This window comes from Vigna angularis, chromosome 5, assembly GCF_016808095.1.
Source record: "Vigna angularis cultivar LongXiaoDou No.4 chromosome 5, ASM1680809v1, whole genome shotgun sequence".
In the NCBI taxonomy this organism is placed as follows: Eukaryota; Viridiplantae; Streptophyta; class Magnoliopsida; order Fabales; family Fabaceae; genus Vigna; species Vigna angularis.
Genome location: NC_068974.1, coordinates 21,541,619 through 21,613,707, shown reverse-complemented (window position 1 = coordinate 21,613,707; position 72,089 = coordinate 21,541,619). Strand labels below are relative to the sequence as shown.

The following is a 72,089-nucleotide window of genomic DNA, read 5'->3' as shown; positions in this document are numbered from 1 at the left end:
TTATACACGTTAAAAACATATAAGGCTTTGTCATACACATCTCAGGTGGCAGATTGTATGGGGTAACTATGACGGGCCAACATGAATAAGGTGATGCAGACGCCTGAATGTACGGCGTAAATCCATCAGAGCATAGACCAAGTCTGACGTTACGCGGTTCACTAGAAAAGGACGGATGTTTACGATTGAAGTGCTTCCAAGCTTCACCGTCAGAAGGATGACGCAAAACTCCTTCAGTTTTCTTACCATCATGCCATGTCATGTGTTGTGATGTTTGCATTGAAGTGAACATTCTTTGTAATCTTGGAATAATGGGCAAGTAGAACATTGTCTTTAAGGGAATTGCTTTTTTCTGCCTCCGTCCTGCATGCATCGTATGATATCGAGGAGAGCCACAAAACTTGCATTCAACCAACAAAGCATCATTTTTGCCACTATCATTGTCATAGAATAACATACATCCATTAACACAACAATCAATCTTCTTGGCTTCCAATCCCAACATTGAAACACATCTTTTGGCTTGATAACAATTCTTCGGAATAGAATTGTTTGGTGGTGTCAGATCTAAAATCAATTTTGTATAGTGATCCACTGCTTGATTGGGAACGTTCCAATTAGATTTACCAGCCAACAGTCTGATGGACACTGACAACTTTGACTCAGATGAACCTTCAAATACAGGTAGATTTGCCTGTGTCAGTAATTTGTAAAACCTCTGAGTGGCTTCATTTGGAGACTCTTCATCATGACTACCGTTTGCTTCTTGTTCGTCATGTCGATGAAGAGCATTGTTGACCATCTCTTGCATATAGGCAAATTGATCTATCTCAGATGTATGTACAACAGTATTCGAACCTGATGCAAGCCGATTTTGAACTCTATTGGAGGTCGAAGGATTTTCTTCACCATGAAATGTCCAAACCGTGTAATTAGGCATGAACCCTTTTTGGTATAGGTGAACTTTAATCTCTTCATCTTTCAAAATCCTTGTACATTCGCACTTCATGCATGGGCATCGAATCCCTCCATCAATGGCATAATAATGACTGCGTCGAGCCGTCTCCACAAACTCTTGAACTCCGATGACAAAAGATTCCTTCAAACCTCTCCTTCCGCTATAACAACGGTCGTACATCCATGCACGATGGTTGAGAAAATAGGCCATGTTCTGTGACAAGCCAAAAAAAAATCATTGTCAAAACAGCAACACTCCATGCGACATAAGTAATAAACCTATTACTATTCAAGTCGAACATGGAAGGCAATTTGAACACTTCGGTTACTTTAGGTGAATTCCCAATTTCTCACCTATTAGTACACTTTTTTAGGTTTTACTTTAGAATAGTTTAAGACTAATTCTACTTAGTGTAGTTTAGTGTAGTTAATGGAGTTTAGCCTAACTCATTCTTCAAAGTTTGTTTATGCTATTTTAGTTTAATTCAATTGGTGTGAAGTGATTTTCTTTAGTTCACTTTGGTGGAAGTTGATTGGTTAAAGTGATTTTCCTTTCAGCTATAAAATGGTCCCTATGTGGGCACATTCCTACACCTCTTACAAAGAGTGTGATGGGTGTGAGGGTTTTGGGTTTCTCTTCTTCGAAGTGGAAGAGAAGGTGGAATGAGTGAGGGTTGTGGGTTTTGTCTTATTTGGTTTGATCACATTTAGGGTAAAAAAAGTCAACCTGAGCAATCAAGCATGATCAATTTGAAAAATATTCTAACTCTAAAACAATGATATCATTAGCTTGGGAACTTAGAATGTCAATAATTGATACAAGTAAGAAATAACAGTTATGAAACACATAGGGAGTCAAAAGGAACGTAAGATATGTGGTAGAATAGATTTCAAAATGCAATGCCTTTGATGCAGCAATCAAAATAAGCTTTCTATATCACAAATCTGCAACTATACCACAAAAAATGCTGAAATATTGGTGGTTTGAATGGTCATTTTGCACAAAAGTGTTTATAATCATAATTTTATGGTTTTAGCAACTTTTCTTTATGAAATATGACTTGTACAAGCTGCCAGCACATGCTAAATATGATTAAATCAAAATATCACTGTTTCAATTGCTCTTTAACACCAACTTTAACCATTTTCACCAACCAAATTCAAGCATAAGAATCAAATTGGATTGTAATCATGTAATCTGACTCTAGGACAACAATTGAGATGTGAATAACACTCTAGGAGTGAATTCAAAGATGTCCAGAGGTGAGTTCTAAGCTGGATACATGAGAAAGAGACAAGATTGGCAAAATTACTTTTAAGCACGAGAATAGGGGACAACAAAGTAGAAACCAAGAAACCTATCACATGCTACCTAGGCCTCAGAACAATGAGGTTATGGACTTCTAATACTTTAGCAAGTCATGAATAAGATTAAGTTATCATGACAAATTCAGTAAACCATTGTTCTTGCAGCAACAGCCCAAGTTTATGGCTATTGGTGTCAAATTTGCTTGAAATATGGTCACACTGCCACAGTCAGAGGCTTTGACTTCATTGACAGAATAAAGACCCTTGTTGAGTTTGAATGCCCTGGCGTGGTCTCTTGTGCTGAAGTATAAGCAGTAAACCATTGATGTCACCATAGACACCATTGTAGCCACAGTAAGAGCTTAATCTTTATCAAGAAAGCTGAAGTATAAGCACAAAACAGTTCTGCTTAGTCTCTATCTTGACACTTTGATTTTGATAACAAAAAAATACTCATTATGGAGGAAAGTTCCGACAGGTTGAAGAGATGGGGTAGTCTCTATCTTGGAGGAAGCCATAAATAACATTCCTGCTCCATTTGACAACATCACCACCCTGCAAACATTGTTTGCCAACCAAGGACTTGATTTGAAGGACTTGATTCTGCATCTGCAGTCACTGTACTCTATTTTATACTTTTATTTCAAAAGTTCAGACATTTCAAAGTTTGCTTCCATATCCTCAACACCATTATTATTTTAATAGACATCCATGTACTTAGAAACTTGAATTAGTTTGACTTATAAATAGATTGTTGTTGGGTACTGTGGAAGACAAGAGGATGAAGTGTTTCTATGGTGTTGAACAACTATAAGCTACTGCTAATAGGGCAACTTGGTTTAGAAAATTTAAACAAGGAAACTGATGAAATCTACTTGAGATTCCAGGTCAGTGTTTGACTATACCAACCCTCCAAGTGGTGAAATCTACTTGAGATTCCAGGTCAGTGGCAGTGCAGGGATTTATTGGGTTCAGTCCAGGAATGCTATCTCTAGTGATTGGACGGCCAGAGCAACATATGACACTATGGTGCAGCTTAATTAGGAACAAAAAACCACTTCAAGATTCCAGGAACATATTCAAATTCATCTGGCATTCTAGTATTCAATTTGTTTCTGTTTAGTTATTGTCATCAATAGGAATGTTTGTGTGTACTGCTGTATGTGTGTCTATTGTTGGGGACTAAAATTATGGGAATTCATGTACTTTTCCATCTTAGAAAACATGAATTTGGATAAAATAAATGTATCATCTCCTTTCTCCTTTATTGGTATCTCAGATCTCATCTTTAATTTTCTCTGTTATCTCTTTTTTATTTTGCTCAATTACCAAGAGAAATGAAACAGTCGAGATTAGAATGGAAAAGTAGAAACTCTACTCTTCTTTTGTTGATAAAACTAATTTGTATTAGTAAACAAGGCATAGTACGAGGCTTACGTTCCATAATGGCTGCTCATAGTGGAAGATTTCACTCACACTCATACACTATAATTTGTTCTTACATGGGATTTCCAACACTTTTTTCTAGGTTCTAAGTCTAAAAACTCTTACATATTTGACAATCAAATTCAAACAATTCAAAACAAAGTTAGACAAAACTCAATGTATACAGTATCATAAACTCCATTCAACATAACTTAACATTCAAAGTGGACATTCACAACATTTTATAACAACATCAAATTCATGAAACAAGAATGAAAATAACATATCACATATAATCATGGAATTTTAGTTTAGGTGACCATACCTTCGCCTTTGTTATCCTTTCCTGCTCAAGTCTTCTTTGTAGACTCTCTTCCTCCCCTTCTGACCACAATTGCTTTAAAAACTCACCTAAGACATCAAATAGAAGTGTATTTAAGGTTATTCATTAGATATTGTTCCATTAATTTAATAACCACAGCAACAGTTTAAGCATTACCTAATAGTATCCAAAAAGGTATTTAAACACACAGCTCAATGTTCAACCAACTTTGTTTGATGATTTTATTTGTGTTTAAACTCTAAAATGAGTTATAAACAGCTTGAAGCTCAAAATCACTACTCCGCTTCCAATTTAACTCAAAAATTGATGGTTTAGAAAGAAAATCTTAATATAAACCTAACTATGACCCAATGAGGTGCATAAGACTTTACTTTTAATTCTTTCTTCGTTTTTTAAACTTTTCCAAAGTGTGAACAAAGTTCAAATGGGAACATTGAAGAGTGCTACTAACAGGTATGAAGACAGTGAGGTGTTGGGTTAACTTCAACAACACTTTTAAACCATTCAATCAATATATATCAAACTTCATTTCTAATAAACACTTTTAAATAATTAAAAATAACATAAGCTCCCCAACCATACAATTCAAATAATTCATGACAATTAAAAATCAGAATCAATTATCAGTTACCTAAAGAATGTGTTGAAACATATTTCTTTGGTGCAGAGAGAGTAACTCAAGCTCTTCTTCCTCTGGTCCAACTCTCCACTTCACTAAGGATTGTCACATTCTTTGTTTGAGAATGAAGAAACCATCAATTAATCTCTGCCAAAGCAATGAAACCAGACAAGTTTTTATCACTTCTCTTCCTCTGGTTGCATACATTTTTACTTATGAATACATATGTCAAGTTTCACTAAATCCAAATAAGAAAACAAAGTCCTTGACTGTGACAAGTTACAGTGTCTACTGTTTAACTTACATGTATATATAATGATATTTTGTAATTGAATTATCCTTACACTAACACAAAAAATTGTCTTTTACATCAAACGATCAAATTGGTACTATATATCTAACAATGGAATTCACACGGTACTCTTCTCTTAGAAATCAATCTCAACATTATAGCACCATAAAGAACATACAATTATTTTCATAACCAAATCACAAAAACACATACATATGAACTTAACTCAAATCAATAACTCAAATCATTAATATATCTCAGCAGCTAGCTAACAGTTTTTTCAGTAGACATAATTATGAAATTAACTCATCTAGATTCTCACCTTGTGTATATATAGAGCTGTTAAAAACTTCTTAATAAGAATTAGTGTGAATAATATAGTTTCAAACACCATGATTGAATGCTTTTTTTAACATCTCAGCATTACTATATTCTTTCAGTCTTTGAAATCTATATTTATTTTCTTCATATTCAATTCATTTGTATCATGCAGCTTGTGGATTGGGTTTGGGAAGAAGGGATGCTAACTATTTATATCAGTAAAAAAAGTCAGATGTTAAACCAGAACAAGTTAATGCAAATTAGTAATATGTTAATCAAATGACATTAAATAATTCACTTTTGAACAAATTTTGAGCATATTATATGTATCCAACAACAGAACAAGGTGATTAATGTTGATGATTGTTAAATCCAGCATGCTGAATAATCCTTAAGGAAGAAAGATACATGGAGATAAAAATGCAAGCCAAGAACTGATATGTACGAAAACCTAAAGAAACAATAGCATTCACGGTTTAAAATGAAACCAAAATATTTTGCAGTTTGATAGGAAAAGAATGTCAGCAGAACCTGACATCATAATTTAAGAGGGCAGAGTGTCCATATCCAAGCACGATTACTAAGCAGAGTTCTAATGTTAGTTGATGAATCAATTGCTTAAAGTAGATGGTATAATGGTTGAAGGGGATGTCAAATTAAAGAGGAAAATTCAGGTCATGGCACATACTGAGATGTATTTTACAGAGCAATTGTAGTTCTAATGTTAGTGAAATATTTTGTGTCAACTTAAGAAGAGTTCAAAACTATGTTCAAACTCTGGATTAGCTCAACATTAACAATTCAGGGGAATTTAATCCTTCTACATCAATACATCCTTCTACATCAAGTAGTAAGATTAAAGATAAATCAATCCTAAGTTCAGTAATGAATTTGGGCATCATACTTTGCTTGAGCATGTGAAGAACAATATGGAATTTTGTAACACTACATACTAAAACAGAACTTACAAAAACAATGATTGAGTTCAGCCATTACCTTGAGATCAGAGAGACCAATCACAGCAGTGCCAAGATATCCTCCGTCGACATCCTCCGTCGAGATCAGAGAGACCAATCCGATATCCTCCGTCGACAATGGTAGCCTTCAACTCAGCCACCCACCACCTTCCTCAGCTCAGAACACTGCAAAACGCTACAAGGAAAAAGGTTACACCATTGACGCGTAATCCAAAACAGTAACAGGAACACAAAATGAGATGGGAGAATGGGACACTTCACCTATAAGTTCGGAGTGGAGAAGAACCGTACCAAGATTGTGCTTAGGGTGGGAAGCAGTCTGCACAAGCCACCCACTGAGTTCGTCGATGAAGTTAGGGCAGAGAATGTGAAGATTGGAGGGAAAACGGAGTTTTCGCGAAATGCTTCCCAAATATCTGACTTACTAATTTGATGAACGTTACCCACTTACCGACGGTCGTTTGCCTTCGATAATCACTCAGGCCCATTACAGACGGCCAAAACCCCTCGGTAAAGTGATGTAACACAAGCCCTCGGAAAAGCCTTCGGTAAATTACATTTACCGAAGGCCAAAAGGCCTTCGGTAATTAACCGTCGGTATTAATTGATTTTCCTGTAGTGAAGGGTGATTTAGAATTGAATGAGTGTAGGTTCAATTCTAAGGAGAAAGAGAGTTAAGGAAAATCTTTGTTTTATTTGTATTTGACTTAGAGGCAAAATGATCTTTTATCTTTATTTAATTGGTGTAGAAATTAAATAAAAGGGGTGTAGAAAGTAAAAATGTGTAAAATAGATAAAATAAAAAGATAGATGGTGGACGTGTGATAGAAGAAGAATAGAGATTTAGATAGATTTGGTTTTTAAAATATATTATTATAGGTGAGGAGATATTAGAGATAAAGTTTGATTGTTTTATAAATATTAGGTTTAATAGGTTTGGAGGTCCCTATATTTGCGGGTTCGTTTCAATTGGGTCCTCCAATTTTGGAAGTGATCAATTGGGTCCCAAATTTGGTCAATTTGATTCAATGATAGCATTTTCGTTAAATGCAGTTAACGACGTTAACTTTTTTAACAGGTGACAAGCTGAGGCATCCAGGTGGCACCGTTTGAACTGTATAGGTGTATTTTTAACATTTTTAATTGTTAAATATATTAATAAATGAAAATATAATTTAAAATCGGCAATGGCACTAAGAGAACATGAATGGGTCTCTCCCTCTTTCGAAATTAAAGACACAAGCTCTTCATCTTCCCAGAACAGATCATTTTGAAGCAAAGCCAAAGGAAAAGATTGCAAATTTCTCCCAGATGGGTCATCGTCGTTGATCTCACACTCAGCGTCGTTCGCATCGAAATCTTCGTCGAAGGTGTCACCCTCTTCGCAAAGAAGCGCATCGAGGATGGAGGGAGAGTGGTGTTGTGCATCGTCACCGAGAGCCATTCTCTTCAAAGAAAGAAGTTCTTCATGGTTGGTAAGAGAAGATGTGTAGAGCCATTTTCAACTGTGCCTATGTTTGTTTCTTTGTTTCTCTCACTAGGGTGAGTTGAAAGAGAGTAAGAGAGAAAGAGAGAGAGACGATGTTAAAATGTTTCAACTTGTGTCTTTAATATAATTATATTTTCATTTATTAATATATTTAATAATTAAAAATGTTAAAAATATACAGCTCAAACGGTGCCACCTGGATGCCTCAGCTTGTCACCTATTAAAAAAGTTAACATCGTTAACTGCATTTAACGAAAATGCTATCATTGAATTAAATTGACCAAATTAGGGACCCAATTGATCACTTCCAAAATTGGAGGACCCAATTGAAACGAACCCGCAAATATAGGGACCTCCGAACCTATTAAACCTAAATATTAAGATATAGAAAGGGGTTGCTTTTGTGTTTGGAAACCATAGAAACTCTAAATCAAAGAGAGAAGCAAATGAGAGAGAGAGAGAAGTGTTGGAGAGAAGAGAAAGAGCAACAAAACTCTTAGAGCGAAGGAAAGATTGGTGGTGTTTTAAGGTTGTAGATAAAGCCCTAGTATTGGCCAAGGTATGGGGAAACTTACCATTGTTTGTTGTATGCTATGCATTCTTGATTTATTTTCATGAAAATCCTTGTTTGATATATGTTTATATGATTATGATTATGTTTATTTCTTGTTATTGTTAGGCAAGGATTTGTGTCTGCATGAGAATAGGTTTTTGGTAATATTTGTGATGGTTTTTTTCCTATGAATGTATTGTGTATGTTTTGTTGGGTTATCCCAACAAAGGATTTGATGTTGAGGGAGAACAAAGTTATGATGCTTGGGGGTTTCCATGCAAATATATGTTGTAAGGGTGTGGTGATAATCATATGTAGTATATTTAGGTTTTATTGGGGTTTAACATGTCAATGATTGCATTTGGATGATTCAAGTGATGTAATGTATGTATTAGGATATGTTCATAAGGATATGTGAGGCTTGAATGCACACATAAGGTTTTGGGGGAGTTTCCCTTGTGATTAGGGTTGTTGAATGTATGTTTGCAGACTTGAATTATGTTCAGGATGTGTTTCGATTCAGTAATAATCGATTATCATTAGTTATAATCGATTATTTGCACATTGGTTGTGAGTTGCATTTCAGGAATAATCGATTATTTGGGATGATAATCGATTATCCCTTCATGCGTGATGAATTCTGGTGATTTGTTGTGTGGAACCACTAAGATAATCGATTATTTAAGTGATAATCGATTATCTTAAGTGATAATCGATTATCACAGTGTATTTTGTGTATATGTGTATATTTCGGGAATGATCGATTATCACTTTTCCTAGAATATTTTTACTAGAAATAGTGTGTTTTGATGAAGAATGGACATGGACCAAGCTGGAGGAATTGTGGAATGTGATGATAATAAGATAATGAGATTAATAGTTGTGTTAGGATCAGTTTTGACTTGTGGTTGAGAATAGAGTATGAGTGAGTGTTATAATGTACCTGAGTATGTGATTGATGAGCACGCGAGTGAAGGAGAAGTCTACTAGTTGTACCTAGTAAATCCTGATGTTATTTGTAGATAGGTGTTTCCTTTTGCCTTGTGTGCATTAAAAGGGTTGTTCGGGTATTGAGCCTTTCTTGTGTGGGGGTGATGGTGTCTTCCTTGTCCTTGTATGGCATGATTACATGATCCTTTGCTAGATTACGGGACTACTCGAGCATATCTATAGGGGAGGCTACAAATGAGGTATAGGAGCAACTACAGTCGATGAGGTAGGGTACAAGAGCGAGACAAACTCTTTCCACTATGGTGTTTATGGTAAAGTGATTCTCATAGTGTTGTTCATGACTTGAATAATCATGATAGTGGTGTATCTATGATGATGATCATGGTACTTGAGATGTTCCAAGTGATGTTATGTTGATAGCGATGTTACTATGATGGTTATAGTAAGTAATTAAGATATGTACTAATGGATACATAGACCAAGGGTTTAAGTGTGAGATGTTAGAGATGACATCAATGGTTAAAGATCAAGGGTCGATGATCGAGTAATTAATTATGTTTGAATTGTTTATGTTAGACGATTGGGTATCCTATTGTTATTACTACTATGCGTGGGATGGTTGTTTATGGTTGATATAATTAGTGTGTTTATATCCTATTTTTATGTTTTTTTATCGGTAGCTTACCTCATACACGTTTGTGTTGTGTGTTTGTGAATGAAATTATCAGCGATGATCGTATAATGAGTTATACGTGAGCAGATGATATTACAGATGTTCCAAAGGCATGATAGATTCGTGAGATGACGGGGGACAGATTTGGGTTTTTTAAAAAGTTCTTTTGGTATATACTTTTGAAACAATTTAATTTTAATTGTTTTATTTTTCCTTAGTGATTTTAATTACTTTTGGAATAATGTAATTGGACAATGCTTTTGGAACTACTATATTTTAAATAAATTATGCATGTGTAAAAGTTAAGGTTTTTGAAAAATACGTATCCGCATTATAAGAAATATCAAGGGTTTGCTAAAGCAAAAAGGCAACAACTCCAAGCTCTACATGCAAAATTTGAAACAACTCAAATGAAATTTGGTAGATCAATCTCATATTACTTCTCTCGTGTGATGATAATTGTGAACAAGATGCACATCAATGGAGACAAAATGAAAGAAGTCATTGTTGTTGAAAAGATACTTCGATCTTTGTCACCAAATTATAAATTTTTTGTATGTGTTATCAAAGAGTCCAAAGACATTTATGAGCTCTCACTTGACGAACTACAAAGTTCATTACTAGTGCATGAGTAGAAGCTCAAACAACCAGACACTCAGGTCAAGCTTTGAAGGCTTTTACAAATACTCATTCCAATAGCTTTAGAGGAAGAGGTAGAGGTACAGGTAGAGGATGGGGAGGAAACAAAAATTTCAGCAAGAATCACAAAGGCAATAATGACCAGTTTCAAGACAATGGCAGAGGAAAGGAACATGACAAGTTCAAAGTAGAATGCTTTGTCATAACTTTTGGCATTATGCTTCTGAATGTTATACCAAGTTGCCTTGTGACAACAATGAAAATGGGAAAGGTCTAATCTTGTGGAGATAAAAGAAGAAGAGACTTTGTTGATAGCAGTTCAAAAAGCAAAGAATATTGAGACAAGTATTTGGTATGTGGATATAGGCTACAGTAACCACATGATGGGTAATAAGTCTTCTTTTTCTTATTTAAATGAGAATTTTCACTCTAGTGTAAGCTTTGGTGATTGCTCTAGTGTGCAAGTGATGGGAAATAGGAGAATGTTAATTGTGTGTTTATATGTTGATGGTGATGTAATGTTTGGGAATTTTAAGAAGTTTATGATGCTTGAATTTGATATGATAGATCTTGAAAATTGCATTATTTTTTGGGCATTGAAGTAAAACAATCAGTTGTGGGAATTTTTATTTCTCAAAAAAGATATGTGCATGAAACTCTAAACAGATTCAAAATGATGGATTGCAATCCAGTCAACATACCTATGGAGACATGTTTGAAGTTGGTTAAAGAATCTCAAGGTAAGAAGGTTGATAAGACTATTTACAAGCAAGTGGTTGAAAGTCTAATGTACTTGACAACAACCAGACCAGACATAATGAATGTTGTAAGTGCTATCAACAAATACATGGAATGTTCAGAAGAAATACATCTTCTTGTAGCAAAAAAAAATTGTTACTTGAAAAGACCATAGCATATTTTATCAAAGCGATGAAAAGTCATATTTGTTTGGTTTCACATATAATGATTATGCATGTGATCTTTGTGATAGAAAAAGTATGATATGATATGTATTCATGATGGATTCAACTTGTTACCAATGAGGAGCATTGGTGTCTTGAAGATATAATGATTTTGATGATGATACAAGATGAAGAACTTGAAAACTTTAGTTATAATTCATTTAAAAGCATTTTTGTAGAATTAATTGTAATAGGAATAACTTTGTTGATGTAAACACTTAGAAGTTTTCCTGCCATTAGAAAGTTTGCGCAGATAATCGGTTATTTGGTGTAATAATCGATTATCAAGAGCTTATTTGAAAAAAATCATTGCTCGCCCAAATAATCGATTATTGGTCGAAATAATTGATTATTTTAGTCTAAGTCAGTGCTGCCCAAGTCGCGCAGATAATCGATTATTCCTCAAGATAATCGATTATCACATTTTGAAAACCCCATAACGGACACGAATAATCGATTATCACTTTTGATAATCGATTATCACTAGTAGTTGGGAGCTGTCTTTTAAGTTTCAAACCTTTGAACTATATATACTCTTTGCCAAACCTCTTAGAGGTTTATCTAAGCCACTTGAAAATACAGAGACGCTCTAAGGAAGTTTTCAAGTGTTAGTGGTGCTCATATAAAGTCTTGTGAATAGGAGAAGCTTGCGCTTAGTGGGTCTAAGGTCGAAGCGGTTCTCTTCAAGTTGATTGAGCAAGTTCTTCCATTTGTTTGTCGAAGGAAGGTCTTTTTTGTTCTTACTTTATATTCCATCCTATTGTAATCTGTGAACAATATTTTAGTGAAAAGTTAATCATTGTTTATAGTGATTAACGACTGGACGTATAATCTTTTAATTCGAACCAGGATAAAATATTTTGTGTGATCTTCTCTTACTCTGCTCTTGTTATTTACCAACTGTTCGATAAAAGTTCTAAGAGAAAAACACGATTTTTAAAAGAACCATTTTTATCTTGGCTATTGATCGTAACACATTTTTTCGCTCTAAAACTCTTTCCGCTACGCGAGACACCGATACCTAACAATTGGTATTAGAGCTTGCTTTGATAATTCTTCAAACTTTTTGAAAATGACCGATCATCATAACCAAGTATATGATGAGGGTGCTTCTTAGGCGCATTCTGCTTTCTCTCTCACTGGTGGAAACACTTTATTCCAACGAACCCACCTTTTGAAGGCTAGTTTTCGTTTTCGTTTTCGTTTTGAAGAACTTATTTGTTGAACTTGTTTGTTGTTGTTATTTGGTTGAACTTGTTTATTGTTGTTGTTGTTTAATTGAACTTTTTTGTTGTTTGTTATTGTTGTCTGTTGTTGATACTATACTACACGTTCATAGTTCATGCTTTATAAAATACCAAAAACTGAAATTTGGTTTTTTTTCTTCTTTTCAGGTCTCGTAAAGTTGTAGAAAAAGATTACAATTAATTAAAAAAAACAAAAAAATTGCTTAACATCGAATATTAACAAAATTTGATGTCAATTTGATTAATGTCAAATTTTTTAAATTCGACGTCAATTTAACGTCTCCCAATATGACGTCGACTTCGAATTTGATGGAAAAGGCAAAAAAAAAAACGAATTTATACGATATTTTTGTACTAGTGAAGGCGCCTTTGTGAAAAATAAAATGTGTAGTGTTTGTTGCTTTTATTGCATGAAACATGGTCATACATCTAACAAATGCAACATTAAACATGTTGGAGTGCCAAATGGAAAGTATGCATGGGTTAAAATTATAAAATGATGATTGTTTGTTTGTACTAACCCCTAAGGACCCATAGTGAGATTGGGGACCTAAAACTCTTGCTCAACTTGTTTTGTAGGAACCTTCTAAGTCAAAGAAGTTATTGTGGTACCTTGATAGTGGTTGTTCAAGACACATGACCAGTGACAAGAAGAGGTTCATAGCTTTTGAGAAGAAGAAGCAAGGATTTGTTACATATGGGGATAACAACAAAGGAAGAATAATTGGAACCGGAAACATTGGAGGAGGAAACACTTTGACCATAAAAGACGTGTTGTATGTTGAAGGTCTCAAACACAATCTCCTAAGCATAAGTCAACTATGTGATAAGGGTTTCAAGGTAACCTTTGAAAGTGATAAATGTATTGTATATTTTAAAATTCTTCTGATATTGCTTTACAAAGTGTTAGACATAATAATATTTATTTGATTGACATTGAAAGTGCATCTAGTCATAGCATAACATGTTTAGTTGCAAAAGAGGAAAATCCCTGGGTATTGCATAAAAGGGTTGCACACATTCATATGCAACATTTGAATAAACTAATTTCTAAAGATCTTGTGATTGGTTTTCCAAAATTGAAATTTGAGAAAGACAAACTATGTGCTGCTTGTCAAAAAGGAAAACAAACCAAATCCTCTTTTTCATCTAAAAGCATGATTTCTACATCAAAACCTTTAGAACTTTTGCATATGGACTTTCTTGGTCCCTCAAGAATTAAAAGTTTTGGTGGAAACTGTTGAGATTGTTGATAGGGGGAGCACAGGTTTTGCTTAACCCAATCTCAGAAATATTTGTGTTTTTGATGATGACAACACATAATTAATAACACATGTATATTTTGTGTTACATGTTTTGTGTTTACATGTTATATGTTGTTCTTTACTGTGTAAAATCTGTATGAGCATATATGAGAACATGATTGTGTTGTTCATTGCATATCACTATGTTAAATATGTGATTTTATATGTGTATGCATGACCCCTAAACCCTAAACCCTAAACAGATTTTATATGTGTAAAATCTGTATGAGCATATATGAGAACATGATTGTGTTGTTCATTGCATATCACTATGTTAAATATGTGATTTTATATGTGTATGCATGACATATGTTTTTGGAAAAGGAAAACCACATGCACTTTAGTTGAACTTTAAATATGTGGAAAAACAACAGTTTTAAGTCGATTATATTATGGGGTGAATCGATTAAAACTCGTGTGTTTGCATAGAATCTTTTCAAGTGTGTTGTGAGATTTTTCAAGAAGAAAAGTTTTCAAAACTGTGCTAAGTATTGTTGCTTAATCGATTGCATGTGATTTGTATTCGACTAAGTTGGTTGATGTTTTGAAAAACTGTTAAAAGCTTGTCACAACTAACATAATAGTCATATTTTTAATTGTGTTGACCAAGCATTAAATGATAGTCGATTGCACTAATTGTACATTAAATTAATTGTTGTGATTGCTGCTAAACTATTATAACTGAATAGTGTATTTGATTACATTAGTAGCAAATTCGATTAAAATGCGTCTGATATGTGTTTAACTATAAATTGACGTTGATTTGAATTCTGTAAGAACTTTTTGTAATTCTAACACTTTCATATTTTTACAGAAAGTTGTGTGATCTTATAGAGAAGGGAAAAGATCCAAGAATCAAGACTGACCATGGTGATCAAGGATTCTGTGATTTGTTGAGGAGCAGGGTTTGATGTGTTTCAAACTTCAGATCAATCTACACATTTGGGTGTTTACTGCGTGATAAGGATTTGCAATCTTTTGAAGATTAGCTTGGTTTCCCTGTTGTGATTACAGGAAGAAGAACGGTGGTATTCTTGACTTTGAGGGTGCCCCAAAGGGTTAGACAATAGAAGAGAGTGTTCTTGCTGTTAATCTTGTTATTTACTACCTATATTAGATTAGAGGGTTAGAAAGGTGTTTTATATTTTTGACGTGAGGTCTCTATAAAAACCTTGTTGTAAAAACCTTGATCTTTATAGTGCATTTGCTTCCTATGGTTGGAAAGACACTGGATGTAGGCTTGGTCGAACCAGTATAAAAACACAGCGTTTGAATTTTTTGATCCCTACTCTCTTTTATTCATTCAAATAAGTTCTTTTCATATTCGATTAAGTTTACGCTACATTGCTAATCATTTACCTTGTGATTTAAGAAAAGTGTAAAGGCATCACATTTTGTGAAAAAGATTTTAAAAGCTTTTGTTTTTACACTTCACCAATTCACCCCCCCTTTTGGCGTGAGAAATTGAGTCATTCTATTTTAACATAAACTATTATGCACTTGTGATTGTAGATGATTACTCTAGATTTACTTGGACATTCTTTTTGACTTTGAAAAGTGATGCTTTTAAAGCATTCAAAACCTTTGCTAAACGAATACAAAATGAAAAGGATTTGAAAATCAAAATCTTAAGAAGTGGTCATGGTGGAGAATTTCAAAATGAGTCTTTTGAAAAGTTTTGTGATTAGCATAGCATAACTCATAATTTTTCTGCTCCTAGAACTCCCCAACAAAATGGGATTGTTGAAAGGAAAAATATATCCTTAGAGGAGTTAGCTAGAACTTTATTGAATGAGTTTAATGTGCCAAAATATTTTTGGGGTTGATGCAATTAGTACTGCTTGTTATGTGTTGAAAAGGATGCTCATTAGGCCTATTTTAAAGCTAACTCCTTATGAACTGTTTAAAGGAAGAAAACCAAATGTATCACATTTGAAAATTTTTGGTTGTAAATGCTTTGTTCTGAATAATGCTAAAGATAACATAGGAAAAATTGATGCTAAATCTGATTAAGCAATTTTCTTAGGTTATTCACTAACTAGTAAAGCATATAGAGTATTCAATAGAAGGACTTTAATCATTGAAGAGTCCATGCATGTTGTTTTTGATGAAATTGTGGACCTTGAGGTGAACCCTCTTAAATCAAACAAGCCCATTACAAGTGATGAGGACTTTTTAAGGGAAGCTCTTAAAGAGATGTACTTAAATTAGAATAATCCTATGGAGACCCCAATTGTACATTAAGAAGTTCAACAAAGAATCTTTCAACAACCACGAGGCCTCTCTTTGGACAACATCATCGGAGACATCTCAAAAGGGGTAACTACTAGACATAGTCTAAATAATTTTTGTCTAACAATTGCTTTTATGTCTCAAATAGAACCCAAAAACATAAATGAAGCTCTTCAAGATGATAAGTGGTGCATTGTTATGCAAGAAGAGCTAAACTAATTTGAAAGGAATGATGTTTGGGAACTCATTCCTAGAGAATATCATCATCAAGTGATTGACACAAAGTGGGTGTTCAAAAACAAACTGGATGAAGATGGAAACATCACCAAGAACAAAGCAAGACTTGTTGCTAAAGGATACTGTCAAGAGGAAGGTATAGACTATGATGAAACATATGCACCAGTAGTAAGGTTAGAAGCAATTAGATTATTACTTGCTTATGCATCTTTAATGAAGTTTAAATTGTATCAAATGGATGTGAAGAATGCATTTCTAAATGGTTTTATAAAGGAAGAAGTATATGTTAGTCAACCTCCTGGGTTTGATGATTTTAAATTTCCTGATCATGTTTATAATTGAAAAAGGCATTGTATGGCCTTAAACAGGCACCTAGGTCTTGGTATGAAAGACTTAGTACCTTCTTGATTGAAAATGACTTTTTTAGAGGAAAGGTTGATTCAACCTTGTTTATTAAGAAAGTTGGAAGTCATATTTTTCTTGTTCAAGTGTATGTAGATGATATCATCTTTGGGTCAACTGATGATTTCTTATGTGAAGGATTTTCTAACATAATGCAAGGTGAGTTTGAAATGTCTATGATGAGTGAATTAAATTTTTTCTTATGACTACTTATAAAACAAATGGAAGGGGGAAATTTTATCTCCCAAACCAAATATTGTAGGGAAGTTCTTAGAAAATTTGGGATGGACACTTCTAAAGAAGCAACACACCTATGGCAACCTCGTGCTACCTTGATAAAGATGAATCCGGGGAAGAAATAAATCAAACAATGTTTAGAGGCATGATATGATCATTGTTATACCTTACAGCTACTAGACCAGATATTATGTAGAGTGTATGTGTTTGTGCTAGGTACCAAGCCAATCCTAAGGAATCCCATTTAACTACTGTTAAGAGAATTTTGAAATAACTTAAAGGGACTACTTCTTTTGGTTTATGATGTCCTTCTGATGCAACACCTAGTTTAATAGGATATTCTGATGCTGATTATGGGGGTTGTAAAATTGATAGGAAAAGTACTAGTGGAACATGTCATTTTCTGGGTTGTTCTTTGGTGTCTTGGCACTCAAAGAAACAAGCGTGTATAGCCTTGTCTACCACTAAAGTAGAATACATTGCTACTGGAAATTGTTGTGCCCAAATTTTATGGATGAAACAACAATTAGAAGACTTTGATATCTTCCTTGATCACATTCATTTAAAATGTGAGAACATTAGTGCCATAAACCTGACTAAGAACCGTATAATGCACTCCATAACCAAACATATAGAGATTAAGCATCATTTCTTGAGAGATCACATTCAAAAGGGTGATTTCCAAATAAAATATATTGGTACACTACATCAATTAGCAGATATTTTTACCAAGGCATTACCCAAGGATAGGTTTTATGATCTTAGAAGAGAATTGAGAGTATTAGATATGTCTTAGAATCAAAATTCTTGAAATTTTTAAGTTGTTCGTAATCTAGCGTAAATAATCGATTATCAAGAGGCTATAATCGATTATCTTTAGCTTTAAGAAAAAGTCTTAGGTTCGCAAATAATCGATTATTACAAGCCATAATCAACTATCGTTTCTTGTTCTTCAAATCTGGGTTTACATAACAAATAATCGATTATCTTCATCGATAATCGATTATCCGTGCTTATTTGATAATCGATTATCACTCAACGCAAGTTCAAAAATAGAGTCATTACAATGTTAAAAAATGGCCATAAACGTCTAGTTTCTTCATTTTCTCTATAAATACTCTCTTATAATCGATTAAGAACCACTCATTGCACCCATATTCTGCCATACTCAATTTTCACCAAGTCTTTCACTCTCCTTACCCATATCTTCTCTCTACATTCTATTGGAATCATGTATGATGCAAGGAGGAAGATGACTATAAGGAGACGCATTGGAGGTGCATCTTTCTCTCGCCTTAGAGCTCCCCGTCCTGCCACCATTCAATGATGGATCTCTGATCCGGAGAAACAAGCATAATTTGCTCATTTATGGCAGGAGAGACACATAATGAGAGTTAAGTATGTCAGGTTGGGATACTAAAGATTCTATGGCTTTCAATTCCCTAATTTATCTCAAACCCAATGTCTCACAAATTTGGTTGAGCAAAAAGGGTGTATCTATCCTGATCTTATTAGGGTGTTCTACCACAATCTACATTACCATGATGGCATTGTGACTTCTAAAGTCAAAGGAGTCCAAATCATTCTTGATGACGATATCTGGACAAATGTCACCAAACTCATTATGATTATGTCACTAAGAGGTTTCAAGACTTTGATACTAGATTGGGAAATATTGAGGGGCACTTAAATCTTCAACCCCCATACTATCCTCCATCCCCTTCTTTTTAGAGTTCTATTTGTATTAGGATTTGAGTTTCTATGTTTGCTTTATTTTCCTAATGTACTGTGTTATTTTATATTATGAAAATTTTGAATTTTCCTTAAGTCTTGAAGTGCATTTATTCTTTTTTTGAGGGGGAGCAACACTTGAGGGGGAAATTTTATTTACTTTTTGCTTTTGATAAAAAAGGGGGAGAAAAACTTTCTAGTGCAGTTATTACCAACTTGTTCTATGCTTGTAAGTTTGAAATTTGTGCAGAAATTCAAAGATGCTTTTAAACAAGAGATTTTTTTATCATCATCAAAAAAGGGGAGATTGTTACCAATGAGGAGCATTGATGTCTTGAAGATATAATGATTTTGATGATGCTACAAGATGAAGAACTTGAAGACTTTAGTTGTAATTCATTTAAAAGCATTTATGTAGAATCAATTGTAATAGGAATACCTTTATTGATGTAAACACTTAGAAGTTTTTTTGTCTTTAGAAAGTTTTTGCAAATAATCAATTATTTGATGTAATAATCGACTATCACGAGCTTATTTGAAAAAACCATTGATCGCGCAAATAATTGATTATTGCTCGAAATAATCGATCATTCTAGTCTGAGTCAGTTCTGCCCAAGTCGCGTAGATAATCGATTATTCCTCAGGATAATCGATTATCACATTTTGAAAACCCCATAACGGACACGAATAATCGATTATCAATTTTGATAATCGATTATCACTAGCAGTTGGGAGCTGTCTTTTTAGTTTCAGACCTTTGAACTATATATACTCTTTGCCAAACCTCTTAGAGGTTTATCTAAGCCACTTGAAAATATAGAAACGCTATGAGGAAGTTTTCAAGTGTTAGTGGTGCTCTTATCAAGTCTTGTGAATAGGAGAAGCTTGCACTTAGTGGGTCTAAGGTCGAAGCGGTTCTCTTCAAGTTGATTGAGCAAGTTTTTCCGTTCGTTTGTTGAAAGAAGGTGTTTTCTTTTCTTACTTTTTATTCCATCCTATTGTAATATGTGAACAATATTTTAGTGAAAAGTTAATAACTGTTTATAGTGATTAGCGACTGGACGTAGAATCTTTTGATTCGAACCAGGATAAAATATTTTGTGTGATTGTTTCTTACTTTTCTCTTGTTCTTTACCAACTGTTCCATAAAAGTTTTAAGAGAAAAACACGATTTTTGAAAGAACCATTTTTATCTTAGCTATTGACCGTAGCACGCTTTTTCGCTCTAAAACTCTTTCTGTTGTGCGAGACACCGATACCTAACATAATCGGTGCTAAAAAAAAAATAATTGTCACTTTATCAACAAATGAGGTTGAGTTTATAGTTGCAAAAACAAAGACATGTCAAGCTATTTGGTTGATAAATATACTTGATAAAATTTAATTCAATTATGAACCAACAATCATTTATTATGATAATAACTAAACCATAAAACTTTCTAGAAATCATGTTTTATATAGAAGAAACAAGCACATCAATATAAAGTATATGAGAGATCTAGTAAAAGATGAAGTTATTGATCTTGTTTAAGACATGAGGGTCAATTTGTAGATTTATTCCTAAAAGCTGTTAAGATAGACGCACATTGAGAAAAATATGGACATGAAAGATTTTTAGTTTAAACTAATGTTATAAATATTAGTTTATTTAGGTAATTTTTTATTTTTTTTTCTAATAAAAAAGAGAAGTGTTGAGACAGTTATCTTTCCTATTTTTTAGTAGATAGTTCAGATTTTTGTATACTTACTCAATCGTTTTTTTTTATATTTATTTAACGAATTTATTCTTTAATCAATAAAATAGAAAATAATTTCTTCCAATTATTCTTTATATTTTATAAAGTTTCTGTCACTTTTATTTTTACAGTTTGAATAACCACCATCACCACCTGCATTTGGTATTTCTCATTGACTTGGGACATTGAACAAAAACAAATAGCAAAATATAAGAATAAAAAGAAGAATAAAAATGAAGAAAAGTGAAATCCAATCATTGTTGGTAAAAAAATGAAAAGAAAAAATACATTAAAATTGAAGATAAAAAACCAATCAAAGTAATTGAAAATGAAAAAAAAAAAAAAAATGAAGATTGAAAACAAAAATGAAAAATAAAAATAAAAGATATTACGAAATAACAAGAAATAGTTCCATTTCAACTGTAAAGATCGAGTTACACTTTTTTATAAAGATAGAACAATTGTACAACAATCAAATAAAGTAATTGTCCAATAATAAATTAAAAGATTTTGGATATTTGTAGCATTTATAAATTTATGTTTTGTTTAAACCAATGATCTAAAGTGTAAATAAAAAGTAAAAAATTAAAAAAAATGTTTTAATAAATTTTTTGTTAATTTAAATTGAGTTCAATTTCAGTCTTGGAAGTTTGTTCAAATGCAATATTATATTTGAAAACATTTTAGTTTATTTATATTTTTTCAAACCCTACTTTTATTAATGACATTGATGATCATATTTATGGTTTAGTTTTATTTTATATTTGATAAAACTATATTAATCCAATAATTTGTATATGCCTGTTTATGAATAATATTTATATAAGATTTAAAATGTGTATTACAAGTAATATAAAATTGTAAATTTAATATCAATGTATCGTTTAACTGATAAAAAAAACATTTATAATTAAAAAAAGTTCAGAGATATTAGGGAGAAAGAAAAAGTGAGGCACACACGTAAACCCATGAATGAAGTTCCTTTTTATTATGCATTTATTTTATCTGATTTTGCCTCCTTGTTATCCTGTTTTTCTCTCTCTACCTTTCTGTTTTTTCATCTCCTCTCTGATCTCTTCCTGTTTTCAGGTTATTTCCGGGTTTCTTTTCCAAAACCCTAAAATCTCATTAACGAATTCTGTTTTCCTTTAATTTTCGATCAATCTTCTCTACTATAAGTAAATAGTTACTCATATTTTTTTAATTAATTAATACTAATAATTCCATATTATTTTCCCACTATTTGTATTATTATTTCATTTGTGATGATCATAATCATTGTCCATAATTTGTAACTTAACCCGGGAATTTTAGTTTTTAATATTTTCGTGGGTTTCAATCAAAGTTAGAAGAAAGGAATAAGTTTTGAAATTTGTTCTTTTTTATTTTAATTTTTCAATTTCTGTCTTGCCGAACCGTTTCCCTCTTGTCATCGTTGTGTTTTTTCGGTGTTTTTGTTTCGAGGGAAAAAAACGGGAGGAGGGGAAAGATTTTGGAGGCAAGTTTTGTTTTGGGGTGGTTGTGATTTAGATTGTTTCGGCTTTTGGCTTATTTTTTTTCAAAACAAAAAATCGTTTTTGTTTTGGTTCTTGATGGTGGAGGAAGGGTGTGATGATTGAATTTAAGGATGGATTTGAAGAATCACTGGTGACCCTTTTGTTGTTGTGTCTGTGGATAGCTGTTATTTTCATCTCTTTGGTTTTGGGGATGAGTAGAAATGATGACCAGAAACAACAGCACCTTCTTCACGGAGGTGTTGCTGCTGGTAGTGGCGGCAAAACCAACAGCAAGAACAACCGCAATGGCTTTATTCCCAGCACCTTTCGTACTTTCTCTGGTTACCTCAAGATTGTTTCATCAGGTGCTTCTACCGTCGCTCGGTCAGCTGCTGCCTCCTTTGCATCGTCGATTTTGGATAAGCATGGGGATACTGACCGTGATCGGGTATGTATATTTGAGTTATAACTGGTGGAACTAGAAAATAGTAACTTGCTTGCTCATCATGGCTATCTAGTTTATGAATTGCAGCTTGTTTGCTGTATTGCAATCGGATTAATTATGAAGTTTATTATTATGATATTTGTGGATGGTAGTTAGATTAATATTAATTATTTGCTTTTATTGCTGATACAAATGCTGATTCTATCTTGTCCAATTAGATTAGGTTTTGTCAAACATGAGTTAATAGTTTATGCAATTCAAGTTGAGTAGTAAAATTGATATAAATCTGTTCGTTCTTGGGAGGATCGCATGTCACGTGCAAAGTGTACAGTATAGAGTTTGAAGTTAAATATGGGAGAATTATCGGTTTAGATATTTTGAAATATAATCACCTGAATGTGAGAATCGACTCTCTTAATTTTCTCCTTCGTTGTTTACCATTTGAGTTTTACTCTTTGAAGTAGAAGCCTGCTTTGTAGAGAACACATATTTGTACTTTAGATACGATAAGTGATGACTAAGATTATTTTTCAGTTCCTTTAGTAATTATTTGCTTGAATTTGTTGTATTCTGGTTTTCACATATGGAAGTGTGTTGTACGTCCTTTTAAAAAAGATCTATATGTACAATTTCTTATGGCAATGAGGATTTCATCATTTATCCCACGACCAGGTCAACAAGAGTGCACTTATTCGTGTATATGGCCTCTCTAGTTTATGAAGTTCTTGAGCATGCTTGCAATGTTCTCTCCATAGCAACCCCTCATCGAACAGAATGTTTTAAAAGATGAAATTTGGAATAGGTTTTATTAAGAAAAAAGCATAAAGTGCATTTTTGCTACTCATGTTTTATGAATTTTCTTATCAAGGAGTGGCTTATTTATTGGAAAGTGGCGCATTCAATTGGTATATATTTGATTTTTTTTTCCTTTTTATAATAGAAGAAATTAATTAAAGAGAAAAGAATTACAATAAAATTCGTTAACTAGAGATTCGCCCTAACGGATAAGTGGACCAATATGGAGGAAAAAACACAAATGGATCTAAGCTGCACAGTCCGCTGGCATAGAGGACCATGAGGTACACACCAACTAGAAGTGAAAAGCCCAATCTTTATTCTAAATTGGCTATTGTGCCTAAGAAACCTCATTACAGATATGAGATCTGTACTCCAGCAATGTCTATTTGTAACATAGTATACTGTAAGAGTTTCACTCCACTGTTCTGTGCATCAGTCATCAGATACCGGACATTTGACTCAACTAATGTACTGTGCTGTTCTTCGTAATGTCCCTGAACATCCATCAAATGCATCCATGAGTTCTAATGTGATAGTTTCTAAAGTAGAAAAATGAAGCTGGTTTGGTAGTATTATATGATATATTTAATGTTCTTATGTAATTTATTATATATCCAGTATCCTTGTGTTTCGGAACTATTGGGCCTTTTATCTTTTGCTGTTGCATTGTATAAATGATGCCTCCTATTCTTATATTTACTTGTTTATTTCCTTACGTTAAATGGGTGTTTGTTTAGGATGGATATATGCTATGTATGATTTTTCATCTGCCCTTTCATGCTTCTGGGTCTGATTTCTGTTTGCTTCTTTACTTATAATATTCAAAAATTGGTACTTTCTATTTTCTTTTCTCTTCGATTACATATTTCAATTTAGTGTCAAGACTGAGGTAACACTTGTCAATTTTCCTAATATGTGTAGGTTATTTGGGCTGGGTTTGACACGTTAGAGGACCAGGGAGAAGTCATTCGGCAAGTACTTCTTCTAGGCTATTGGTCCGGCTTCCAGGTTTGGGATGTTGATGATTCAGATAATATCTGTGACCTTGTTTCCAAACACGATGGTCCTGTTTCTATTATGCAAATGGTACCTAGTCCAACTGTATCGAAGAGACTGGAGGACAAGTTTGCAGACAAGCGCCCATTGTTGGCAGTATGTGTGAATGATTTGTTGGTGGGGAGAGGCAAAATACAAGAGGGGTTGGTTGCCACTTGCGACGTGGGCACTTTAAACCACCATGACCAAGAGAATGGAAACTATCTGCCATCAACTGTTCAATTTTATTCTCTGAGATCCCAATCATATGTTCATACACTAAACTTTAGATCAGTTGTTTATTCTATAAGATGTAGTTCTCGAGTAGTTGCTGTTTCTCTAGTCACTCAGGTACCCTTTCTATATCTATATTAAGTTCCTCTAAATTTGTTTTACTCTAATGTTTATTGGTATCTATATTTTGCAGATACACTGTTTTTCTCCCACAACTTTATTAAGGGAGTATATTTTACATACTAATCCTGTAGTCATGAGTTGTCCTGGTTCTGGAGGCATTGGATTTGGACCACTGGCAGTGGGTCCAAGATGGCTGGCCTATAGTGGAAGCGCTACTGTAATAGCTTCTTCTGGGCGTGTCAGCCCACAGCATTTAACACCTTCTGCAAGCTTTCCTGGCTTTTCTTCAAATGGGAGCTTGGTTGCACACTATGCCAAAGAGTCTAGCAAGCATCTTGCTGCTGGGATTGTGAACCTTGGAGATATGGGGTACAAGAAACTTTCCAGTTACTGCTCAGAACTTCTCCCAGAAAACAGTGGTTCAATACAATCTGTGAATTCAAGCACAAAAGGAAATGGAATCATCCATGGCCATTCAACAGATGTGGAAAGTGTTGGGATGGTAATAATGGTTCTTTATAATAAATTTTCATTCACTTGTAACTCTGCACATATTGTGCTTGATTATCTTCTGTACCCAAATACATATGATAGCATCTTCCCTGTCTTAGGCTGTACAGACCTGGTCTTTCCTTACCATTGGCTCAAATGTAGTTGCAAACGTAGTTGTGATTCTGGAAATAACAGTCTAGTACAATTTTGCAATTGCTCATGAGTTTTACATTGTGTATCATCTCAAGTTGGATTCTTGCATGTTTATTTTGGTCTTGGTTACCCTTGTACAATATAGCAACTGATGCTAGTAGTGTTAATATTTTTATTTTACTACCATAACTTATTCTTCTGTTTCAGGTCATTGTAAGAGATATTGTCAGTAAAAATGTCATTGCTCAATTTCGGGCCCACAAGAGCCCCATTTCAGCTTTATGCTTTGATCCTAGCGGCACCATCTTAGTGACTGCTTCTGTTCAGGGGCATAACATTAATGTTTATAAGATAATGCCTGGATATGACAGAGTGTCAGCATCTGATGCTGGCTCTTCTTATGTTCATCTCTACAGGCTGCAACGTGGCATAACAAATGCAGTGAGTTTTCCTGCCCAATCTTTCTTTGGATTAATACATGTTCATTTTTATTTTAAAAATGCATCATTAAGTAATGGAGACCTTTTCTAAATCTGTATTTGACTTTTCAGGTTATTCAAGATATCAGTTTTGGTGTTGATAGCAGGTGGATTATGATTAGTTCTTCAAGGGGAACTAGCCATCTGTTTGCTATAAATCCTCAAGGAGGACCTGTAAATATTCTATCATGTGACAATAGTTTAACTGAAAAGGATGGTTTGAGTGTTATGCCTAATCAGGCAGTTCATTGGCCTTGTAGTTCAGCTGTAAAAATTTGTAAACAGCAGAGCCTCTGTGCTGCTGGTCCTCCTATCACACTCTCTGTTGTTAGCAGAATTAGGAATGGATCTAATGGCTGGAGAGGCACTGTAACTGGTGCCGCTGCAGCTGCAGCTGCGACAACTAGGTTGAGTTCCATTTCTGGGGCTATTGCTTCTTCTTTCTATAACGTAGAAGGCAGAAGTACCTTGTGTGTTAATGGGAACTATTCCAAGGAAAAGTATCATCTGTTGGTCTTTACATCCACAGGTTCAATGGTACAATATGCTCTGCAGACAATTAACTGTCAAGATTCAGATGTTTCTGGAGTAATTCCTGCACATGAGTCTGCCCCTGTGACTGATGCGAAAGTAGTTATTGAGCCTATCAAGAAGTGGAATATAAGTTGTAGGCATAGTTGGAGAGAGGGAGTAGAAAATATAGACATTTATGGAGAGAATGGAGTTTCAGACATCAATAAAGTATGCTCTGAGGAAGTAAAGGATAATATCATCAGCCCTAAAATGAAGAATGTATCCATGAAATCGAATCCACGTTCTGAGAAAGAACATCATTTGTATATTTCAGAAGCTGAACTGCAAATGCATGAAGCAAAGACTCAATTGTGGGCAAAGACTGAGGTATGTTATCTTAAAACTGGAAAATGCATTTTTTTAATGTTTTGGAAACATTATAGTGCTTGATAGTTTGACATTTAAACATGTGATTCGGTTGCCGACCAGATATATTTTCATTCAGTGGCTAAAGAGGCTGGTTTGATGATGGATGAAGAAGCTGCTTCTGGAGGGGAATTTGAGATTGAAAAGATCCCGACTCGTGTGATAGAAGCTAGGTCGAAAGACTTGGTTCCAATTTTTGACTTTATTCAGACTTCAAAATTTCAACATACAAGGTTTGATGACTAACTAATTTACTAATTAGTTATTATTAGGTAAGCCAAAAGGTTTGGGCTGTGGATATTGCGTGCTCTTTATTATTAGGTTGTGATGACATTTCCTCACTTTCAAAGGGTTCTATTTATTTTTGCATTAACTCTCATCATTTAAGCAGACTGTGTATTTATGTAAATGAAAAAAATATTTTCTTGCAGGACTCCTGCTGTGGATAACAAGTTAAATGAACAAGTTTTGCATCAAAATTCCAAGTTGTTTGAAAAGGGAAGGATTCCACCCAGTAGTAGATTTCCTGGTTGTATGCCTAATTCTGGTGGAAATATTGCTGAATTGAAAAGTGGCATTGAAGGAAATGAGTGGGATTATGGTTTGATTCCAGCAGAAGCAGAGGGTCTTGTAAATAACAATAACACCGTTAAACCAGATACTAGGCCAGAGACTGTAAATAATAGAAGGGAGCACATAAACATGGATGTTCATCACATGTTTGTAAATAGCGACAGAAAAGGTCTGAAATTGGAGAATCACCATGACGAAAAAGGAGAGGAATTTGATTGAAGGTAGTAGTAATATTTTAATTTCTGATATAGATTTGTCAAGCGATTAGTTTTTGACATAATTAAATTGATTTACTGAATATGTGATATTCCTGAACAATAATCTTCTTGTTTATGTGTAATTGAGCTATGGTTGCTAATAACCGAATGCAATTTTCTTTCTTTTCATAGGCATGAAATATTCTTTCATTTCTCACTGGAGGCTTTGTTAACTTTGTTGGTTATGGTTGAAGAGGTAGAGAAGTTTGAGTTGTAAGGGCTTGACTTCCATACCAAAATGTGGATATTATTACATTGGGATTCTTCTGTTGACTTTGTAAATAACAGACAAATTCATATCATAAATAATTTGTTTTGATGGATTTAGTTCTTGTAAATAGTAAACATGTGTAAAGAAGGTAAGGATGCATGAATATTCGACTAAGGATTCAAAATCAGTTGTACTGTCCAGTGTAAATAATATCTTATCATTTTTCTTTCATTCTATTTAATTAAATTGGTTTCTTCAAAAACAAAGTTGTGTAGATTGCTATCAAACTCATGGTTAAAGATTTTTAGCTTGTTTATTGTAAGTAGTTACTAATGTTTTCATAACTGAATCTGTCATTGAACTATGACTAATTTAATATAAAAAAATATGATTGTAAAATAGTTAAATAATATTATAGAAATGTAATGTCTTAATTTAATAACATAATTTAAAAAAAAAACAAACATTATATTATAATATTTACGTCAAGGGTTTAATAAGAAAAACATGTTTTTTTAACAATAACAAGTTTGAATTTATAATTGAAAAGAAAATTCAAAAACTAATTTAGTTCTTTAATAATTTTTAAGGAAAATGACAAAATAACAAAGAACTTTGTTAAAAAATATTTTTCAAGGAAAGTATTTATGATTAGCAAGTTAAAATTTGGTTTTTAATTATTTTTTCTTTTTGTATATGTCAATCCATCAATTTTGGTCCAATTCAACTGAAAACATGTTCTAGTAATATATATAAATTTTGATATTTATGTCTGATCAGGATGCATCAGACGTAAATTTTCTTTAGAATGTTATAGTTGTTGTTTACATTGTACAAACTCTTGTATTGATTATTGGAACTAGTTTTTCTTAAGAGAAAAATTGAGTTTTGATGTTGGATCAGTGGTAATATGAATTGTTATAAATTCTGGTGTGTTTCTTTATTTTTTTATCATCTTGTATTGCTATTTCATATCTTGTATCAATAAGATTTAAGAAAACTGCATTCTATGTTTTTGAAGTTTATGAAAAGTTTTTGAACTATTACACAATTTTATTAAGAATTTCATATGGTGAAGGATCATCATTTACAAATTCAATAAGGACTTATTCTTGATGATTTTATACTTATTCTTATGTGCCAAACTGTGCTTAGTTTTCAATCAATTTCACTGGTGAAACACCAAGCAAACAAATATTGTAAAAATAAAAATGAGTACTTTTCATATCTCAACCACATTTAGGTAAAATAATTGGTTTAAACCTTTGGATCATTCTCGTATTTGTTGGAGAATCTTAAGTTGGTTTTCGTATTTTTAACGGTCTTAATTGGGTCTAAATATTTAAAGAACTGAGTCAATTTTGCTCCGTGTTAACATATTCTGCTGTAATTATTTTTAAGAGGATGTGTTATTGTGACTAAATTTAGTGAGTGATGTGTTCTACATCTCAATTCCACCTAACATTTAAAGAGGTGTGAGAAACTTCTCACTCAAACCAGATCTTCTCCTCCTTCCCCTCCGCGTCCTCCCCCATCGCTACTCCACCGACGCCACCACCAACAACCACCATCGTCCAAACGAAACACTAAATATTCAAATTTTATATTTAATCAAAATTTACTCATCTAAATTTTATATTTAATTAGAATAATTTTTTTAACCAAACAACCATAGTAGAGGAAAGGGCACTGAGAATACAAAAATGTCTCACAAATATCATTACCCTTTACCATTTTCAATTCACACATAAAGATCAACCCAACTTGCAAAATTTGTTATTTTATGAAACACATTTTGAGTTCAACATGCAAACTTCTTCTTCACCATAATTTTATGAGAAAATTATTAGATTTAGGGTTTTGTTTTCAATTAATTTTGGTAAAAACCCCTAAGGTTTAATACATCATTTGGTCCCTACTTTTAGGGGTTTGGTTCAAAGTAATCATACCTTTTGAAAAAGTTCGGTAAGACCCCATATTTCGTGTTCAATCCGGTCTTTTCCGCTCATGCCGTTAAAAACATAACGGTGCAAATGTCAATGTGGTATCTCATAAGCACGTGGCACGCAAAGACGTTAATAGGTGGACTTAAATGATTTTTTAATTTAAAAAAGGTTTAAAAAAGTCCCTGCCACATTACCACCATCTCCAGACAAACCCTAATTTCTCTCCAAGAAACCCTAGCCGCCGCACCATCCAGCGTCGTCACCGCCATCTCGCCGACAACCGTCCTCTCCAATGCATCACGCGCCACCACCAAAGCGTCTTCTCCCTTCTGTTGCACCTCCATCACCTTCGCATCTCACCTTCGTTCTCGCGCTACCACCCAACGCGATCCCTTGCTATGTCACGACCACCAATCTTCACCATTTTCACCCTCGCACCAGCCAAATCATTGTCGCACCAGCAGCACTGTCGTCCAATCTCTACCATAGAATCGTCCACCATACGTCGCTGCTGCAGATCGCGAATCGCCACTCTTCTTCACCACTAACCGCGCCGCTTCTTGCCTCCACCTGCGACCACAATCAGACCTGCAAGCAAACCAGAAGCCAAGTTCAAGTGTCGTCGTATAGCACCGTGGAGAGCTAGGGTTTCTCGCGTTCTCGACGCATAGCTTTGGTGGTGACGCGTGATGCGTTGGAGAGGACGGCTGCCGGTGAGGATGGCGGTGAATACGTGGCTTAAAGTAGGGATCAGATTTGCACAACTCACTCAGGTTTGACCACAATGGCATTTGCACCGTTATGTTTTTAACCGCGTGAGCAAAAAGGACTAGATTGAACAATTTTTATCGAAACATGGGGCCTTTATGAACTTTTTTAAAAGGTAGGATGACTTTGAAGAAACCCCTAAAAGTGGGACCAAATGATGTATTAAACCAACCCCTAATTCTGAAATACAATTCATCTTTCTGTGGTTCTTGGTGCCAACCTTGATCTGGAGTCCAATTGGTATCAATCATGATCTCACATTACACCAAAAATCAGACACCAGAAATTTGGAATTTTTTGTTCAGAAACCCTAAAATTTGGGAAAATTTTCCCAATTATGTTGTTTTATTTCTTGGTGGGTTTCGAACCCCAATCGGCAACCCAAATACCCTAAGAATTTGAAATCTCCTTTCTACCTCATCTTCTTCGCGAACCCAGAACTCTAATACTGCCACCACTGTTTTTCAAGCTTCTTCTTTTTACTTCTAGTGTTGTGGTGGAAGCGCGACAGCTTCTTCTCCCTTCTCGTTCTCCGTCATAGTGGAGGATTGGCCTCGCCGTGTGGTCTGGTTTTTCTGTAGGTGGTTTGCAAGCGTCGTCTGCGATGGAGTTCTCGCAAGCGCAGCGATGGCCGCCGAAGACGCAACGATTTCTCGTCGCATTGGCTAGCCTCTGTCATGCGATCTAGTTTGATCCTGGCTCACAGTGTGGAGGATATGTTTTTCGTGTCGCAACAATGGTGTGTCTATCTAGCGACGGTGGCAGCGTTGTTGTTGTGCTCGTGGTTGTGCCTGGACACGCGTTACATCGTGGTGACCATTTGTGATTGAGTTGACCATTGTCTTAATGTTGGTCTGCATCCTAGATTGGGGCAAGATCTATCACATGTGCGATAGAACTGTTGATTAGGATAAAATATTATAAAATAATAAAGTTTTAAATAATTCAATATTGTGCCACGTCAAAAGCGGTTATATAAATAAAAAATTTCACGTAATATAACATTTTACACCACGTAAGCATTTGTTAACGCCGAATGTAAAAACTTAACAGACAGAGCTTAATTGGCTCAATTTTTCAAATATAAGGACCCAATTGAGATAGTTGCAAAAACGATTACCCACTTGAGATTTTCCAACCAATATAAAGACGATCCGAGAGTTTAAACCAAAATAATTCAAATATTATTTGGATAAATGTCACTCTTAGCTTAAAAACTCAATTATTTTTGAAATGAAGTCGTTTTTGAAAAAATCAAATATTGTTTGGATCAGCTAAAATTTGAGTATTACAATCACTCTAAAATAAAACTTAAATATTGTTTGAAATGCAATTATTCTTGATCAAATCATTTAATATTGTTCAAATCATAATCACTTCTTTATAAAACACTTGAAATTACAAAAGGATGCTATCAAAAGATCATTAGGTTGTTAACTAAGAAAGTTATTCAGTCATAAGAAGAATACAATAAAATTTACTCCTTTAGTTGCTTATGAACACAAACAATATTTTTTTATAAAGTTTTTAGGACATAATATTTTTTACTTTAGGACATAACAATCATTAACCTTCATCTTGAATTCTCTTGTATTCAGCAGTGCTTCAAGAAAGTTAGCATTACAAATCCTTTTTGCTAATTGAGAAGTTTAAAAGAAGAACTTTCTCAACTTGCGATTGTCCACATATAAATGTACATAATGTTTTCCATCATCAAATGCTTATATTCACTTCGAGCAACATTTTGATGGTTGGTTTGGCTTATCAACCTCAAGTCAAAGAGCTTTCAAATTGGAGTAAAACATAGGACTAAATATCCCTTCTAGAGTTTATACATGTGTTAGGATGATTGTTGGTTAATAAAAAAACTTTAACACATTCTCACTACAAAAATAATATAATATAGAAGGGGTTTCTTTCCCGCAATTCAGAAAAACCCCACTAATTTCCTGCGGTTTTTGTAAAATAGCGCAGTTAACTTTTATTTTTTTCTTTAAAATTATTTTTTCGGCAGTTTTACAAGAAATGGCAGTTATATTTTTAGTTTTATTTTTTTTTAAATAATTTATTTGCGGTTTGGGAAGCAAAGCCGCAGTTAACTTTTATTTATTTACTTTTTTCCAGATAAGCAGTGAGAGGGGTGCCCTAATTGTTCTTTTGTCCGCGAGAATAGAAAAGAAAATGAGGCAAAATGGATTCAGACGCAGTGGCAAGGCATTCGTGAAACAATCTCGCCAATCTCTATCAGGAGGCTTCCATGCTTTCCTTCGAAGGCCAGAAGATCCAAGGCGCCCAAAACATTGTCGCCAAGCTGACTTCCCTTCCCTTCCGCCAGTGCCAACACTCCATCACCACTGTCGATTGCTTGCCCTCAGGCGTTGGCACCGACATGCTCGTCTTCATCAGCGACAACCTCCATCTTACCACCGAACAACGTACATTGCTCCCTCTCTTCTCTTCTTCCTTTAATATAATTTTTAGGGTTTTCTAATGGATCTAATGTATTCTACTTAGGTTTTCATGGAATAAATTTATCCATACCTCTTCATGGAAAAAAAAGTATATAATGAGTTTTTCGAAAATAAAAATATATTTGAGGGATGACTTTAGTTAGTAACTGCCAGAATGTTTTTTTTTTTTAAAACTCACTTGCGTTGCGGTTTTAAGCATAAATCACCGAAATTTATTGAAGGTTTTCAAAACCGCTAGAACAAAACCCCTCTTAAAATTCACTATTTTTGCAGTAAATAAAATAAAATTATAATAAAATTAGTTTTAACCAAACAAACAATAAAATAATATAAAATAAAACTGAATATTATATATAAAATAAACTACATTCAACATATTTATATATTTATAAAACTAATTATTCATATATTACAAAAAAAAATGTTCAATACTAAATTAACATACTAAAAATATGGTTGTTACATTACTAATAAAAGAAACTAATAAACAATGTCTAATTTTGTTTGACCTCCGCTGGCTATCCATGAAAATCAAATTTTGCCACTTTTCCTTGTACATCTTTTGGTATAGCAAACCTCTCAAATCAAAGACTATATTATAATCAAAACACATTAACCAAAAATAAACCAAAATTCGGAAGTAAATATACCTGGCCAAGCATTGCTGCCTCTACTTCAATACCCCCAACACCCCATCCAGTAACTCCAAGCTAATCAATCATTATTGTATGTAAATCAGTCCCAACAACACTGTCAAGATAAAGCAGGCCTTCATTGTTGAAGACAACACGTCCAAGATATTCAAGATTGACCTACAACAAAACGTAAACACTGACCAGGTTCCTCATCTTCAACATCAATCCCTTCATTCCCACTCAGTCACATCAAACCTTAATGACTTAATTAATTGGTATGGATTCCCTTTCTCAATTAATAAATAATGCTAATTGAAGTTTAGTTGAGAAAAACAGTTTCTTTGTAAGTAATGTAAGAAACGTATTTATAAAGATGGAAGAACAAAATTCCTATAACTAGTGTAATCCCCAAAACTCATTATATACTTTTTTAATATTAGAAAAGGGGTGTTGCTCCCTCCACCACCACCCTATACTTCCTCCACTTCCCCACATTATTTTAAATACAATTATATCCTTAAGTTAAAAAGATTTTTACTTTTACTCTATTTTAAATAATTTGAAACCCTAATTTTACTTTCCCAACACCCACCCACGGAACTCTCTTCCCCTTTCCCCATTTTCGTTTCACCTCCCCACCTCCCGCACTTCCATTCCTTTTTCTTCCCAGTTTTTTTTTTTTGGTTTGAAAGCTTCCATTGCCGCCGTGGTGTGAAGGAGCGTCGCCGTCGTGGTGTGGAGGAACATCGAGGAGCGTCCAGAGCATCAATCAGCGTAAGGAAGTATACATCAATGGAGGTGATATCCTTCAAGGGATGTCCCCTAGTAAAACAAACTCTAAAATAAAAACAAAGTAACCTTTAAACAGAGGTGACATCTTCAACGAATGTCAACATCCGTTGAATGATGTTGACATCCGTTGAAGGATGTTGACATCCGTTGAAGGATGTCACCTCCGTTTAAAGGTTACATGTTTTATTTTAGGGTTTTATTTCAAGTTTATTCGAATACGAGAAAGCACGACATGCACTGCACCACTCCACGCACTGCACCACGAGAGCGATACTACACCACGAGAGGGAGACTGCTTGATAATTCTTTCCACCACCACCAACCTTTGCAACTTGTAGTATCTCACAATGATGAAAGGAAAAGAGGAAGAAATATAATGTTAAAATGAAAAAAAAGTATTTTACTCATGTACGGGAGTAGAATAGGTTATTAGTGAAATAGATTGTGAATGGGTAAAATTAAAAAGTAATAACCCTAAAAATAAAATTTTACTGAGGGACAAAATAGTAAAGGGGAGGTGGAGGGAGAAAGGTGTGGTGGTGGAGGGAGCAATACCCTTAGAAAAGTTTTCCCCGCATATTCATTTCTAATTCCCTAAGCCCTAATTTCCTTCCTCCTAAGCACTTTCATTTTCTGCTGCCTTCATCACAATCTTTCCCTGCTTTGGTGAGTGTTCATGTTCGTCTGCTTTGTGTCTTCCCCTGCTTGGGCTGAGCATCATGGTCGAGGCGGCGAGGTCGAGGCAGCGAGGTCGAGGTGGCGAGGATTGTGCTGAGGCGATTTTTATCACTTTCGTCTCCCTGGTATGTTCATCTTATCTCTTCAATCAGATTATTCTCTCTACGTTCTTTTCCTCTTGTCTGAGCCTCCATTCCTAATACTTCCTAGTTCCTCTCGTTCTTCTTTTACTCTTACCTAATCTTCATCTATCTCTTTATCTATATCTTCATTTTTAGCTCTAACCTAATCTTCATTTTTCTTGTCTTTGATATGTGTTCTGATTACAAAATTAAGGTCCTATAATTTGTTGAGTATTAATAGTGGAGTTTAATGGTCTAATCATCAATGAAAATATTTAGGGCGATTGTCTTGTATCCCAAACTAGTTGTACGACCCATCAGAATATTTATAATAAGTTTATATTGTTATTCTTGAACAAATATTTTTAATTTTATTGGAAGTATTAACATATCGTAAATTAGATGTAGGATAGGATAATAAAGAAGATTTTGGTTGACAAAGTCAAGTTCTATTAACCACCTCAATCCACCACGCTAACTAGTTTCTCTGTTACTGGCATGTGGTGTTTTGAGGTTTTGACTGTGTACTTGGTGTTTTTACTATTTTTTTAATTATTAAATATATCTTCTTTTATACTACAGATTTGATTGTTTTGAATTTTAATCTGACCAATTGATACTTTTAGCAGGCACAACATCACTATGCTATAGGTTTGAGGATATTGTATCAGTTAGTTTTTGAGATAAATCAGGTCAGAATCAATGCTTTATATTTCAACAGGAAGTAATAGCTTGATTATTAAAAGCCTTGGTGTATCTATGTTATTCTTCAGCCCTTAAAGCATTTGTTTCACACTTCTCAAGACTACACTTTTATTTTGTTGTGTTTTATTTTTTATTTGTAGTTGCTGATTTGTTTTTGTATGCTTTGCCTGAAGTCAATGATGGTTTTGTCTTTAAGTTATAAGTTTTCTAGTATTAGTTTTCTGTGTCTTCACACTTGAGAGTAAATTTTGAGATTTGAGCATCTATTATATACGAGTACTAGGAACTATTTGTTTGCATTATGTTTGCTTTGTTTGGTTTGGCTGCTGCTATCTTGGAGACTAATTGATATGGGATGTCAAAACTGTGAGTTGTCAATATTAGCATCATATTGTGTATGTTATATGGTTTGGTACTGTGACATCGTCTTTTTTTAACTCATATCCACTATTTTAGCATTGCAAGGGTTGATGGGTAGACAATAGACTTAATGGGTAGACAATAGACTTAATGCCTCTGAAGCAAATTACCTAAAGAAGTCATGGATAACTTGTAATTGAAATGACTGCACCTCTTATACTCAGAAAAAATATATATATGAAAATCAATTAGTGTTAATGAGTTTCCTTGACTATGAATGAACTAGTTATTGTAAAGGTAAAGAAATAAACATACTTATATTTATTGGATCCCCTTAATTGGTCTGTATCTACATTAGACATTCCATAAGTTAAAAAAAAAAGCGTTAATTTAAAAGACATACATACTACATTTCAGAGAAGACAAAATATACATCAAAACGTAAAAAGTCATTCAAATATCACATTGTATAGATACTTATCATTATAACTAAACATAATTACCAGGTTTTAGATCGCGGTGAATAATGCCATTTGCACGCAGATACTCCATGGCTTGAGAAATATCCAAACCAAAACTTATGGATTGCTATAAACTAAGAGCATTTGGATAAATGCTCTCTAGGTATTTATGTAACGAACAACCTTCCAAAAGTTCTGTAATTATCATCATTGTTGCAATGGGAAATAAACAAATCAAGTAGTAAGCAACCATGGTTACTAATATAGATGGTGTTCAATAATATATTAAATGAAGATTTACTAATCGATATCAAAGCCTTCATTAAGGGGAGAACAAGCAGTTTAATTGCCTGCAATTCAAGAAGAAAAGGTGGTATAAATAGCAGCAAATACTGTGTATGACTTTCAGTCCTTCAGTTCAGATTGTCTTTCTTTTTTTATTTTGTTGATAACCAATATGTGTATATATATAATATATGTAGGAGTTAGATGAAAGAGGTAATTAAAGAGAAGGCAGGAAGATGGTGAGACATGATTTTGCCTTAACTTTTGGTTTTAAGGGGTCTCATCATTGCTTTATGAATTCATTCAAACTGTTAGTATTTTATGGTTGTGAAAGGAATAGTTGGGATAGAGAAAATGTAGAGATAATTGAATGTAGAAGTAAATGTGGAGATAGTGGAATGTGGAAGTAGTAGTTCAAAGAAGTGTTGTAGTTGTCTTTATTGTTGTAGATGTTAGCTTCTTACAAATGGTAGATGTTGGCTACATCTTACATCAAATGGTAGAGTTCATGGGTATTTATAGACCCATAGATTATTCTAGAACATGCTAGCCACAACTTATGTGGAATGTTCTAGATATTTACCTATGTAGAATATTCTTGATTTTTCTTCCTATCTTAGGCTTTTCTACAATATTCTAGAACTTATATTACATTTCAATTCTTCTATCTAAGGAGTCCCTACATTCTTCTAGAATTTTCATTACACTTTAATACTCCTCCTTAATGCAAATTCGGTAACTCCAAGCATTGTGCGCAAATCTTGGTCTTGGTAATGCCTTCGTAAATATATCTGCAATTTGGTCTTCTGTTGGGCAGTACTCGATTTAGTTGTCTCTTCATCTCAAATGAAGTGATATTTAATGGCTATGTGTTTTGTTCTTTGATGATGGACTGGATTTTTTGCTATTTCTATTGCCGATTTGATGTCGCAATAGATAATAGTCGGTCCATCTTGTGGTTCGCCCATTTCTTCAAGTATTCTTCGTAGCCATATTGTTTGACTCGTGGTTTCAGCAGCTGCTAGATACTCTGCTTCTGTTGTTGATTGTGCCACGGTTGCTTGCTTCTTTGATGCACAAGATAAAATACCCGATCCTAATGAGAAAGCATATACTAACGTACTTTTCATGTCGTCCATTGATCCTGTCCAATCACTATCTATGTAGCCAATCATCCTTGAGTTAGTCATGGTTTTGTACCATATACCAAACTCCTTTCTGCCTTGTAGATATCTTAAAATTCTTTTTCCTACTCCATAATGAATCTGACTTGGTTTTTGCATGAATCTTGATAGAAGACTTGTAGCATACATAATATCTGGTCGTGTGGCTAAGATACAGGAGACTTCCAATTAAACTCCCGTAGCGCGATGCATTTGCCTCTTATGCTCCACCATCTTTTTGTAGTTTCTCGTTTACCACCAGTGGAGTAGTGACAGGTTTACAACCATTCATCTTGAACTTCTTTAATAGAGCTTCAATATATTTCTTTTGAGAGATAAATATACCTTCCTTGTCTTGTTTCACCTCTTGTGCCTTAATATATAGTGTTGGCTCACTCTTGCTCCTCTTGAATCCTTGATCGATGAAGTATTTATCAATCTTGCTATACCATGCTCGAGGAGCTTGCTTCAGGCCATATAATGCTTTTCTAAGTCTTAGTACTTTGCCTTCATTTCCTTTGTTGATATAGCCTTGTGGTTGTTCAACATAAATTTCTTCTTCGAGCACTCCCTTTAGAAAGGCTGATTTGACATCTAGTTGATAGATGTTCCATCCTTTTTATGCTGCAAGAGCTATTAATACTCTAATTGTATCTAAGCGAGCAACTGGAGCAAATGTCTCATTGTAGTCTATTCCTGGTTTTTGTGAGTAGCCTTTAGCAACTAATCTTGCCTTGTGCTTTTGTATAGTTCCATCAGGATTAAGCTTTGTTTTATATATCCATTTCACTCCTATGATATCTTTTCCATGAGGGCAATTTACGAGTTCCCAAGTGTTATTCTTCTCAATCATTTTAATCTCTTCTTCCATAGCCTTGACCCATACTTCTTGCTTTGATGCTTCTTCATAACAGTTAGGCTCAATCATGGCTATATTGCAAGTTTCATATATGTCTACCAAAGATCTTACTCTTCTTGGACTAGATTCAGGTGAAGAATCTTCCTGTTGTGGAGGTGGAGAAAGCGTATCTGAATTTTCTGTCTCTTCTTGAATTTCTTCTTGAGATTGCTGCATTGGAAGTAGAATGTTGCTTTTAACAACTTTTTCTTCTTCCCAATTCCAAGAAGCATTTTCATCAACTTCAACATCTCGACTGATGATGAGTTTTGTTTGTAGGTTGTAGACTCGATAACCTTTTGATTGTGTGCTATATCCCAAGAATATTCCTTGTATAGTCTTATCTTCAAGCTTGTGCCTCCTTTGATCAGGAACATGTATGAAGCAGATAGATCCAAATACTCGTAGGTGTTTAGCTGATGGCTTTCTTCCACTCCAAGCTTCAATAGGAGTCTTGTCTTGGACTGCTTTAGTTGGACATCTGTTTAGAATGTAAACTGCAGTGTAGACCGCTTCAGCCCAAAAAGTGTTAGGCATACTTTTCTCTTTCAGCATTGATCTTGCCATCTCCATAACTATGCGATTCTTTCTCTATGACACGCCATTTTGTTGTGGAGTATATGCAACTGTAAGTTGTCGCTCTATGCCTTCATCTTCACAGAATTTGTCAAACTTGTGAGATGTGTACTCCTTGCCACGATCACTTCGAACTACTTTTATCTGTTTTTCGCTTTGCTTCTCAACAAGGGCCTTAAATTTCTTGAATACTCCAAAAACTTCTGACTTTGCCTTTAAGAAATAGACCCATGTCATTCTAGAGAAGTCATCAATGAAGAGGATGAAATACATGTTGTTATGATGTGAAGGTGTTCTCATCGGTCTGCAAACATCAGTATGAATCAACTCTAATAAGTCTTTTGCTCTCCATGCTTTGTTTGTCGAGAATGATAATCGATGTTGTTTTCCGAGGAGACATCCTTCGCATGATTCATTATTCTCTTTCAAGCATGGAAGATCTCTCATCATGTTTTTCTGATATAAAAGCTTTAAGGCATGTGTGTTGAAGTGGCCAAATCTCCTATGCCAAAGCCATGAGTCATCAACTTCTACCTTCATGACAATATGAGTTCAGGTTTGAAGCTTATAAGAAAGCTTCTATTTCTCTTCTCCATTTTTACTTGGCCAATTTCTATCATTTTACTGTCATAAATTTTGCATGTATCTTTCTCAAAATGAAGAGAATATCCATTCTCCATCATTTGGCCAATACTTTAAAGATTCTCTTTAAGATTGGGAACTAATAAAACATCCTTGATGAATTTCGTACCTTTCTTTGTCTCCACCATGATAGTTCCTTTGCCTCGAGACTCCACTGTGGTGTCATTTCCTAGCCGAACTTTGACATTGACAGATTTATCAATGTCTTTGAAGATGCTTTGATCTTTCGCCATGTGATTGCTGCATCCACTATCTAAGTACCAACTTCCTTCTCTACCAGAAGATTCTTGATTGGCGTAGAATAAGAGTTTCTCCTTACTATATTCTTCCGCAAAGTTTGCTTGATGCTTATTTTCTTTATGACAATACTTTTCTACGTGACCAAATTTCTTGCAATAGTGGCATTAAAGTTTTCCATGATGCCAACAATCATTTTCCAAGTGACTTGTCTTTTTACATATGCCACATGGAGGATATTTTTCTTCACGAGTCATAGAGAAGCTTCTAGGATTTTCTTTATTTCTAGAAATTTCTTCTCTACTTTTATTTCCTTCATATTCTTTATTCTGAGACCGTAATTTTAGTTTTGATTGAAAGGCATTTTCAACCGAGTCTTCTTCATGCCTTTTCAATCTTTGTTCATAAGCTTCAACAGAGTCCATTAGTTGTGTGACTGACAATGTAGCCAAATCTTTTGTTTGTTCAATCGCGGTTGCGATTGCATCATATTTTTGGGGAATAGAAATTAAAATTTTCTCAACGATCTTTTTGTCAAGAATATTTTCCCCATTGATGGACAAATTTATGATCACCAAAATAGGATGTCACAAACTTGTTTTACAATCGGCAAGTATGACCGAATCGTTCAAGTAATAAACTTGGTAAGACCAAGTATCGTTCTCCCAAAGGACTCACGGCCTAGTTTAGTTATGTGATTCGTTGATTAGCTAAGACTTAAGAACGAAATAATTGGATTTTAATATGCAAAATGGAAAATAAACATGTATGCATGAATGTGATGAATGGCTAAAGCAAAATACAAACACTTTCAATGGAATATATGGATGAGTATGTTGTTGGGGGTCAATTTCATCTTATCCACTCTCATATATTTTAGGAATTCAACATTCAAGTCATCATTGTTAATGCCACTCTCTAAATTACCTTGTCAAGAAGGCCTATCCCCAATTACGAGTATATACAATTCCTAGCATTCCTAATAATTAGTTCTTTTAGCACAGGAGCTTAACAACAACCAATATACTATTGGGAGTAATTCCCCGGATCTAGACTTCCCCGTACGTTCCCGTATCGACAAAATCAATAATCATGCATTGAATGAGTTAAACAAAGCAAGCCTTGAGCAAAGAGGAAAAACCCTAACTAATGATGAAAGAAAGCATAAGTCTTAGATTAAGATGCAAGCACAAATTCCATATATGAGAGCTTCAAAAGATTACATTGATTCCCCAACAAACATACAAGGTTTAGTTCACCATATTCATGGTGAACCTAGATGAACAATAATGAAAGAATGAAAGATAAAACCCTAAAAAGGTGAAAAGGTAGCCTGAGCATCTAAGATCCTCCTTCAAAGGGGTGGAAGAGAGAGTGTTTGCTTCGTCCCAGCCAAAGATACAAACCCTAGGAAACCCTAAAGCTTATATACTATTCGTAAATTACAGAAAATTAGGCCCAAGCCCAAAAATAGTGCCGCTCAGCGGTAAATTACCGCTCAGCGGTGAGTGCGTGAGCCCGGTTCTTCCCCTCAGCGGCCATTTTGCCCCTCAGCGGACCTCCCGTGAGCTTCTGAGTGCCGCTGAACGGTAAACTGCCGCTCAGCGGTAGTTGCGGCTTCTCCATTTGCACTTTTTGATGTCTTTTCTGATTCCATCTCTCTCCTTCTTCAGTTCTTCCACCAAATTCACCTTAAAATCTGCACAAAAACACTGAAATCAAGCATAAACCTGTCCAGCTCTCTTATTTCTGAAAATATGAGTAAAAGCATGATTTCAAGCTAGTTTCTAAGTATAAAGGTTGCTTTTAGTATCAATTTTAAGCATGAAAATAACAGTTTTTCAACTGTTATCACAACCCCAAACTTAGAACTTTGCTTGTCCTCAAGCAAATAAGATGTAACTCAATCTTCAACCAATTCATATGATGGTTCCCTTATTCAAAAATCCTCTTTTTCAAGATAAGTAAAAACTTCAATCAAACTTATGACCAAGAGTTCAATCAAGATGTGCACATGCTTTAGTGTTCACAAAGTCATTTAAATTCCAACAAATGCTATTTTTCATTAATGATCAATCAATTAAGCATGGATGTTCATGTGTTCATGGAATATTTCCTCACTAGGTAAAGTGTTTCACTCACACACAAGTGTATAAGAGGTAATCACTCATTCACTCTACTATCACAATGTCACATGAATCAACTTTGCCTTTCATTTTACCACAATAAAAAACATTCACAAGCATGCATCATCACAAGGACTTTTCAATGGCTTATAATGTGGCTGGGCTAACAAGAAAATTGGTTTTTCTGGATCACAAAATCCTTGAGTTAAGAGAATCATAATCAACACAATTAGTCTTATTTTTTCCAACTTGCCTTTTGCATTTGCATTGAGCTTTGCTTCTTTTTCTTTTCTTTGCATATTCTTCCTTTTTAGCTCTTAGTTCAATGCTTTTCCTTTTTCATGTTTTCCCAACAACCCCAAACTTGAACATTTAACAATACCACACAATATCTTCTACTTAACTCAAGGTAAAGATTTTCAAGGGTTTTCAATTTATGTTCAAGGCTAAGGGTTCAAAGGATAGAACACAAAGTGTTCTCTTTTAGTGGGCTAACTTTATGAATTTGGCCAATAAAAAGGGTTCCAACAAACGGCCTTGATCACATGTTGCAAAACAAGCAATTGATTCAATCATAGAAAACCTGGGCAAAATCATTCATGTTTCCAAAGTAATAGCATTCAACAATAACAACTCTAGAGCTCAAAACCTCACATATAAGCTCATTCACATTTGACATACACATCCTGCTTAATCTCACAATCACAATCATAATATCCTGCATTTGTTCACAAAGCTTGTGAATCACCTGTATAAGCATTTTAATGTGCTCAACATCAATCAATCAATAAGCATCATTCAGCATTCTTATCACACAATCACAGTTAATAGCAAACCATCATAACAAACCAGGTTTCCAATAGAGTACATCAAACCCTAATCTAAACATAAATAAATAAGACAAATCCTGCTTTAGTGCTTTGAAAAACTCAGCCCCATCAATGATACTCTCTCCCAACCCCAAACTTAGATGAACAACAAGTAAGAAAGTGAGTGGAAAAGAAATTTTCTCAAAAAGGATTAGGGAAAAGTTATAGAAAACTTTGGAAAAGTATGCAGGAGTGTGTGTGCAGAGAAGAATAAAAGGAGAGGCCAAGGCGCAGCTTAGGGTATAAAAATACCTCTAATGGGCTCGGGTCCCGCTGAGGGGCAACCTAAGCCCCTTCTGCGACACTACCGCTCAGCGGTAGTTTGCCGCTCAGCGGCACTTACGGGAAGTGCCCTCCTTCTCCTTAGCTTAACCTAAATGCGTCCTAACCATACCCCTCACTGGCTTCATGCAATAAAATTTTCAGATCATTCATGCACAACCCTATTATGCAACTAAAGCAGGATCAAAACAAAAATTATACAGAAATATCAAGCAACTAGGTTGCCTCCCAGGTAGCGCTTGTTTAACGTCACGAGCCTGACCCAAAATCCTCCAGCACCCTTCAGTAGGTGCAAATTTTCCTTACCAACACCCATCAGTAGGTGTATACAAACATAGTATCCTTCAGTAGATACTCTTCTGCCTAACATCCATCAGTAGATGTAAATCTTGTAACAAACTTATAACAAAAACAAAAATACCCAAAAGTTCAAAATTACATCACCAAAACAAAAATTAAAAAGTTCTTAAATCACTGGGTTGCCTCCCAGCAAGCGCTCTTTTAATGTCACTAGCTTGACCCAAACTTTCAAGGATCAACCAACAGCATCATTGTGGAAAATTGTTGCACCTCTCCCCCTAGATAGGGCTTGAGACGTTGACCATTCACCACTCAACTTCTCTGTGGATCATCAGCAGCTGGATTAAATATTTCAATTGCTCCATGCAGATGTACTTCTTTTATCACAAATGGTCCTGACCATTTTGACTTCAGCTTCCCAGGAAATATCTTCAATCTTGAATTGAACAATAGTACCTGTTGTCCTGGATTGAAAACTCTATTCACCAACTTCCTGTCATGATAAAATTTGATCTTGTCTTTATAAGCCTTGGATGAATCATATGCATGTAATCGCATTTCTTCAAGCTCCAAAATCTGCCTTCTGCGTGTGCATTGAGTTTCATAAGGATCAAAATTCAAGAATTTCAAAGCCCATAACGCTCTATGCTCCAATTCTACTGGCAAATGACATGCTTTCCCATATACTAATTGAAATGGTGATAATCCCATATACGTCTTCATTGCCGTCCTATAAGCCCAAAGAGCATCATCCAATTTGAGAGATCAATCATTTCTTGATGAAGTCACTGTTTTTTCCAGGATCCTTTTTATCTCCCTGTTAGACACCTCAGCTTGTCCATTGGTTTGTGGATGATAAGGTGCAGCTACCTTATGTTTCACTCCATAGTGTTTGAGTACTTTCTCTAGCTGATAATTGCAAAAATGAGATCCTCCATCACTAATCAACACTCTTGGAGTGCCAAAACGTGAAAATATCTGCCTCTTCAAGAATTTAATTACTGTGCTAGCATCATTTTTAGGACAAGCTAATGCTTCCACCCATTTACTCACATAATCCACTGCTACCAGAATATATTCATTGTTGAAAGATGGAGGGAAGGGTCCAACAAAGTCAATACCCCAACAATCAAAAACCTCAACCTCTAAAATACCTTGTAAGGGCATCTCATGACGTTTAGTGATCGTCCCTGCTCTTTGACATTTATCACAATTTCTAGCATGATTATGGGCATCTTTAAATAAAGTTGGCCAATAAAATCCTGATTGAAGAACTTTTGTTGTTGTTCTTTCTCCATTAAAATGTCCTCCATAAGGTGAATCATGACAATGCCAGAGAATTCCTTCTGCTTCTTCATTTGTCACACATCTCCTCAGAAGATTATCTGCTCCAATCTTGAACAAATAAGGATCATCCCAAATAAACTGCTTGGCATCATGCAAAAATTTCTTTCTATGTTGCCAAGTTAAGTCTTCCGGCATGACCCTTGCAACTTTGAAATTAGCCATATCAGCAAACCAGGGCCTCTGCTGAATATACATGAGTGTTTCATCTGAAAAAGATTCCCAGATTTCGGATTCCTTGCTAGTGACCTCATTGTTGACTAACCGTGACAAATGATCAGCAATCAAGTTCTCACTTCCTTTCTTATCACAGATTTCTACATCAAATTCTTGCAACAGTAGTACCCATCTAATCAGACGTGGCTTAGAATCTGGCTTTGTCAACAAATATTTGATAGCTGCATGATCTGTATAGACAGTCACCTTAGACCCAATAAGATAAGGTCTAAATTTCTCTAGAGCATACAAAATGGCAAGAAATTCTTTCTCTGTGGTAGCATAATTTAGTTGAGCATCATTCAACACTTTGCTAGCATAATAAATTGGGTGAAACTTTTGTTCTATCCGTTGGCCGAGGACCACTCCTATTGCATAATCACTTGCATCACACATTAATTCAAAATTTTGATTCCAATCTGGCGCTACAATTACTGGAGCTGACACTAACTTCTTCTTCAATGTGTCAAAAGCTTTCAAACAGTCTTCATTCATCACAAAAGGAGCATCCTTCATCAAAAGATTACTCAATGGTTTAGCAATTTTTGAGAAATCTTTGATGAATCTTCTATAAAATCCAGCATGACCAAGAAAACTCCTAATCCCCTTTACATTTGTTGGTGGAGGCAATTTCTCAATGACTTCTACTTTAGCTTTATCTACCTCAATTCCTTTAGCAGAGATTTTATGTCCCAGTACAATTCCTTCAGTTACCATGAAATGACATTTCTCCAGATTAAGAACAAGATTAGTCTGAACACATCTTTTGAGGACAGTGTTCAAATTAGCCAAACATCTTTGGAAAGAATTTCCAAAAACTGAGAAATCGTCCATGAATACTTCAATGCATTTTTCTAAGAGATCTGCAAAAATTGTCTGCATACACCTCTGAAATGTAGCTGGAGCATTACATAATCCAAATGGCATCTTTCTGTATGCAAAAATACCAAAAGGACAACTAAAAGTCGTCTTCTCCTGGTCTTTTGGATCCACCACAATTTGATTGTATCCAGAATATCCATCTAAAAAACAATAGAAAGCCTGCCCTGATAACCTTTCTAACATCTGATCCATGAAGGGAAGAGGAAAATGATATTTCCTAGTGGCTTTATTTAGCTTCCTGTAATCAATGCACATACGCCAGCCAGTAACTGTCCGAGTAGGAATAAGTTCATTCCTATCATTATGAATTATTGTCATCCCACCTTTCTTTGGAACCACCTGTACTGGACTCACCCATTCACTATCAGAGATTGGATAAATGATACCAGCTTCTAGCAGTTTCAACACTTCTTTTCTGACCACCTCCTTCATAACAGGATTTAACCTTCTCTGTGGTTGAGCACTTGGTTTATAATCTTCTTCCATAAAAATCTTGTGCATGCAATAAGTTGGGCTAATACCTTTAAGATCTGATATTGACCACCCAATTTCTTTTTTATTGGCTTTCAGAATTTCCATCAACTGCTCTTCTTCTTGTAGAGATAAAGAGTTATTGATGATGACTGGCTTTGTTCCATCTTCTTCTAGAAAAACATATTTCAGATGTGATGGTAATCTTTTTAACTCTGGCGTCTTTGCTTTAACTTCTTCCTTATCAATTATTTCGAATATTGGATCTTCCTCTGGATTTGTTTTCAATGTTTCCAAGTCCATCAGACATTCCTCAATCAGTTTCTCTTCTTCTTCATCTAAATCTTCACATGCATCAATGAGAGTTTTCTCTAGTGGAGAAATATTTCGCACCATCCTTTCTTGCACCATACAAACTTCATCAAGTTCATCAAATTGAAAACATGCTTTGTCATCATTTGGATATGTCATGGCCTTGGATACGTCAAAAGTGACCTCTTCATCATCAACTCTCAATTTAAGCTTACCATTCTCTACATCAATTAAAACTCTAGCAGTCTTCATAAAAGGTCTCCCAAGAATAAGAGGAACATCACTATGCCCTTCCATCTCCATCACAATAAAATCCACTAGGAATACAAATTTATCAACATTCACTAGAACATCTTCAACCACTCCATATGGATATTTAAGAGACTTGTCCGCTAGTTGAAGAGCCATTCTGGTTGGTTTGATTTCCAAACCATGAATTGTTCTGCACATAGATAGCAACATTAAATTAATGCTAGCTCCCAAATCAATCAATGCTCTTCCAACTTTCAAATCTCCTATGGTACATGGAATAGTAAAGCTTCCTGGATCTTTAAGTTTAGGAGGTAATTTCTGTATGATTGCACTGCAGTTACCCTGTACATTGATAGTTTCCTTTTCAATGTACTTGTTTTTCTTTGTAAGGAGTTCCTTCAAAAACTTTGCATATGCTGGCATCTGTTGCAATGCTTCAGAGAATGGTATAGTGATCTCCAACTTCTTAAACAACTCCATGAATCTTTCCAACTGCTTTTCTTTCTCCTTCCTTGAATAACTCTTTGGATAAGGAAGTGGCTTTTCACCCTTTTTTTCTTTTTGTCTCTCATCTCTCTCTTTTTTTTCTCTCCTCTCGTCTTCTTCTTTTTTCTTTTTCTCTCTCTCAACTCTTTCTTTCCACTCACATAATTCTTTTTCGCTTTCACTCTCCTTTTCTTTCTCCTCTCTTTCTTTTTTTTTCTCCTCTAACACTATACCACTTCTGGTCATAACAGTTTTACACTCCTTTCTGAGATTATCATGTTTCATCTTGTCAACTATTCGCTCAACATAGATCTCCATATTTTTAAATGCAGCATCCACATTCTGACAATAAGATGCATTCGTCTTCAAAAATCTTTGGAAAGTCTCTTCAAGATTTATTGTCTTCTCAGATGGAGTAGATTGCATTTGCCATTTTTGTTGTTGTCCTTGAACCATTGAGACCTGTTGTATTTCTTGTGGTATTTGAGAAAGCTTCATAATTACTTCTTCCAGCTGTTGAGAGATAATTCTATTTTGAATAAGCAAAGCATCATTTGATTGTAACAACTCCTTCTGATTCAGATATCCTCTTTCAATATTGAGTTCGTTGTCACTAGTAGCCATATTTTCAATAATTTCTGTTGCTTCCTCTGGAGTTTTCCATTTAATATTTTCTCCTGCTGAGGCATTAAGCATCATCTTGGTTTGTGAACCAAGACCTCCAAGGAAGGTTAGGACTACTTCCTCTTCTTTGAATCCATGCATGGGTGTTTTTCGTAGCAAGCTTTTATACCTATCCCATGCATGCCCCAGTGATTCTTCCATGCCCTGCTTAAATGAAGAAATCTCTTGCTTGCCTTTAGTCACCTTTGATTGTGGAAAGTACTTGTTTAAAAATTTGGTTACCACTGCTTCCCACTCTGTGAAACTTTCTTCTGGGAAAGAATTTAACCAAAGCTTAGCATTGCCTCCCAATGAGAAAGGAAACAAGCTAAGTTTGATCGCTTCATCTGGCACCCCATTTATTTTGACTGTGTTGCAAATCTCATTAAATGTAGTGAGGTGCTCATACGGGCTTTCATGAGATAACCCGTTGAATTGATTACTCTTCACCAGTTGGATTAATGCTAGTTTGACCTCCATGTTAGCTGCGTTGACTCTAGGTCTAGCTATACTGTTAAAGTGCTGAGGTCCAGCAATATTGGTGTAATCAGCAAGAGTTCTTCTATTATTATTGTTCTCCATATTTTCTGTGCTAGGGTCAGAACCTTGTGGTGATGGTTGCAACAGAGTTTCCGGAGAAGGAAAGAGTTCTCTAGATGTTCGGATTCTTCTCCTCCGTCTACTCTCGTCTAGACCTTCAAGAAGAGGTTCTGCTGTTTTCTTGCTCCTTGTTCTAATTGCTTCCTACATGCACAAGAAAACAAAACCCTAAAAAAAAATTGGTTAGCACAAAAAGATATAGGAGAAGATATAATATTCAGAGAATAAAATAAAATAAAAATAAAATAAAATAAAATAAAATAAAATAAAAACTGAAAAAATAAAAAAACAGAAAATAAAAACAGAAATTCAAAATTAAAGTCAAAGATAATCAATAATCACACAAATTAACCAGTTAAACCACGAGTCTCTGGCAGCGGCGCCAAAAACTTGATGGACAAATTTATGATCACCAAAATAGGATGTCACAAACTTGTTTTACAATCGGCAAGTATGACCGAATCGTTCAAGTAATAAACTTGGTAAGACCAAGTATCGTTCTCCCAAAGGACTCACGGCCTAGTTTAGTTATGTGATTCGTTGATTAGCTAAGACTTAAGAACGAAATAATTGGATTTTAATATGCAAAACGGAAAATAAACATGTATGCATGAATGTGATGAATGGCTAAAGCAAAATACAAACACTTTCAATGGAATATATGGATGAGTATGTTGTTGGGGGTCAATTTCATCTTATCCACTCTCATATATTTTAGGAATTCAACATTCAAGTCATCATTGTTAATGCCACTCTCTAAATTACCTTGTCAAGAAGGCCTATCCCCAATTACGAGTTCATACAATTCCTAGCATTCCTAATAATTAGTTCTTTTAGCATAGGAGCTTAACGACAACCAATATACTATTGGGAGTAATTCCCCGGATCTAGACTTCCTCGTACGTTCCCGTATCGACAAAATCAATAATCATGCATTGAATGAGTTAAACAAAGCAAGCCTTGAGCAAAGAGGAAAAACCCTAACTAATGATGAAAGAAAGCATAAGTCTTAGATTAAGATGCAAGCACAAATTCCATATATGAGAGCTTCAAAAGATTACATTGATTCCCCAACAAACATACAAGGTTTAGTTCACCATATTCATGGTGAACCTAGATGAACAATAATGAAAGAATGAAAGATAAAACCCTAAAAAGGTGAAAAGGTAGCCTGAGCATCCAAGATCCTCCTTCAAAGGGGTGGAAGAGAGAGTGTTTGCTTCGTCCCAGCCAAAGATACAAACCCTAGGAAACCCTAAAGCTTATATACTATTCGTAAATTACAGAAAATTAGGCCCAAGCCCAAAAATAGTGCCGCTCAGGGGTAAAGTACCGCTCAGCGGTGAGTGCGTGAGCCCGGTTCTTCCCCTCAGCGGCCATTTTGCCCCTCAGCGGACCTCCCGTGAGCTTCTGAGTGTTGCTCGGCGGTAAACTGCCGCTGAGCGGTAGTTGTGGCTTCTCCATTTGCACTTGTTGATGTCTTTTCTGATTCCATCTCTCTCCTTCTTCACTTCTTTCACCAAATTCACCTTAAAACCTACACAAAAACACTGAAATCAAGCATAAACCTGTCCAGCTCTCTTATTTCTGAAAATATGAGTAAAAGCATGATTTCAAGCTAGTTTCTAAGTATAAAGGTTGCTTTTAGTATCAATTTTAAGCATGAAAATAACAGTTTTTCAACTGTTATCACCCATAGGCTCTCATCTGACTAACTATTTCTTTTATTCTATAATAGTAGTCTTTAATGGTCTCAGATTCTTTCATTCTTAATAATTCAAACTCTCGTCTTAGAGAATGAAGTTTAACATTGTGTACCTCGTCACTTCCTTGAAACTCCTCTTGTATTGTGTTCCAAGCTTGTTTTGCACTTGTGGCACCAATTATCCTTGGAAAAATTGTCATCAACTGCTTGTTGAAGAACAAATAAAGCCCTTGAATCCTTCTGCTTGTTTTCTTTCAACTCCTTCTTTTGAGCTGCAATAAGAGTAGAGGTGTCTTCTGGAATAGTGAATCCCTCTTCTATGATATCCCATAAATCTTGAGAGCGGAAGAATGTCTTCATTTTGACACTCCAGAAATCATAATTTTCTCCTGTGAAAATAGGTACTGGAATTGATGATGTTTGATTAGTAGTAGCCATGTGTTGAGAATATATTTGGAAGTAGTAGAATGAGTTATAGTTTTGTTTGAGGTAGTTGAAAATTTTATCTACGCCTAGTAGATGACCGAACGTAGCTCTGGTACCACTGTTAGTATTTTGAGGTTGTGAAAGGAATAATTGGGATAGAGAAAATGTAAAGATAGTTGAATGTGGAAGTAGTAGTTGAAAGAAGTGTTGTAGTTGTCTTTGTTGTTGTAGATGTTAGCTTCTTACAAATGGTAGATGTTGGCTACATCTTACATCAAATGGTAGAGTTCATGGGTATTTATAGACCCATAGATTATTCTAGAACATGCTAGCCACAACTTATGTGAAATGTTCTAGATATTTACCTATGTAGAATATTCTTGATTTTTCTTCCTATCTTAGGCTTTTCTACAATATTCTAGAACTTATATTACATTTCAATTCTTCTATATAAGGAGTCTCTACATTCTTCTAGAATTTTCATTACACTTTAATACAAACCAAACAATGCTTTGTGAGTATATCAGTAGAGAATGTTTGTCAAACCAAAAAGATAACTAAATCCGCTTTCACAAAAGCTATCCAAAGTGCTTTCACAGCTTTCCTTTTACCCACTGTTTACTTTATTCTCTTATTCATTATTATTATCATACACATATATATCTGTACCACAAAAGCACCAAAACCTTCATCATAGTTTTTCTACGATGCATTATAAAATCTAACCCTAACCAAGTAAACTACCACCCAAATAGAATCTCATTATACCATTTGTTTAGCAGGTCAAAAATTCAAATATAACTACTAATTTAAAAACAATACAATGTATTACTTTGTCCAAAAGGAACACATAACATTCAGCATTATTCACATGTATGAACTATTAATGTTCAAAACATGCATTTGTCAAAGTCATTAAAATCGTTTTTATGGTTGATTTCGTGCTCTGGTTTCTAACAAACAAGTTCTCTTATACCACAGGAATGGTATATGCATAATGCATATATATATATATATATATATCTCTCAAAGGCATGATAAATACAATTTACTTTTCTAGATTTTGGATATCAAGTTAACCTCCTGCTGAAATTTTTTGGATTTGTCACGGATATTGTAATAATTACATTACAGCAAAGACTTTTGGACAGTGAATCAAAGAGCTTTAGTTTGACTATTTAGGTGAAAAATTATTAGCTTTAGTTTTCATTTCTTTCATATATATATATATATATATATATATATATTTGATTATTCTCTACTCAGAAACAAAATTATTTTTCATTTCTTTCCTCTCCCTTCTCTTCCCCTCTTACGAAGGTTTTATTCATTAGTGTTTTACTCAGAAACAGAATTAATTAATCTCTACTTAGTGTTTTATTCAATCAACATTTACTTTTAACATTAAGTAGGTGTACTACTACGTATTAAATTATTCCAAGCAACAATTTCATAACTAAGTAGGGGAACTACTTAGTTATGAATTCTTCAATTCCATAAACTTAGTACTACTTAGTTTTATAACCAGTTTAGTAAATTCATCTTATGTAGTGTTTCGTTGAATATTGTCACTTATTCTAACTTTTCAATCCTCATGGCATGAACATAGGTCATTTTAATGGATAAATCATGGATAGGCATGCCTCGAAATACAAGTTAAAATTGTTTGAAGTTGATTTTTCTTTTTCCTTAGTTGTCATGTATTCTAAAATTTCAGTTTTAGAATTCTTCTTATATTAATCATTGCATTTCTTATGGATTTTGTTTTCTCATTTGTAGTTAAATGCTGAAAAAAGCCCCTTCTAGAGAATGCTATGATGTTAAATACTTGATGGATGGACTTGGGGTGTTGTTTTTTTGTTAATGTTAAAGATTTTGACACACTTTATATGTTATGTTCTAATATTCCAGTTGTTCATATAGTTGTTGTGCATTCATATTGGTTGTTGATACATACATATATTTGCCATGGGTAATGTGCTTAACTTTGTTAAACCGATTGGTTATTCTATATTGCTATCAAGTGCAGTCAAATGGAGATGTTCTTCATTCACCATCTCAAGTTGGAGGAAATTCTCATTTACAAGATGAACATGAACAAGATGAAATTCAGGATAGTTTGTTGGAAGTTGAACAAGAAAGGCCACCAATACACAAGGGAGCATGGTTGGTTGATATCATTGGTAAGACACAAGTTCAACATATTAATGCTTGCATTATGTTACTTATATCTGCTGAAGTTCTTTGACAAAAGAGTATTTGACACAAACTTTATTTCTTCACAGATGATCAAAGTAAGATGACTACCAAACACTTAAAAACAAATGATGTTTTGAATTTTCCTCAAAATGAAAGGATTATTGTACGTTGGAATGATGAGTATCAACCAATTGGAGACGTGCATTATTGAATCGATTCTTAGGGAGTATTACTAGAAACTTCAAGGCATTCCCTATATGTTATTCTAATTGGAAGAAGATTCCTAAAACTTACAAAGAAGATATAATTCAAAATACCATTCAAGTAAGTAATGTAAATTCATAATACAATTACAAAGAAGCATTCACAATTGATTTATTATGTAATTGTTAATTTTGATTAAAATATGTTTTGAAGACAAAGTTTGCAATCAATTCTGATATTCAAATCAACTACATCTTGAAAGCACTTAATCATAAATGGAGAGATTCTTGACAAGAATTGTGGCAACAAAGAGATGATGGCACACATACTAGAGATGAATTGATTGTCATGGCTCCAAAAGGAATAGATAAAGATTATTAGGCTTCTTTTGTTGACTACCGGCTTGATGAAAGAACAAAGGTAAAACCTAAATTTCTTTTTCTTAAAATTATGTTATAATTTAATAACTTTTTATATGACAATGTTAGGAGATTGCCCAAAAAAATAAGCATAATAAGACAAAGCTTTCTCACACAAGGGGTCGAAGAGCATTGCAAGGAAGAGGGAAGAAATGATGAACTGTTATTATTTTTCAGCTTTCTATTTCTCATTATATTTATGACATACTTACTATGCATTCGTCCATTTTCATAAGAAAGAGAGTGTGGGCACAAAGTTAGTAGAGGAAAAGTCTGGATAGCTACCCATAAGAAGACCAATGGAGCTTTTGTTAGTGATGAGGCAAGAGAAATTGGAGTAAGTTTTATTCTTGCTACATATGTATAACAGTTTAGTGCAGCAGATATGAAATTTATAGATGTAATTATGAGTTGAGTTTCATATTGATTGACGTTGTGCCATTAAAAATTGCATTCTTAAATATTGAGTTTGAACTATGAAGCAAATGAGTTAATATGATTAGTAATGCTATCAGTATTGGTTTAATAGTATGATTAGTATCAGAAGACTCTTAAGCCCACATCCTAGGAAGAAGTCATGCTTCACACTGTTACGTACCTTCTCTCTCCCCTCTTTCATTGAGCTTCGGTTGTTGAGAAGTGATTTTTTATTAATAATTTTATATCCTATGAGGTTCCGTATTTTCAAGACTTTAAAATATTTATTTATTTTATTTTGCACCTTTTCTACTGTCAAAACCGTGATTGGAGTGGTATTAATTGGCATAGTGTATTTTAGGAAGTCTTTTATTTAAATGTGTTGTATCTCTGTAACTGCTGGGTGCTGCCGTTAATAGGCTATTTATGTTTGATTGATCCCGTAATGTTAGGGATTTGTCTAGTAGAATTAGCAACCCATATTTCCTAAAATATGCTGCTGACTTATGTATACAAATAGAGGTTAACAACCTCATAACAACCTCATAACAACCTCTATCCTAAATTTGAGATGGTATCAGAGCTCCCGATTCTTGGGAGTCTCTGACCGTGTTATTTATTCTAAATCACAGCCTTTATTGCTGCTTGACCTTTAACCTAAAACTGCACCAGCCTTTATTGATGTGCCACTATCAAGCCTTCATTGCTTATCGTGAGTGCACCTAGTCATGGCTGAAGTGGTGAACCTGGAAACTGGGGACAAAATCCAGAAGGTTGGAGAACTGCAAAATATCCATTCCGCTTATAGGTTAGATGGAGAAAACTACCTCAAATGGTCTCAAATTATTAGGACCATACTGAAAGGGAAAGGGAAGATCAGTCACCTGATTGGTAATGCACCGGATGAGATGGATCCCAAATTCAAGTCATGGGATGAAGAAGACTCCATGATCATGGCGTGGCTGTGGAATTCAATGTTTCCAGAAATCAGTGATACCTGCATGTTCCTAAAATCAGCAAGGGAAATCTGGGAGGCAGTAGAACAAACTTACTCTAAGGCCAAGGATGCTGCTCAAATTTATGATGTAAAGGTGAAAACCGTGGCTGCCAAACAGGGAGGTAAATCTGTAACGGAATATGCCAATCAACTTAAGTCCCTATGGATGGAATTGGATCACTATCGGGTTATAAAAGCAAAGTGTTCAGAAGACTCAGCAATTCTAAAAGAGTTTATTGAACAAGATAGGGTCTATGATTTTTTGGTGGGTTTAAATCCTGAATATGACCAGGTCCGAATTCAAATCTTGGGAAAGGAGAAAGTCCCAGGGCTAAATGAAGTGGTAGCCATTATTCGGAGTGAAGAAAGCAGAAGAGGGTTGATGCTGGAAACCTCAACCACCGAAAGCTCTGCAATGATAGCTGAAGGAGGAACAAGTATGGTTGCCAACCAGAAGAAAAACTGGGGTCCTAGTATGGAGAAGAGACATGAGGAGATTTGGTGTACCCATTGTAACAAGCCACGCCACACAAAGGAAAAGTGCTGGAAATTACATGGAAAGCCCCCAAGCCGAGAATGGGGGCTGAAAGATGGGAGGACCTCAAGCAAAGAATGGGGCCGAAAGGAGAAGATGGGAAAACCTCAGGTAGAGAATGGGGATGGAAGGGAGGCCCACAGAAAAAAGGAGGAGGGCAAGCATATATTGCTAATGGACAAGGTGCAGAATCTGTCCAGTTGAATCATGAAGAGATAGAACGGGTAAGATCCATCCTCAGTAAATTGGAGAAGCCTACAGGTACGTGCTCCTTGACATATTCTGGTAAGGTTCCATTACAGTTTGGACTTAATGTTTCAGATACACCATTTACACATTACTGGATATTAGACTCTGGAGCCACTGACCATATGACCCCACTACCTAAATACTTCTCCACATATTCCCCATGTCCTAGTAACAAGAAAATTTCCACAGCAGATGGAACCCTCATAACTGCAGCCGGACAAGGAGAAGTCCAAATAAGCCCATCCATAACCTTAAAAAATGTCCTTCATGTCCCTAAATTATCCACCAATCTAATTTCTATACAAAAACTCACTAAAGATCTTGCATGTAATGTTTTTTATAGCAACACTTGTATATTGCAGGACAAGAACTCGGGGAGGACGATTGGACATGCTAGAGAACGGAATGGCCTATACTACATGGAGGATCCTAATCTGCCTACCAAGAGTCTCATTTCTAAATCCACCATGACCAATAAAGAGAAGGTTCAACTTTATCATTGCCGTTTAGGACATCCGTCATTTCGAGTTGTGAAAGTACTCTTTCCTTCCTTGTTTAAAAATTTAAGTGTGGAGAGTCTTCATTGTGATGTGTGTGAGTTAGAAAAACATAAACGTGTACCGTTTCCCATGAGCAATAAGATGAGTCCTTTCCCATTTTCTCTTGTTCATACTGATGTATGGGGTCCTACTTATGTTCCTAATATTCCCGGTGCTAAATGGGTTTTGACATTCATTGATGATTGTACCCGGGTGACTTGGGTTTCTTTATTGAAACAAAAATTTGAAGTTAGCTCTGTGTTTCTCCAGTTTGTCTTTATGATTAAAAATCAATTTGGGGTCAGTATCAAAAGAATGAGGTCTGATAATGCCAAGGACTACTTTAATCTTGTACTAAACTCTTTTTGCCAAAAGGAAGGGATAATCCATGAGTCCTCATGTGTGAACACACCGCAACATAATGGGATTGCAGAAAGAAAAAATGGTCACCTTTTAGATCAAACTAGAGCTTTACTTTTTCAAAATCATGTTCCTAAAAGATTTTGGGGGGAAGCCCTTCTTACCGCCACTTATCTAATCAATAGACTACCTACTAGGGTTTTAAACTCAAAAAGTCCCATGGAAGTTCTATCCTCATTCTACCCACACCTTGACCCTACAAATAAACTCCAACCTAGAATATTTGGGTGTGTATCCTTTGTACATGTTCATAATAATGAAAGGGGGAAATTGGATCCTAGAGCTGTCAAATGTGTTTTCTTAGGATACTCTACCACTCAAAAAGGGTACAAATGTTTTCAGGGGGAGAATGTTAGAGAGGAAGATGAGACTCTCATGTTCCCAAACATGACGTTTGGGCCTGAAACTGGGACAAATGGCAACATTGTTGCTGAACCCGTGAGATCTGCACCTGATGGTGGTGGCAAATTTGGAAAGGTATACTCAAGGAGAGAAAAGGCCATTCTGGAATCTAGCAATGTCCAAGAATCCAACCCACCATCACTACATGAGGTAACACCTTCAAATCCTATAAATTTTGATAATTCTAATGAGTTTGTTTCTGAAAATCTAGAAGCACAGGTGGACCAAACCCTTGATCTACCCATTGCCCTTAGAAAGGGAACTAGAACTTGCACCCAACAGCCCATTTACCCACTATCAAATTTCGTATCCTTTGAAAAATTCTCACCTACCCATAAAACCTTTCTCACTAACCTCAACTCCACACACACACCTTCCTCTGTATCTGAAGCATTGTCTGACAGGAAATGGAAAAATGCCATGGATGTGGAAATAGAGGCATTAAACAAGAATAGGACCTGGGAACTTGTCACCCTACCTCCTGGAAAAAAACCAGTGGGATGTAAGTGGGTATATGCAATAAAGTATAGGGCTGATGGGATAATTGAACGGTACAAGGCAAGGTTGGTGGCCAAAGACTTCACTCAAACCTATGGAGTTGATTACTTGGAGACATTTGCCCCGGTTGCTAAGATGAACACGGTCAGAGTATTATTATCACTAGCAGCAAATAATGATTGGGATCTGCAACAGTTTGATGTGAAGAATGCATTTTTACATGGAGACCTTGAAGAAGAAATATACATGGAGTTGCCCCATGGTTACAAGGAACAGGTTGCTGCTGGAACTGTGTGCAAATTAAGAAAGGCTCTATATGGGCTGAAACAATCTCCAAGAGCATGGTTTGAAAGATTTACCAAAGTAATGACAGGTCTAGGCTACAAACAGAGCCAAGGGGATCACACATTATTTATCAAACATTCAGCTTCAGGGGGAGTAACAATTCTATTAGTGTATGTAGATGATATTATAGTGAGTGGGGACGACAAAAGGGAACGACAAGTGTTAAGCGAATGTCTTGCCAAGGAATTTGAAATCAAGACACTAGGAAGGCTTAAATATTTTTTGGGAATTGGAGTGGCTCATTCTAAGAAAGGAATCTTCATATCTCAACAAAAATATATTACAGACTTGCTTAGAGAAACAGGGAAGACAGGCTGTAGACCAACGAGTACTCTAGTTGATCAAAATATAAAATTGGGAAGTATAGAGGATGATATCGCATACTAGACCAGACATTGCGTTTGTTGTAAGTCTAGTCAGCCAGTTTATGCACCAACCAAAGGAAGCACATCTACAAGTTGCTCTTAGAATTGTCCAGTACTTGAAAGGGACCGCTGGAAGAGGGATTTTGTTCAAACGGAACAAGAGTGTAAGCCTTGAAGCATATACGGATGCAGACTATGCTGGGTCAGTGGTAGATAGAAGATCAACCACAGGATACTGCACCTTCCTTGGTGGAAACTTGGTGACTTGGAAGAGTAAAAAACAGAGTGTAGTGGCTAGATCAAGTGCTGAAGCCGAATTTCGAGCAATGGCCCACAGAATATGTGAACTTTTATGGCTGAAGATTATATTGGAAGACTTGAAGATAAAGTGGGATGAACCTATGAGGCTATATTGTGACAATAAATCTGCAATTAGCATAGCCCATAACCCGGTGCAGCATGATAGAACCAAACATATTGAAGTTGATAGACACTTTATAAAGGAAAAGCTAGACAGTGGCATGATTTGCACACCATATCAGAACCAACTTGCAGACATACTCACCAAGGGACTGAATTGCATTAACTTTGAAGGAATTGTCTCCAAGCTGGGAATGGAAAATACCTATTCACCAGCTTGAGGGGGAGTGTCAAAACCGTGATTGGAGTGGTATTAATTGGCATAGTGTATTTTAGGAAGTCTTTTATTTAAATGTGATGTATCTCTATAACTGTTGGGTGCTGCCGTTAATAGGCTATTTATGTTTGATTGATCGCGTAATGTTAGGGATTTGTCCAATAGAATTAGCAGCCCATATTTCCTAAAATATGCTGCTAACTTATGTATACAAATAGAGGTTAATAAGAAATAATAAAAAAGAATTCTATCCTAAATTTGAGATCTACAATGAAAGAATAGGACTTTTATTCATTATTTATTGTACCTGCAATACAACACCCTATATTAAACTTTTCCATATTGAAAAATGTGAGGTTACTCTTTTTCTCTTTTGTTTTTAATTTCCTTTTTAGTTTTTATAATTATGCAAATATTACCTTTTAATCTTGTATTCAAAACTATTAATTTTAGTGCATATTTTAATTCTTGTACGAGTGAAAACGCATGCATTAAGATATATTGAAAAATAAAAGGAGAGCTTGCAAGAGTTAATAGTTATATAACTTGTATATAAATTACACTTAAAAGTAATATTGAAAAAAATTGTGTACACTAAAAGAAGGATATATAAGCATATTTATCATATTTAATCTCTTTTTGTTCTTATTGTTTAAACTTGTAGAAATAAAAAAAATAATATCTAAGGGTTCAATATTTTGGTGATTTGTTTGACAGAGAACTAGGATCCTTACAATGGAAAATATCGATGAATTGAGTAAGATATAGCCTTTTAAGTATTTAGCAAATGTGAGCTTATGTGGGAGTATTTGTAGAGGAGGGGAAAGGGTAGGAATTATGTGTACTTTTTGTGCTTGTTATGTTATTCTTATGTTATGTTATTCTTTTATATTTTCGAGTGATGTTTCTAATTATACGTGTGGTACGTTTCTTTGTCATAATATTCTGCTTTGAATATAGTGTGGTTAATATTTTGGTTGGGTCCAGTAGTACCATTAATATTCCCTTTTCATTAATATTCCCTTTTATCAGGCAAAGACACTGAAATGGGTTGATGAAGGGTATGAGCTTCTTGTATTTACTGATGAATGTATTGTATCTAGAGTTGAAATGTCACGAGACTTCAGAAAGAATTACGGGATGCGGATATATTAGTGATTATTGTTGTTACAAACAAGGAATTAGTTGAGTGGATTAATAACAACAGCAAAATTATTGAAAATGTAATATGCCTTGACTCTTCATCGGATTTGAAGAACAAATTAGGAGGCTATGATGTTCCCAAAGAAAACTAAAGTAAAAGTCTTCTGATAGTGTAGTAAAAATAGTCCTCTGGTTCTGGAAACTAGAATCGCAACTCTTTAATCTGGTGTTGTTTCTGTTTGGACTAGAATCAAATTGTTTGTGCATTGATAATTGTATATCTACTAATAATGAAATTGGGCGAATTGTTTTATCTGATTTAGATGATTTCACTATTTTATTAAATGCTGTATGTAGGAAAAAATTGAAGCATATGAATCTATAATATCATCGACTCAATCAAAAGAAATATCCAATTCAGATTCATTGGCTCATGCTTTAGGAATCAAAGAGCATTGTGGACGCGTTCGCGGTTTAGGTTTGGGTCCTTGCCCATCTAAAGTCTTTGGAGTCCATGCTCGTTTTCATGGTAGATCATCTTCAACTTCTGTTTCTAATGTTGAATTACAAACTCAGGTTAATGAATATTTTATCAATTACTTGGTTTGTTCTTTATCCGGGTCAATTGCCTTCACAGCTTGCTACATTTCAACCATTATCGATAATAATTGCTAAATTTATTTATATGATCTTTTTTTAAATATATAACAGACTAACTATTATGTTATATTGTAGGTATCTAATAAAAAAAGTGTGTCAAACGATGGATGTAATGAAGAAGAAGAACCTTAGACATCTTTGTATTTAATTTTTAGTATTGAACATCTTTGTCTTTAATTTTTTTATAGCGAAACTGTGCAGAGAATTCAAAATGGCATAACATTGAATTTTGTTTGGAGTGTGCCACTCTCTGAAAACAAACTTGATCGAGAGGCTACTTTCGGATGGTGAAGTACTTCTCTATATATCCTTATCCTCAAAAATGATATATACAATAAAAATTGTGTGCTATAAAGTTCTTACTTTCATTCTGGTGTATGGGAACTAAGGTGCCTGAAAAATCTATGTTGAAAAGAAACAAAAAAGGTAAAAGTCATTGTAAGCAGAAGTATAATGCATCCTGATACCTTTAGATGTTTACTACACTAATGATAATGCTATATATAGTTAGTAATAAAGTATGAATATAAGATAATTTATTTGTTCCATTAAAGGTTTATGGATCCATTAACAAAAGGAGATTATCCAAAATTTACAAAGAAGCATTCCAGATTGCTTATTAATTCATTTGATTTTATTAGCATAAACTACTATAGTGCTAGATAGGTATCTGATGCATCAGAATTAAGAAATTCTCCAATTTCAACCCAAAAAAAAAATTGTATGCATTTCCGGCGGTTTTGGATAAAAACCCGGAAAATTTTCAAACCCAGCTACGTTCGACGGTTCGTAAAACCTTGATTAGTTCCGGCAGTTCTCCAGAAACCCCTGAAAAAGGGGTAGTTTGCAGAACTTAGTGGGTGTCGGCGGTTTCCCAGAAACCCCTGGTAATAGGGGCGGTTTTAAGGAACCCCGATTAGTTCCGACGGTTCCCAAAACCTAGTGCCATCAAAATGGGTTGAAACCCGTGACTCAACCTGGCTCACCACGGGTTTGAGCCGGGTTGGTTTGGAAAAAAAATGCAAATTTTTTTATGCGAGCCAATTTTGACCCGGCTCACTAAGAACTTGGCTCACACGGGTTGAACCCGTGGTGGGTCGGGTTGGCTCACCAACCCACCTATTCTTTTTAATTATATTAAATTAATTATTCAAATCCTATTTTTTTATTGAAATCAAATTAATTAAATTAATTATTCAAAATGCACAACCTTTACTCCCTTTTCAAATAAAACCCTTAGATTATAGATTGGATAATATTATAGATGAAGATAAAAAAGAAGATGCTTCAAGAGAGCATAATACTGTGAATTTATCCATTTAGGACTCCAATTTAATAGATGGATAATATTATAGATTGAATAATTCAGGAATATATCATTTGTTTTATCTTGTTTTTAGACCTATACAAGCATGACATTTTTATTTTGTGTTATATATTTTTGTTAACGGCTATATGTAGTTTCCTGGTCAAACGGTTGTGTATGTCTCATTAAATTAAATTGGCAAATTTTTATGCTTCATAGCTTAGAATATATATAACAATATATTTCTTTTGTTTCATTTTCTTTTATATCAATTGGTCTAATTATTATTATTTTAATTTGATCGATCAAAGTAACATGTTATAAGAATCTGAGAAGAAGAGGGTGAAAAAAAAGTTAATTAAGTGAGCCAATGAGCCAACCCGTTTAACCCACCAATCTGTGGTGGGTCGGGTCGGGTTCGAATTTTTTTAGCTCGCTAATAAATGAGCCGGGTTGGGTTGGCTCACTAAGTGGCCAACCCATGGTGGGTCGGACCGGGTTACTCGTTTTGACAGCTCTACCAAAACCCCTGGAAATTGGCAGAAAACCGCCGGTAAATTTGTGACGGTGGTTTTCCCAATGATTCTTGTAACCTCTGGAAACGTATTTTACAGGAGTTAAAACCTCCAATAAAATTAAAATAACCCGTACTAAAATTGGAGACTTTTTGTAGTGTCTTCAAGAAATTGTTGAAGTAGACATGTGCTTTATAAGATTCTTTTGATAGATGTGGGATGAAAACATTCTCTACAACAAAATAAAATAAACAATATTTTGAATCGTACAACATTAGCTTAATAATTATAGTTTGATACAGATTTTTCTTATCGGACAAAGCAAAGATCAAAAGATATTGTTTCTTAGGCAAAACACTTATATCATACAAGATTGTTGTTTTAGAACGCTTGTGTCTATCCGACGAAACACATTCATGATTTATATTTTATTATAAATGTACTAAATCAAGATTAACAAGAATCACTTTGAACTTTATTCTAACATTATTAAATAAAAATATGTAGGGCTTCAATATTCATAATAGAGTATGAACCACAATGCTCGACCACGAAACGAGACTAGTCCAAAACGGTGAAGCACGAAACCATAATCTTAAATCCTAACTTCTAAAATAAAATAAAAAAAATAAAAACAAATTATTACTTATGGAGACAAAGTTTCATGATTGTCACAAAAGATAGAATATGAACAAAGACATGAGAACGATTTTAGAATGATAGTTGTTAAGAAGCTTTGGGATGTGGTTGAAGAGAGTTAAGTGGTGAACATGGATGGATTGTGACAACCATGGATGGTGGTGATAAGCTTGGAGTGATGGCCAAGGACATGGATGAGGAATTTGACCATGTGAGAGACTAATATATAGAAATAATATTTTGTGAAAACATATAATATTGTAATTAGAGCAGTGAAAGTTTGAAAGCTATTTTGTGAAAACATATAATCTTGACCTGATTTTACTCATACTTATTAGGCTTCGCAACAAATTGGTTTAAATTAAAATAATTATACATTACTTATAATATTTATTATTTTTTTCATAGATATTTATTCCCATAAAAAAGATCATATTTCATACAATTTTCCACATTTTGTAAATTGTTTATGAAATATTTTTATATATTTATAATTAATAATGAACATAAATACGTGGAAAATATTTTTGTGAATATATAATTAAGCTCCGTATAGTATCTAGTTGTATTTTTGGTGAAAAAGAAAAGAAAAGGTTTGTTATACACTTCTAGGTGCTTCTACGAAATCTATAATAATTGTCTTGACAGTTTAGCAAACGAGCTTTAATAATGATTCTTATTTTCAAGCATTGATCTAAAAATGAGCAAAGAATTACAACTTTTCCATGCATACAATTTTCAAAACCATACCCCAAATTTTGTTTTCTACGTTTTTTTGTTTGTGGGAGTAGTAGACGTAGACGTGTGTATAAAGCATTTGAAAGAACATAATAATGTATGCTTCTAGAATTGGTGGTTTTCAAAGGTCAAACTAGTCTAAGAACTTGTATGTTTTGGACATTTTACCTTATGTACCATTTCTTGGATGCAAATTCAATTTAGCACAATTTCACACTATCAAATACCAGGAGTGTCTTTAAAGACTTCAAAGGTTCGCTCGTAACAATGAAAGTCCCAATGTTTTTCTCTCGAAAGTTAAGATTTTGTTTTTATTTTATTTTACGTCGATGAAAGTTGCTTAAAGAGATCATATGGGATAACTTTTCGTTATTGTGAGAAGTAGAATGATAAAATATAAATTACTATAAATTTTTAAATAGTTAAGATTAAAATATAATTGTATATATGAATGTTAGCCTATCGATTTTGAAGTACAAACAGTTATGCTTTTGTCTCACTTCATGTCAAATGTCAAGCATGAGAGTTCAACGTTAATATGTAACTTTTTTTCAGCTAAACTTATAATAGTGATACGTGAAAAAGAGCAAGAAGTGTAAGAAGAAGCTGAATCTCATAAAGTAGATTTGCTTGTGTTCTTGTAATTTTCTTTTAGTGGTAGCAATCCATGTTTTTCAGTTCAGTTAGCACATCAACACATTAAAACATAAATGATGGTCAAGCAACAATTTTTTAATATGTCCACCTAAATATTCACATCATTAATCAACAATTAATATTCTATTGTTACTTAAATCCTGTTAGTTTATTACATGGCCACCATCTTGATGCTGTGAAATGGTAGTCATCGTAAAAATCACATTTAATTTTTCATAACTTCATAAAAAAATATTTAACTCTCACAGTTTTAAAAGAGTTAAATATATTTCTTCTCTTTAATTTATATTTTCAAAAATTGTGTTTCATTTTTAAACTAAATTATATAACTATTTCATCCTTATAATTTGTGATAGTCATTTATGACAAACATAATTTTACAATGAATTACCATATAATCATTAGGTGTTGTTTACTAAAAAAATATTTTATATGACTTTCATAAAATGTAGAGATAAAATAGATATATAATTTAATTTAAGAACAAAATACTTTAAAAAAATTTGAAACATTTTTAAAATGAGGTTTTTGAAATAAAATTTCCATAACAAAAATTTATACGACAAAATGCATGAAATTAAGTTTGGACATATGGGTTTTTCAGAACATATATGATAACTTTCAAAACAAACTTTCCTAAATGGACTTTTTACTAGAACGAGTTATCTCTTCTTCTGAAAATGAAGATGTAGTGACGATAGCATAACAATAATAACGTGGATAGTGGTGACGATATTGATAACAATAGCATGGTTCAATAAAGATGATATTTTAATCTTTTCTCATTAGTATGGAAGAGCAGTTAATAATAATAATAGAATTTTATCTAGACTCTTCCTTTCAAACTTTAGGAGGATTTTCAAGAGTTTAAGTTGAATCATCATTGTAACTTTATGAATGAACATCGAGAAAGTTAATTAGGTGCAAATGTCAATATATATTTACAGGAGGAGAATTAATCCGTTACAAAGAAAAATTATTCAATATTATAAATTAGTTGCTCCTTATTAATATTTGTTCTTACCTATAAAAAGTTTCCCATACAATTACTCGCACTAGTAAAAAAACTGCTTTTTAACTCGCGTTATAGGCTTCGGTTTAGGTGAAACTGAAGCCTATCAAAATGCGGTGACATTTTTGTAGTTTAAGCGAACTTATATGCCTCGGTTCAAAATTAATCAAAGCATATAAGTCATATTACCTCGGTTAAAGCAACGACCGAAGTCTAAAAGCCCACCTGCCCCCTGACAGGTCTTTGAAATTTGAATTCTGTGTAGAGCCTATGGCTTCGGTTCGTTCAAAACCAGTGCAAAATAGTGTTTATGCCTCGGTTTAAGTGGGAACCGAGGTATATAATCATTTCATTTTTTTTCTTCTGAGGACTATATGCCTCGGTCGGGTGTAGAACCGAGACATATATGCATGTATTGTTTCGGCCGAGCATAGAACCGAGGCATATATGCACGTATCTTAACCAAAAAAACGTAACCTTTCATTTCCTTCTTCCTCGAGATCTGACTTATTCATTCCCTCGCTCTCTCGCTCTCTCGCTCCCTCGCTCCCTCGCTCTCTCGATCTCACTCCGTCGCTCTCTCGCTCTCGCTCTGTCGCTCTCGCTTCCATTGCTCGTGTTTATTCGTTGCATTCCTCGCGTCGGTGCCACCATTGTCGCTCCGTCCGAGCCATAACCCTAATGATAGGAGAGAGACTGTGCTTTGCATCGTTCTTAGAGTTTTCCAAAATGTTAGGGTTTGATTTGTCTCTGTTATCTTCCAATTTCAGATTTTGCCAACCCGAGGAAGATTGTTGGACACAATTTGAGGTGTGGAAGGGAGAGGAGAAGGGGGTGGTGGGGTATCGGAGAAAACGATTTTATGGAGAGAGAGGTGGCTGAATTGGGGTTTGAATTGCAGAGAGAAAAAAGGGGTCGGGGTTGGGGATAGGGAGAAGTTAGCGGAGAAGACGAGAGGGGAGTGGGTCGGTGAGCCCAAGAGGCCCAGGCACGACTTAAGAGAGACAGAGAAGGATTGAGAGGCAGTGGGCGTGTAAGAGACTTTGTGGTGTGGGCCTGATGTGAAGTTTAAAGAGAGTGAGAAGCAAAACTCGGAAACGGAGTTGGTGGCGATGGCAGAGTCGCTGTGTTCGTGGTGGTTTTCATCACCCTGGAACTTCAAGGACTGCTTCATAGTGAGTGATGGGGGTGTTGCTGCAACCACCGTGCTATGCAATAGACAGAAGATGACAACCACCAATCTCGTCTTTGGGCCAAACACTAATCTTTGGCTTTCTTTTATCAACAATTTAACCAAAAAATAAAAAATAAAAAAAATAAAAACATCTATTGCTTCGGTTAAGGCAATAACCGAGGCAAAATTCTACCATTTTATGCCTCGGTTTGCACCCGAAGCAAAAAGAAGTAGACGTTTTGCCTCGCCTGAATATGCCTCAATTCGGGAACCGCTGCCTATGGGCAAAAATAACCGCTGTCATTTCCCCTTACTGTACTAGTGTCGTTAGTTTCTATTTCCTTTTTCATTTGGTATCCTAACTTTCAAAAGTTTCATGATTTTATTTTAAATGTTGGTATTATACTAAATTAACATTTTTCTTTGATCTATTGAATTATATTTAATGAATTTGATCATATATCACTATAAGTAAATTATTAAATAGTCGACGAACAAAATTCATTGATAGTTCAAGTTTATTAACGAATTATCGATAGTCAAAAATTCGTCAGTAACATCTTCGTCAATAAACTTAACTGACAGATATAAAATTTCATTAATAATTACTTATAACAAAAAAAATTGTCCATAAATATCTATACACTAGTGCAGAAAAGGCTTTAAACATCTGTTATTTTGGGTTTTTTACATTTGAACCCGACCTGACATCTATCCGGGTGATGTTGATGGGACGTCGGACTCCAGTCAAACGTCTATATAGACGTCTGACCTATAAAGATCGGACGTCTATATAAACGTCTGATCTGAACAGATCAAACGTCTAAAACGTTGTTGTATTTGATTGGATCTTTCTCCACTTAAGGCCTCTCAGGTTGCTCATGGTGATTCGAGTTTAAAACTTTATATTTTAGTTAAAGAGAATGTATTGTACGTTTTTTTGTATTGGATGGTTTTAAAAACGTAGTGGAGGGAATTGGAGGAGTGCAAAACGCAAGAAATCGCCGCCCAAGAATGCCGCCTTAAGACACGAGCAAAACTGCACTAAAATTCAACGAAAACGCATTTTAATCGGTTCAAATGAAAGATAATTCATCAAAGAGTAATGTAATTGGAGTAAAATTAATTTAAATCGGTGCAAACGTGAGAAAACGAACCTGAAAAACGTAGCCCGTGGAGAGAAAACGCGAGGAAGATAATGAATAGTGAGTGCGCGTAACAGCTGCCTCGCGTTCACGGTGTTTTAATGCAAACATTTAGAAGTCGGAGTGGCGAGATCAGACGTCTAAAAATGGAGTTAAAAGTGACTTTTTAAATTATTGGGTTGAGTATTTAGAAGTCTATTTCCCCCATAACAGACGTCTAAATGGCTTTAAAAGTCAGAGTGGTGGGATCAGATGTGTAAATGGAGTCAAAAAGTGACTTTTTAAATTTTTTGACTAAATATTTAGAAGTTTGTTCTCCCATAACAAACGTCTAAATGGAGTCAAAAAATGATTTTTTAAATTTCTGGGCTGAGTATTTAGAAGTTTGTTCCCCCATAACAGACGTCTAAATGATTTTAGAAGTCGGAGTGGCGGGATCAGACGTCTAAATGGAATCAAAAAGTGACTTTTTAAATTTCTGGGTTGAGTATTTAGAAGTTTGTTCTCCCCGTAACAAACGTCTAAATGAATTTAGAAGTCGGAGTAACGGGATCAGACATCTAAATGTAGTCAAAAAATAACTTTTTAAATTTTTGGGTTGAGTATTTAGAAGTCTGTTCCCCCATAACAGACGTCTAAAATAGACTATAGACATCAGACATCCCAACTGAGACGTCTAATAGTAATAAAAAATTCATTTTTTTTTTACTTTTACGTATTTTTATGGCGTCCAATGGAGCTGTCTGACGTCTAAATAGACTATAGATATCAGACCCCAATATCAGACTTCTATTTACTCTCTTTAATTACAAAAATGCTATCGATCATTTTTTACGTTTGATATTTGGGGGTCAGACATCTAAATGGTGACGTCAAAAACATTTTCTGTATTAGTGATAATTAATTATTAAGAACCTAAATCCATTAGCAAATATTGATCAATAAATGTTTGTTGGTAATTATTGAATTTTAATAAATATAGTGATTAAGTATTTTTCTTCCTCTTCTTATTCTTCTTTTCTTTTCTTTTTTCTTCTTTATTTTTCCTCTTCTTCTTTCACTACTGCTTGCGTGTTCGTCGTTTTCAGCTCTTCATCTTTTTCCTCTTTCTCATTCTCATCCTTCCTTTTATTTTTCTCCTTCCTCCTCTTCAACCTTCAATCACCATTGATTTCGTAGTCTCCACTGTTGCATTGTCTCTACACTATCACCGTGTCTCTGCCACTATAACTTAATTTATAAAACAATCCTATCAAGCTTGACGAGAAATTTGACAATCTTTTTGTCGACAAAAAAACATCTGTAAGTAATAATAATTATAAAGAACCAATAAATTTTATTAAAAGGTTTTAAGACATATAATTTCCAACAAGTTTTATTGATAGATTTTATTCAAATTGATAAAAATCCAAAATAGAAAGTGTGGTACTATTTTACTAATAAAATGTATTGACAAATTCATTAAGGATAATTATTTTTGTTAATAATTAAAATTATAAAATTTATCAATAAAATTCGTTATAAATTTAGTTTTACCAATAAACTTATTTCTACATATAAAATTTTATCACTAATATTATGAAAATTATTAGTGATATGACTAACTTTGAAAACTAATGTATCATAATTTTTATTTACACACATACTTTCAAAGATTTTCGTGTTATCCTAATATATAGTAAGTAACTAAAATATGATTACTTTTTTTTATTAAAGTTAAACGCAAATAATTCTTAAACAATTTGAATTTGAATTCAATATATTAATTACCTATGTCCAATTCTTTAATTGATAATCTATCATATCAATTTGAACACGATTAAAACTGATAGCATGATAAATTAAAAGAAAGGATTAATCTATTTTTTTTAAAACTTGGAAAATAAAAATAAAAATAATAGTGAGAATCATAAATTCAACTTAATCATATATATATATATATATTATAATAGTTGTTTCATTTTTTAGTTCTAAGGTGTAATGTCTATGTAGGATAAGTACTAATCTTGGATTGTTTATTGAACATGAAAATGTGTGCGAATAGTACATGTCAATTATTTTTCAATTTTGTTCAACATTAGTAGTTGAATCTCATCGAAGAGGTAGGTAAAGAGATTGCATTAAACATGTGCTAGTTCATTGCTTCTTTCTCATCCTATATGTAAAATTTGAGTACCAATAATAAGTAATTTAATATTCTGTAGCAAGTTGCATTAATTATTTTGTATTGATTTTTAAGTAAAACAAATTATAACTTACCATTAATCCTAATTTTTTTAATAATAAATGTTCAATGTAACACATCTTACCAAAAATAAAATTTTCTTATTATTAACTATTTGAGAATTTGTGTTTGTATAATACGAAAAATACTTCTATAGATATTTTTAAATTTTAATAAGTTAATGTTATAATAATACTTGTTTACTTTTAGACAAATTTATCATAGAGATATTCTTAAAATATTGAATGCTTAGTTTCTCTTTATTAGGTTTATAAGATTTTCTAACTAGTGCTATATATATATATATATATATATATATATATATATATATATATATATATATATATATATATATATATATATATATATATATATATATATATATATATATAGTATGATTCTTTATTTACTAAATAAGTCAATTAATAATTTAATATTGTAATTTCATTCTGACAAAAATTCTTAAAACATAAAAGTTATATCATATACATATTTTAATTTAAACATATCAGGCAACGTACCAAATCACCACCAACCCACTTCCAATTATGTAGCATTTAATCTTTTGGTAAACTTACTAATTCTTTCCTTTTATCCTAAGAAAAGATAAACACACATCCACATCAATACATTCAATTTTTATATTACAAAGTCGTGTGTTTTCGTGACAGTATCTTATCATAGTTTTGTATTTGCATATAAAATTCACAACGGAAAAGAAAATAAATATTACAAATAGATATACAAATAATGAGTACGAGTACTTTTTATATAACAACACGGTATAAATATCATAATATTTGTATTTGTTGATACCAGTAGTTAGATGCAGTTTTTTCATTTAATATTTTTGTTTAATTTAGATGCAATTATTTATTCTCTAACCTCTCTATCTCTTCTACCACGGGTTCATCCTTATGTATTCTTAACATGATTAGTTATTAGTTGTCTATTAGAAGTGAGTTTTGGGTAGAATAGAAAAATAAAATACCCACTTAAAACTCGCTAGGATAAGCTCTAACTTGACTCTGATACCATATTAGAAAGTGAGTTTTTAAGCCTAACTCAACCTTACAAAACCGGCTTGTAAGGTGAGGTTTGCACCTC

General features: G+C 34.3%; 2 protein-coding genes across 5 annotated transcripts; both read left to right on the top strand.

The window, feature by feature from the left end:
- Positions 1-21,614: 21,614 nt before the first annotated feature.
- Positions 21,615-28,057, top strand: LOC108340445 (autophagy-related protein 18f). Of its 4 annotated transcripts, XM_017577837.2 has the most exons (8): positions 21,623-22,579; positions 24,296-24,760; positions 24,837-25,268; positions 25,619-25,852; positions 25,963-26,790; positions 26,893-27,062; positions 27,261-27,623; positions 27,792-28,057. In XM_017577837.2, exons 1-7 carry the CDS (start codon positions 22,247-22,249, stop codon positions 27,619-27,621), a joined length of 2,823 nt encoding a protein of 940 aa, XP_017433326.1. In that variant the 5' UTR covers positions 21,623-22,246; the 3' UTR covers positions 27,622-27,623; positions 27,792-28,057. The 4 variants fall into 4 exon arrangements, 3 of the variants coding, with proteins under 3 accessions (XP_017433329.1, XP_017433327.1, XP_017433326.1); XR_001833217.2 differs by lacking the exon at positions 27,792-28,057 and having other exon boundaries at positions 21,618-22,579; positions 26,893-27,150; positions 27,261-27,388; XM_017577838.2 differs by lacking the exon at positions 27,792-28,057 and having other exon boundaries at positions 21,618-22,579; positions 26,893-27,101; positions 27,261-27,398.
- A 6,877-nt stretch (positions 28,058-34,934) lies between these two features.
- LOC128196677 (uncharacterized) lies at positions 34,935-53,791 on the top strand. Its single transcript, XM_052878180.1, has 3 exons — positions 34,935-35,285; positions 35,912-35,974; positions 53,573-53,791. The coding sequence occupies exons 1-3, from the start codon at positions 35,202-35,204 to the stop codon at positions 53,789-53,791; spliced, it is 366 nt and encodes a 121-aa protein (XP_052734140.1). The 5' UTR covers positions 34,935-35,201.
- The last annotated feature ends 18,298 nt before the right edge of the window (positions 53,792-72,089 follow it).

What these genes read in the sequence shown, in the direction of transcription:
- LOC108340445 (XM_017577837.2), top strand. Translation starts at nt 22,247, where the DNA reads ATGATTGAATTTAAGGATGGATTTGAAGAATCACTGGTGACCCTTTTG. An exon ending in AACGTGGCATAACAAATGCA is followed by an intron (nt 25,853 to 25,962) that starts GTGAGTTTTCCT and finishes TTGACTTTTCAG; the next exon opens with GTTATTCAAGATATCAGTTT. An exon ending in TCAAAATTTCAACATACAAG is followed by an intron (nt 27,063 to 27,260) that starts GTTTGATGACTA and finishes ATTTTCTTGCAG; the next exon opens with GACTCCTGCTGTGGATAACA.
- LOC128196677 (XM_052878180.1), top strand. Translation starts at nt 35,202, where the DNA reads ATGGTCGAGGCGGCGAGGTCGAGGCAGCGAGGTCGAGGTGGCGAGGAT. An exon ending in TTATCACTTTCGTCTCCCTG is followed by an intron (nt 35,286 to 35,911) that starts GTATGTTCATCT and finishes TACTTTTAGCAG; the next exon opens with GCACAACATCACTATGCTAT. An exon ending in TAGTTTTTGAGATAAATCAG is followed by an intron (nt 35,975 to 53,572) that starts GTCAGAATCAAT and finishes TATCAAGTGCAG; the next exon opens with TCAAATGGAGATGTTCTTCA.